Raw genomic sequence first — 60,948 nt, 5'->3', positions numbered from 1 at the left:
ACGCGAAGGAGAGGGACAAAGACAGTGGTGGAGTGGTGTCCTCGTCCACCGCCGGAGCCGCCACCGCGGACAGATGCCCACCCAGACCCTCCCCTTGAGTTGTAGGGGTGCGCCCGGAGTTCGCACCTTGAGGGGGGGGGGGTTCTGTCACGTTCCTGACCTGTTTTCTGTTGTTTGGTATGTGTTTAATTGGTCAGGGCGTGAGTTTTGGGTGGGTAGTCTATGTTATGTGTTTTCTATGTTGGGTTAATGGGTTGCCTGGTATGGCTCTCAATTAGAGGCAGGTGTTTGGCGTTTCCTCTGATTGAGAGTCATATTAAGGTAGGTTGTTTCACATTGTTTGTTGTGGGTGGTTGTCTTCCGTGTCAGTACATGTTACCACACGGGACTGTTTCGGTTTGTCTGTTCCTGTTCGTGTGTTCTTCGTTTCATGTAAGTTCATAAGTTTAGGTCTGTTTAGTTCGTTTTGTTATTTTGTATTACTAGAGTGTTATTTCGTGTTTCGTCGTTTTGTATAATAAATCATTATGTCATCATACCTCGCTGCACATTGGTCTTCCGATCCCTCTCTCCTCTCCTCGTCCGAGGAAGAGCTAGAAAGCCGTTACAACTCAACATTTATGTACAACAAGTAACTAAAACTTTCATTTTACAGAAACAAATAATCTTCAAAAAGTATTTGATTTTACCATAAAATATGTTCATTTAGGATGCTGACACTACAGAGTAGAATTTTTGGTTTCATTGATAGTTTGAACAATTTCTTATGGAGCATACCGAGGGAAATCTCCTTCCACATAATTCATCATTCCAGGCATGTTTATCTTAAGCGGAAACACAGAATAGAAATTACCTCTCAAATCAATTCAGATATACACACAAAAAGTGTAATAAAAGTGTGTGTCAGATTTATTTGTTATACTTACTATGAATAACGTTTAATTTAATGAATGGATCAGTGAATGATAGTGGGCTTACTGTACCTCCAAAGTTCATCTGAACACATGGCTCTCTGGCACCCTTATAGTTATTGGGCTCGTCTTTCGCCCAGTTCTGATGATCAAATTTAGATCCGTCACTCCAGAACCATAGCCTGTCCTGTGGGGAAGAAGTGAGGTCTCAGTATTGCTGAATGTGCAGACTGGCACTGATACCGTTGCTTAAAAAAAAAATATTCTTCCACATTTTCAAAAATCCCAATGAATTTCAATGGCCATAGACTTCAATGGTCAAAATGATGGTCATAACATGTCTACAACTGTTTAAAGATGGAATCCGCAGTAGAGGGAAACGGCACCACTGACCACCCCACCACCATTGTTATTGTTTTTGTAGCAGAGCTGAGGAGCGTTGTGCAGCATGTTAAAAACATTGCAGTGTTCGTTGTTTGCAGTAACATCTTTGTTGTTGTAATATCGCAAACCAATGTGGCTGTTTCACCATTAATGATTCCAGCTTTAAGATAACGACTTCCAAAGAATAAGAAATGACTCTCCCTATCACATTCCAATTCAGACATTGTTTCTTCAGCAAAGTACACTATGCCACTGTAGGCCTACTGGCCTAATAACTGTATACCTGGAAGAAATGTAAAGGTTTATATTGAGTTTTATCCCGTTGTTCTATTAATAAACAATGGAAAAGTTACCCTTCACTACCACGAACACGCTAAAAATAAATAATAAATATATAGAATTTGTGAAACTTTAAATTACAACATGGTTCGATAAAAAAATCCAACACAATCCCAATTTATATAGTTTCAAATGTCAAATGTGTAGCCTACAGTTCAAGAATATTTCCCTTTCCACTCTTGATAAAATCCTTAAAGGTCCAGTGCAGTAAAAAACTAGATTTCCCTGTGCTGTATATGTACAGTTGAAGTCGGAAGTTTACATACACCTTAGCCAAATACATTTAAACTCAGTTTTTCACAATTCCTCACATTTAATCCTAGTACAAATTCCCTGTCTTAGGTCAGTTAGGATCACCACTTTATTTTAAGAATGTGAAATGTCAGAATAATAGTAGAGAGAATGATTTATTTCAGCTTTTATTTCTTTCATCACCTACCCAGTGGGTCAGAAGTTTACATACACTCAATTAGTATTTGGTAACATTTCCTTTAAATAGTTTAACTTGGGTCAAACTTTTCAGGAAACCTTCCACAAGCTTCCCACAATAAGTTGGGTGAATTTTGGCCCATTCCTCCTGACAGAGCTTTTGTATGACGGCTGCGTGGTCCCATGGTGTTTAAACTTGCATACTATTGTTTCTACAGATGAACGTGGTACCTTCAGGTGTTTGGAAATTGCTCCCAAGGATGAACCAGACTTGTGGAGGTTTACAATTCTTTTTTGTCTGATTTATTTTAATTTTCCCATGATGTCAAGCAAAGAGGCACTGAGTTTGAAGGTAGGCATTGAAATGCATCCACAGGTACACCTCCAATTAACTCAAATGATGTCAATTAGCCTATCAGAAGCTTCTAAAGCCATGGCATAATTTTCTGGAATTTTCCAAGCTGTTTAAAGGCACAGTCAACTTAGTGTATGTAAACGTCTGACCCACTGGAATTGTGATACAGTGAATTATAAGTGAAATAATCTGTCTGTAAACAATTGTTGGAAAAATGATTTGTGTCATGCACAAAGTAGATGTCCTCACCGACTTGCCCAAACTATAGTTTGTTAACAAGAAATTTGTGGAGTGGTTGAAAAACGAGTTTTAATGACTCCAACCTAAGTGTATGTAAACTTCCGACTTCAACTATATATATATATATTTCCGCTCTATGAGGATTGGAATAATTCTGTGAAAAATATGATAATGCCCTTTTAGTGTAAGTGCTGTTTGAAAAGTCCGCTGTTTGAAGTAAGTTCTTTGTTGTAATATCGCAAACGTAAGTGGCCATTTCAATATTATGGATTCCAGCTTTAAGCTAGAAATGCCATACAAACTTCAAAATGGGCAGACTGGTCTGGAATAGCTTACTTTTTGATACCATTTATACTTTTTGAACTATAACCGTTTTAAATTCACATAAAAGCTCCATAGGATTCAGTGGGAACTATTTGGATGATCTACTGCTCTTGAAATGTTAATGCTACAAACATTAAATCAACATTGACATGTACAGGCTGATGTACAGACGGACTCAAATTATATAGATTGCTGGTCAAAAGATTGTTGATACTTCTTGTACTTTTTGAACAATAACCATTTAAAATGTGCATAAAAGCTCCATAGACTTCAAAGGCGCATTCAGATTAGCCAGTGCTCTTGATCCATTTACGATACAAGCACCAACTCAACATGGAAATGTGCAGACTGACTCAACTTACATTGCTTCAAAACAGCTTTTTGCTTCCATTCATATTTTTTAAACTATATAGCTTGTTCTTTCCTCATTCATTTAAATGGTGTAACGCAGACTTCAACAATATAAACTGAAATCACTGCCAGAGAACTTTCAGAATGTTAAAACTTAAACATATTTAGATATTAAAACAATTAATGACTTATGATGCCATAGTACTCACTATAGCCTACTATGCTATCCCACTACAACCCACTGTGTGTCAGTGGCTACTGCAGTGGGTATCTATAAGATCTTCCAATCCTAGATCTGGGGCCGTATCCACAAAGCGTCTCAGAGTAGAGTATTGGTTGTAAGTTATGAGAATAGAGACATTTTACTCCTACTCTTATGGATAAAAATAAAAGCTATACATGAAGCCTCATTAGTCATAAGAGTCACACCTATAGATATTTAGGACACCTCATGAGCAGTCCTAACCAGTTAGGAGTTGTTACCAGCAGGTGTCTTGATAATAGAAAAAGGCAGTGAGTCAGTGCTTCCTCCACCATAGACAGGACTTTGCTTTGGAGTTGTTAACATAATGTTATGATATTTCTATATGATCAACCCACAAATAATCTAGACCTACATGCAACAGTATCTCTTGTGCTTTAGACAATGATTTCACATGAGGCCTTATTCACATGAAATGCCTAAATACTGCTAACCACTAGGCTAATAAATAATCACATATTTTTCTTTTGATTATTTCATTAATCTACATCATGTTATTTCAAGCGGAATATCATGTTTGGTAAAAAAATATGCAATTCTTAAAAAAGTTGGGCAATTGACAGCATCTAGGGGCTATGTCAACTTCAATAGTGTTCAGTAAAAAAAATATATATATTAAAATATATATATATTATACCGTGTGACTCAGTGCAGAATGCCTATCACATTATTCAAAATATCAGAATTGGTAAAAAAAATAAAAAAAATAATGCATGCCAAGATATTAGGCAAGAATTAAGAGTAAAGTAAATTAAGAGCAAAGAGATACTACAGAGGGTAGTACATCACTGGGGCCAAGCTTCCTGCCACCCAGAACCTCTATACCTGGCGGTGTCAGAGGAAGGCCCTAAAAATTGTCAGACTCCAGCCAGTCTAGTCATAGACTGTTCTCTCTGCTACCGGCAAGCGGCTACCGCATGGCAAGTCTAGGTCCAGGAGGCTTCTGAACAGCCTCTACCCCCAAGCCATAAGACTCCTGAATGTCTAATCAAATGGCTACCCAGACTATTTGCATTGCCCCCTCGCCCCCTCTTTTACACTGCTGCTACTCTCTGTTGTTATCATCTATGCAAAGTCACTTTAATAACTCTACCTACATGTCCATATAACCGGTGCCCCCACACATTGACTCTGTACCGGTACCCCCTGTATATAGTCTCTCTATTGTATTTTGCTGCTGCTCTTTAATTACTTGTTACTTTTTCTTATTCTTATCCGTATTTTTAAAAATGTCATTGTCGGTTAGGGGCTCGTAAGTAAGCATTTCACTGTAAGGTCTACACCTTTTGTATTCGGCGCATGTGACGAATAAAATTTGATTTGATCGTGTCAGGCGTAAATTATATGGTCCCTGACTTCACAAGTGGCCCTTGACATATTGATGAGCATACCAAAAATCCTCTAAATCTGTGAGTATACTCTAGCTGAACTGTCCAGGGAGAGTAAACATTTCACTTTTACTGTAGTAATTTTCTATTAAGGTATTTTAACTTTTACTCAAATATGACAATTGGGTACCTTTTCCACATTTGCCTGAACAGCATCATATCCTCCAATCCAGGTCAGAGGGAAATCGCCAGTCTTGATCAACACCACCGCCTGTAGAAATTGGGACTCCTCAGAGCTGTGCACAGACGCCAGGTTTGCTTCAAGGTACTTCACAGTGTTCTGCACAGACGTCAGTTTTCTTCCAAGGAACATACAGTGGCGCTAGAGCAAGCCGTAGACAGGGACAAAGACATGTCATAATGTAGGTATTAGTCAGTTGTCCTGTCTTTGTGAGAATGTGTGTTCTGGACTCTCACAATTAAATATTGGCCATCACAACTAATATTCTTTGAAATAGGCTCTTCGAGGTATTAGTTTATCTCTGTCTTAACCCATGGCCTGTGGGTTCCAATATACAGGAGTTCTGACTCGACACATTAAATAAATATTGCAAAGACCATAGAAAATTCTAATTAGACAATAACTTAAAGGGGAGGTTCAGTACTTTACATGAGGCATGTGCCTGTTTAGATAAGGCCGAATCCCCTTTAATGTATTGTCAAACCAAATAAGCCAGTTGAATTCAATTGAACTTCTTTAATTCACAGTAGAGCTAAGAATTATACCTCTGCTTCAGGCCATGTCCTTGCAGTCTCAACAAACATGAAGCAGCGTGAATTAAACTGGAACCAGTCTGTGGGGCTTTTTTTATCTGCTGCAGATTCCATCATAGCATCTGTAAGGAGAAGACACAGGGCATGTTAGAAATTGCAGCCGACTTTCAAGGTGGGTCGAGACTGACTGATCTACAAATCACCTGGCATCATAAATAACTACTCAATATTATTTGTAGATCAGTCATTCCGCACGCACGCACGCACGCACGCACGCACGCACGCACGCACGCACGCACGCACGCACGCACGCGCGCACACACACACACACACACACACACACACACACACACACACACACACACACACACACACACACCTGCTACAACAATACATAATTAATAAATGAATGACTGATTGAATGAATGCTGTAAAGCGTGAGGTGAACTCTCTTACATGCTTCGTCCAGTGTTAGGGTATCACCCAGTGCAAAGGCAGCACTGACCAGCAGAAGAATGGTCAACATCACCATGTTGATAGTCTCCTGAGAGAGAAAGAGAGAGACACACAGATATACAGACAGACAGTGAAAGAGAAGCCATCAAGACAAATTCACGGAGTACTTCAGAGTGCAGATGAGTGCAGTGTTTCCTAAACCTCTCTTTGAGTACCCCCCATTCCACTTATCTGATGTATTCCAGTACTATTACATTAGAGCAGATTCAGCTAATGAAGGGCTGAGGAATATCAGGTATGATCTCTTCCAGCACATGGAGGAGATTAGCCTAGCACACAGGAATAACAGGTATCATCTTTTCCACCATATAGAGGAGATTAGCCTAGCACACAGGAATATGCATGTCCTCCAAATGGCTCCCTATTCCCTATGTACTGCACTTTGACCAGGGCTCACAACGCATAACATAGAGAATGGGACACATCTGATATTGTGTCTGACATTCACTATCTACTTCAAAAGTTAAGGATAAGTCTTATGTGTCACGCCCTGACCGTAGATTGCTTTGTATGTTTCTATTTTTAGTTTGGTCAGGGTGTGATGTGGGTGGGTATTCTATGTTGTAGGTCTAGGTTTTCTATTTCTATGTGTTTGGCCTGGTATGGTTCTCAATCAGAGGCAGCTGACTATCGTTGTCTCTGATTGAGAGCCATACTTAGGTAGCCTGTTTTCCCACTTTGGTTTGTGGGTGTTTATTTTCTGTTTAGTGTTTGTCGTCACCTTTCAGAACTGTTCGTTTGTCGTGTTGTTGTTTTGTTAGTGTTCATATTTATTAAAGAAACGTATTTATGAATACTTACCACGCTGCACCTTGGTCCTCTTCTCCTTCTCCAGACGACAATCGTTACACTATGGTCTTGCATTCAAACTAGTTTTTTAACCACTCCACAAATTTCTTGTTAACAATCTATAGTTTTGGCAAGTCGGTTAGGACATCTACTTTGTGCATGACACAAATCATTTTTCCAACAATTGTTTACAGACAGATTATTTCACTTAGAATTCACTGTATCACAATTCCAGAGGGTCAGAAGTTTACATACACTAAGTTGACTGTGCCTTCAAACAGCTTGGAAAATTCCAGAAAATTATATCATGGCTTTAGAAGCTTCTGTTGACTAATTGACATATTTTGAGTCAATTGGAGGTGTACCTGTGGATGTATTTCAAGGCCTACATTCAAACTCAGTGCCTCTTTGCTTGACATCATGGGAAAATCAAAAGAAATCAGCCAAGACCTCAGAAAAGATAATGCAGACCTCCACAAGTCTGGTTCATCCTTGGGAGCAATTTCCAAACGTCTGAAGGTACTACCTTCATCTGTACAAACAATAGTATGCAAGTATAAACACCATGGGAACACGTCATACCGCTCAGGAAGGAGACTCGTTCTGTCTCCTAGAGATGAACGTACTTTGGTGTGAAATGTGCAAACCAATCCCAGAACAACAGCAAAGGACCTTGTGAAGATGCTGGAGGAAACAGATACAAAAGTATCCACAATATCCACAGTAAAACGAGTCCTATATCGACATAACCTGAAAGGCCGCTCAGCAAGGAATAAGCCACTGCTCCAAAACCGGCATAAAAAAGCCAGACTACAGTTTGTAACTGCACATGTGGACAAAGATCGTACTTTTTGGAGAAATGTCCTCTGGTCTGATGAAACAAAAATAGAACTGTTTGGCCATAATGACCATCGTTATGTTTGGAGGAAACAGGGGGAAGCTTGCAAGCCGAAGAACACCATCCCAACTGTGAAGCACGGGGGTGGCAGCTTCATGTTGTGGGAGCGCTTTGCTGCAGGAGGGACTGGTGCACTTCACAAAATAGATGGCCCCATGAGGACGGAAAATGATGTGGATATATTGAAGCAACATCTCAAGACATCAGTCAGGAAGTTTAAGCTTGGTCGCAAATGGGTCTTCCAAATGGACAATGACCCCAAGCATACTTCCAAAGTTGTGGCAAAATGGCTTAAGGACAACAAAGTCAAGGTATTGGAGTGGCCATCACAAAGCCCTGACCTCAATCCTATTGAACATTTTTGGGCAGAACTGAAAAAGCGTGTACGAGCAAGGAGTCCTACAAACCTGACTCAGTTACACCAGCTCTGTCAAGAGAAATGGGCCAAAATTCACCCAACTTATTGTGGGAAGCTTGTGGAAACGTTTGACCCAAGTTAAACAATTTAAAGGCAATGCTACCAAATACTAATTGAGTGTATGTAAACTTCGGACCCACTGGGAATCTGATGAAAGAAATACAAGCTGAAATAAATCATTCTCTCTACTATTATTCTGACATTTCACATTCTTAAAATAAAGTGGTGATCCTAATTTACCTAAAACAGCAAATGTTTATTCAGATTAAATGTCAGGAATTGTGAAAAACTGAGTTTAAATGTATTTGGCTAAGGTGTGTGTAAACTTACGACTTCAACTTTAAGTAACTCTCGATCCATGATAAGACAGAGGATGTAAATCCATAACAGACGCTTCAAAACCTTATTCCTTATCATTCATTTTTTGACTGTCATTTTTGCCATTGATGACTGTGTTATTCAATGCGTTTCTATGGGCTATGGTAGTGAAGGCCAAATTCAATATCAACGGCTTGGACTTTTAGAGTTCAACTGAAGAAGTGGCAAATAGGAGTCGCAATGTGTTCTGCTGCCAACCTCAGTAATTTACCATTCAGGTTGTTGGTACCAGGTGGTTTGTCCTTATTCATAGACAGCAATAATGTGTTCACCTCTTCACACTAACTCAACAGAATTCAAAACTACAGTGCTTGTCTTTCATTATTTAGTCAGTTACGCTTTGATGTTAAATACTGTATTGTTGGGAAAGAGCTTGAAAGTAATTATTTTACCATACTGTTTTACCCCTGTTGTATCCTGTGCACGTGACAAATAAACTGAGTCATTCCTCTCCTCCCCTAATCTCCTTCAGGAGAAACGCCAAACCAAAATCATTCCTCTCCTCCTCTAGCCTCCTTCAGGAGGAGCGCAAAACCAAATCATTCCTCTCCTCCCCTAGCCTCCTTCAGGAGAAACGTCAAACCAAATCATTCCTCTCCTCCCCTAGCCTCCTTCAGGAGGAGCGCAAAACCAAATCATTCCTCTCCTCCCCTAGCCTCCTTCAGGAGAAACGTCAAACCAAATCATTCCTCTCCTCCCCTAGCCTCCTTCAGGAGAAACGTCAAACCAAATCATTCCTCTCCTCCCCTAGCCTCCTTCAGGAGGAGCGCAAAACCAAATCATTCCTCTCCTCCCCTAGCCTCCTTCAGGAGGAGCGCAAAACCAAATCATTCCTCTCCTCCCCTAGCCTCCTTCAGGAGAAACGTCAAACCAAATCATTCCTCTCCTCCCCTAGCCTCCTTCAGGAGGAGCGCAAAACCAAATCATTCCTCTCCTCCCCTAGCCTCCTTCAGGAGAAACGTCAAACCAAATCATTCCTCTCCTCCTCTAGCCTCCTTCAGGAGAAACGTCAAACCAAATCATTCCTCTCCTCCCCTAGCCTCCTTCAGGAGAAACGTCAAACCAAATCATTCCTCTCCTCCCCTAGCCTCCTTCAGGAGAAACGTCAAACCAAATCATTCCTCTCCTCCCCTAGCCTCCTTCAGGAGAAACGACAAACCAAATCATTCCTCTCCTCCCCTAGCCTCCTTCAGGAGGAGCGCAAAACCAAATCATTCCTCTCCTCCCCTAGCCTCCTTCAGGAGGAGCGCAAAACCAAATCATTCCTCTCCTCCCCTAGCCTCCTTCAGGAGAAACGACAAACCAAATCATTCCTCTCCTCCTCTAGCCTCCTTCAGGAGAAACGACAAACCAAATCATTCCTCTCCTCCCCTAACCTCCTCTCTTGATTCTGAATTTGGACATACTGTACATCACAGTGTATATGCTGAACAAAAATATAAACACAACATGAAAAAATGTCAACGATTTTACTGAGTAAAAATGTACACACTATATATTCAAAAGTATGTGGACACCCCTTCAAATTAGTGGATTTAGCTATTTCGTCTACACCCGTTGCTCACAGGTGTATACAATCGAGCACACAGCCATGCAATCTCCCCAGACAAACATTGGCAGTAGAATGACCTTACTGAAGAGCTCAGTGACTTTCAATGTGCTACCATCATAGAATGGCACATTCCAAGAAGTCAGCTCGTCAAATTTCTTCCATGTTAGAGCTGCCCTGGTCAACTGTAAGTGCTGTTATTGTGAAGTGGAAACGTCTAGGAGTAACAACGGCTCGGCTGCGAAGTGATAAGCCACACAAGGTCAAAGAACGGGACCGGCGAGTGCTGAAGTGCGTGGAGAATAAAAATCGTCTGTTCTCGGTTGCAGCACTCACTACCGAGTTCCAAACTGCCCCTGGAAGCAACATCAGCACAAAAACTGTTAGTTGGGAGCTTCATGAAATGGGTTCCCATGGCCGAGCAGCCGCACACAAGCCTAAAATCACCATGCGCAATGTCAAGCGTTGGCTGGAATGATGCAAAGCTCGCCGCCATGGACTCTGGAACATCCAGCGGATGCCGGAGAACGCTACCTCCTCCAATGCATAGTGTCAACTGTAAAGTTTAGTGGAGGAGGAATAATGGTCTGTGGCTGTTTTTTTATGGCTAGGCCCCTTAGTTCCAGTGAAGGGAAATCTTAACAATTCAGTCAATTGAAATAAATTCACTAGGCCCTAATCGATGGATTTCACATGTGTTACGGATACAAGTGTTCTGTGTGTATCCTGTGTGTATTTCTTTTCTCTCCTTCTCCCCTACTCACAGGTGACAATAATCATTCCCCAATCAGTCATCAATCAGTCGCTAATCGGAAGACACCTGCTCCTTTTCCCTTACCCAATCACAGTCCCTTTCCCTTGGTTTAAAACCCCTGTCAGTTGTTGTCTCCCCAGCTCAATCTCTTTGTAACATGCCTTCTGTCTGTAGATCGCTTGTGTGGTTTGCAGCTACATGTCACTTTGTCCCCACCTGTGAGTATTGTTTTGGTTATGGTGTTTGAGTGTTTGTTTGATGGTGGGAAAAGGGGGTAATCAGACAAGTCGCCCTTGGGCTACACTACCCGTAGTTAAACATTGTTAAAAACACTAGTTAGAACTGGGCGGACCACCCCCTGTATTTTTGGTTAGTTAGCTGTTTGTGAAGTAGGCTAGTCTAGCTTAGGGGTGTTTTTGAATTATTATTCTTTCATTCCTTGGGTCCCGCTCAGCCCCTTTTTCCTGCTCCCCCCCATTTACCGTGTGTTTATAAATAAACATTTAGTGTTTGACGGTAATTAAGTTGTCTGTGTTATTTGTTCTCACTGTTACGTTTTCACTATAATTTGCATGAGTTGTGTTACGGGTCCCATTACCATCCCCCCTAGACTGTCGGGCCAAAGGGATTCGTAACATAAGTGGGGGCTCATCCGGGCAAGGGCAAGGGCGCAGCCATGGGTCATCATTGGCAAGGGCGCAGCCATGGGTCATCATTGGCAAGGGCGCAGCCATGGGTGGGCCTGGCAGGGCATAGGCCCACCCACTGAGGTTGTAGGCCCAGCCAATCAGAACAGGTTTTTCCCCACAAAAGGGATTTATTACAGACCAAAATACTCCTCAGTTTCATCAGCTGCCCGGGTGTCTGATTTCAGACGATTCCGCAGGTGAAGAAGCTGGATGTCGAAGTCCTGGACTGGTGTAGTTGCGCGTGTTGTGAGGACGATTGGACCTACAGCCAAATTCTCTAAAAAGATGTTGGAAATGAACATTAGATGATCTGCCACAGCTCTGGTATACGTTCCTGCAGTCAACATGCCAATAGCACGCTCCCTTTAAAACGTGAGACATCTGTGACATTGTGATGTGCAGGGGCGCAACTTTGTCCCCCCCACATTCTGAAATAGTATTTTTGGTGCGTCTTGAACGTATCTCACCCCAGATATCTCCCTGGACTCATATGGTAGCAGGGTGATTTCTGAGGTCCGGATTGGAAGCATGTAGAAACTGTCCCATCACGGAGCATATCCTAGCTCTGTATGTGAAATTAAGGACATACGTATCTGGAGCATACAATTTCAGATATACGGAAATATACAGATAAAGACTTCCCCTGGTATTTGACCATTCTTGCCCAGTGTCACACCTCAGAACAACAGGTCTCCTGGCACCTAGTGTGGCAGCCCTCGCACCTCTACAAAAACCTGTATATGAATTTGTGTCCTTCGGGGGGGTTGGGTTTGGGATGAGCTAGACTCACATCCCTGAACATGTGAACATGTGTGTCAAATGTTATCACTCTACGTCAAACAGATCAAGAGATATAAATGTGCCCGTTATAGCGCAACGTTGTGGCCATCTGAATATGCTTGCATTTGTTGAGTCTTGACATTGTTAGGAACATACAGAATGTATAAGTTACAATTAAAATATGAATATATGATTTATATGCATGTATATGCCAGACCATGCCCATGTGAAAGTTTATTGGTCAGAAGAGGCCATGTATTTGAGCTACTAGTCTGGAAAATATTGTGTTGAGAGTCCTTTGTCCATAGAGGCCACTAATAAAGTTTCGTGCACACCGGTCTTTCGGTGCCAGAAGAGTAGCGTTTAAACTGTCTTTCACAATTTTTTAAATTGTGAAAATTCCTTAATGGTGGACCTTATGCGTCCTTGAGGCAAATTTATTCCTTGTGAGGAGAGGGACCTATGTACCGAATTTCAGGTCTCCCTTGGCCCTTTACCTTTTTGAAAAAGCATGGAAGTCTCACAGGAATTTGCATTAGAATTTTCCATTTCGCAAGAAGAATAATAACGGCAACAAATGTATTAGGGTTTCTCGCAGCTTCACTGCTTGAACTTCTACATATGTTTTCCCCACATTGTATTTACAGTAGAAAGAGGTCTTTAGAAAAATTGTGTAAAATCTTCCAAAATCTATCCATTTCTATAACTTATATGAATGCAAATTTTTTGGGGGGGATAAAAACCAAACTTTTTCATGTTTTGCTGACTGTTTGAGTGTAGTTGCATAACTGGCCTCTCTGCTTAGACTGCTTTCAAGGTAAGGAAACATGGCTTCTTTCAGCATTTTTCTGTGCCAGGGACCAGTAAGGTATGGCCTTCTTCCTCTGTGGAGTGCTTGGTTAAAAGATAATTGCCCATTGATTTTCTATTACAAACACATTTTTTTTAATCTACTACCCTAACACATAGCGTTGTTTTAAGACAGTAATAACATGGACAATCAAGCTATTTGATTGTTCATGTTAAGACACCGGGGGTCACAGAAACAAATGTGTAAAAAAAAATGTATTAAACATTTGAATTTGCCCTTACTGCCATTACCTTAATAAATGCACAAAATAACACACAATTACAGTATATGTCAAATCAGGTCACCCAATTGAAATCAAATCAAACTTTATCATGCACCGAATACAACAATGTCACATGCACCGAATACAACAAGTGTAGACCTTTCCGTGAAAGATGTATGGTTTGCATCAGAAAGATTTTGTTATAATCTGGTAATAAGTCCGTGTGTGGTGTGTGTAACTGATTGCTTAAACCATTCAAAATTTAGAGCCAAAGTTGTAGGAAGAAAACGGAAACCACACTTTTGGACACAACCTTATTTAGCGGCTATTGGAGGTTAAATTGTTTTTCTCTCTTCCAAGTGTAGTATGGTAAGAGCAATGATATGCATTTGAACATTTGCCCATGGGATAGTACAGAGTGAATTAAAAGTAAAAAGTAGTGACTTAAAAAAACGTGGCTATATGAACTAAGCATTCAGTGGACTGAAAATGATTGTGAGGGACAAAATAGCCCTCTGGAATGTTCTGGGGGACGTGTCCTCCTCACTTACAGTGCTTTCAGAAATTATTCACAGCCCTTGACTTTTTCCACATTTTGTAGAGATTAACATGGATTTAACTGTCAGATTTCTTTATGTAATGTCAAAGTGGAAGAAATTATGCATTTCTTTTAAGGTGAATGAAAAATAAAAAAGTTACATGTCTTGATTAGATAAGTATTCAACTCCCTGAGTCAATACATGTTAGAATCACCGTTGTCAATGATTACAGCTGTGAGTCTTTATGGATATGTCTCTTAGAGCTTTGCACACCTGGATTGTAGAACATTTACCATTATTCCTTTTAAAATTATTTAAGCTCTGTCAAGTTGGTTGTTGATGATTGCTAGACAGCCATTTTCAAGTCTTGACAAAGATTTTTAAGCTGATTTAAGTCAAAACTGTAACTAGGCCACTCGGGGACATTCAATGTCGTCTTGGTAAGCAACTCCAGTCTATTTGGCCTTGAGTTTTAGGTTATTGTCCTGCTGTCTGTTGGAAAGCAGTCAGAAGCAGGTTTTCCTCTAGGATTTTGCCTTTGCTTTATTTTTATTCCCCCCCAAAAACTCCCTTATCCTTGCAAATGACGAGAATATTCAGAACATAATGCAGCCACCACCATGGTTGAAAATATGAAGAGTGATAATCATTGATGTGTTGTGTTAGATCTGACCCAAACATAATTCTTTGTATTCAGGACAAAAACTTTATTTCTTTGCCATTTTTTTCCCCCAGTATTACTTTAATGCCTTATTGCAAACAGAATGCATGTTTTGGAATATTTGTATTCTGTACAGATTTCCTTCTTTTCATTTTTTCAATTAGGTTAGTATTGTGTAGTAACTACAATGTTGTTGCTCCATCTTCAGATTTCTTCCATCACAGCAATTTAACTCTGTAAATGTTTTAAAATCATGGGGCAATCCTAGAGAGGTTTCGGAAGAACTTAGTATTGTGTTTTGAGCAGACTATTGGCGATTTATCTATTTGACAATCGTTCCGTACAATTGAAATAAAGTATTTCCTTGTTTACAACAGCAAATATACTGTGGTAATTTACCCAACACGTTGTATGAATGGTAAACTAATGTTGGTGTATGCTTCTCTTATTATTTTATTTGTTTCCAATCTATGTAATCCATTAAACTTTAAAAAAAATAAAAACTGTTTGGTTTGGTTTGGTAATTTCTTATCAAGATTGGGTGTAAAATATTCCTGGACGGTGCATATTTGAAATGTGTAGCTAAATCAAGTCAATCGTGATTGAGTTTTATGATCTATATTGTTTTTATCAAATGAAAATGTAGGCTAATGAAGTTACATGTATTTCAAATGGCATACGTTATATTATATTGCCATGTAAGGTGAACTGTTTGAATAAAATATAGGCACTATAGGACTTCTATATTCGTATATATTGTTATTCTACTTTTTTTTTTAACATTCATCAGCCTTACAGCTTCTGATGCTCCTGATAGGTCAATATTTCATTGTGGGCAGGAGTAGAGGATCTAGAAGCAGCTGTCTGGTGTTATAATCACTTGACATGGTAGCAAGGAGAGATCAACTGCTCTGCTAGTTTATTCTTGTGGGTTTTTGGTTGCGAACAAGCTTGCTTTAACATGCAGGTGCATGTAATCCCCGTTAGTAGTGTCGTGTCTTTGCTATGCCGGATTAAGTGATATGACATGCTATTCTATAAAATAATTTCTCTGTAATTAATATTACCTGATTGAACTAATCATGTAAATGTAATTAAATAGAAAGTCGGGCCACCACAAAATAATGTTTATAGAGCTGTTATCTTCCGAATAAACTTTTAAAGACCTGATAATCTTTTACATCAAAAGCGGTCCATTTTTAATCGTCACCTTATTCAGTCTCATCTGAAGTCGTAGATTTCTTGGTTATCTTCACGAACCCTGGCTAACAAGTTGAATCAGCAATACAAAATTTGGTTTAATTATTTATTTACTAAATACCTAAAAAATCACACAGAATTACACATACACAGGATTGGTCATACATTGATTACTAATTATGTCATAAAAGAAAACGTCCCTAGCAGACGGAACAGATATGACGGCTGGTTACACAAAGAAATGGGGTTTGGGTTTTGAATGAAAGCGCTGGAAGACTGAGGAACAAAGGAATTTGGTCTCTGATCGGACCTTGTAAAGCTATGCTATCGTAAATACAGAATCTTATGCATTCTAAATAACCGCCCATTTGGAAAAGGAAAATGCAAGGAATATTTACTCTGAGCTGTGCTTCAAAAGGTTGGTCGTAGATGGAAGGCCGTGTTGCCCAACGGAGATCTTCCTGTCCTCTGAAGAATGTCTGGTGGACGGATGCGTTGAAGTACCGTCGTGTGTTTGGTAGAAGAGATACTTTGTCCGTCCCTTCCTAGCCCACGTTTACAGCTGCTGCTGCTCACTCACCGGCTAGCAGGTATCACTTCTTTAGTGAATAAGAGTTCAAAGTTCATACCAAGTTGCCATACTTTACGCTCACGCTGAAGTTGGCTTAGTTCTGTAGTTTGATATATATATATTTTTTAATAACATTTTTACATTTCACCTTTATTTAACCAGGTAGGCAAGTTGAGAACAAGTTCTCATTTACAACTGCGACCTGGCCAAGATAAAGCAAAGCAGTTCGACACATATAACAACACAGAGTTACACATGGAGTAAAACAAACATACAGTCAATAATACATTACAAAAATAAGTCTATATACAATGTGAGCAAATGAGGTGAGATAAGGGAGGTAAAGGCAATAAATAGGCCATATTAGCCCTTTCAACGTATGGACCGTCGTCCTCACGTCCTCAGGAACACAAATGTTACATTTTCGTAAAGGGCTTATATAGTGGTGGAGAGAAGGGCGCGTTTCATAGTTTACAACCAATGTCTGTTCACATGGGCGGGGCCACTGAGTTGAGCCTTGTTCACTTATGAAAACCAATTCTCTCATTTAGAAGCTAAAATTACATTTAATCTTTTCACAAATAGTTTCATATTTTAACATTTAAATTGCACAACAATTCCATGTGAATCTGATAACTAGAATGTGTAGACTATCCAAGATACAGTTGATGTTATCCTATCATCAGTAATAATGTCTCAGATGACAACTGATCTGATATCATATTCTTTAAGTACCAATGCATATTTTCAACTGGTTGGATTACCGAAATATGGTTCTGGTCCCCACCCTTTTGATGTTTTCAGACTCTCTATGTTAACAAAAGGCTTCCCAAGAGACACTCTGTAGAGTAGAGAGAGAGAGGAACAGGAGAAAGGTATTTATTGGGGTCATAAACCTCACCAACATGCCAACGTCATGACAGTAGTGTTTTAAGAAATCCAGCGGTAATGTGTAACACAGCTCTACATTCCGCCTGTTGGTTGCAATGCACTCACACTGTATAGCCTTAAAACATGGTTAAATAATGTTGATATTATGGATGGTCAGTCCATGCATCCATAGCTCTGTCTATGAGTTTCAGAGTGGTTACAAGTTTTCAGGCCCTTCCCTCAGCTTTTTTCCTAAACAGAGGCAGGGTGACCGCTTTGCTATTGTTTCAAATCAAATCAAATTTTATTTGTCACATGCGGAGCATACAACGGATGCAGACTTTACTGTGAGATGCTTGCTTACAAGCCCTTCCCAGAGAGGCAGAGTTATATTTTTTTATGAAAAACCAAAGTAACGAGGAAAAAAATAGACAAGAATGGAGCTCTATACAGAGAGTACCAGAACAATGGGCACTGGTACCAGGTACATAAAGGTAGGGTAAAGTTACTAGGCATTGATACAGGTTTTGGTTTTTCTGTTGATATTTTGAGGGTGTTACGCCTGCGCTGGCTTGTCCATCTCCTTAGTCGGAAGGTGTTTCACCTGAGTTATTTAGAGTTTGTCTTGTGGGAACGTAACAGCATCAGCATCAGTATAACAATAATAATTAAATAAAGAACACAGTAGTAGCAGCATATGATCAATGTAAAAGTGTGTGTGTTTTTGTGATTTGTCGGTGTATGTTTTGTGATTTGTCGGTGTGTGTGTGTGTGTGTCTGTGAGTGTCAATGTAGTGTGAGTGTGTGTATATATAGTATTGTGAGTGTGCATATAGTCAGTGCAAGATAGGTTCAGTGCAGATAGTCCGGGTAACCATTTAATTAACCATTTACCTATCTTATGGTTTGTACTAGTAGCTGTCTTGGAGCCTGTTGAAACGTGAGCCGATGATCCGGTACGGATTTTCGGAGGTTAGCAGAGTGAACAGCCTGGCATGGGTGGCCGGAATCTTTGGCAATTTTTCAGGCTGTAGAATTGCATACCTTTTTCAGGATCTGAGGGCCCATGCCAAATCTGTTCAGCCTCCTGAGGGGGAAGAAGCACTTACGTGCCCTTTTCACAACTGTGCAGGTGTGTGTATACCATGTTAGGTCCTTAGTGATGTGGATGCCATGGCACTTGAAGCTCTCGACCCATTCAACTACAGCCCATGGATGAGGGCGAGCTCTCCCTTTCTCCTGTAGTCCACGATCAGCTCCTTGGTGTTACTGAAGTTGAGGGAGAGGTTGTTGTCCTGCAAGCACACTGCCAAGTCTCTGACCTCCCTATAGGCTGTCTCATCGCCATCGGTGATCAGGCTTACCCCCGTTGTGTCGTCATTAAACTTGATGGTGTTGGAGTCTTGCGTGGCCACGCTGTCGTGGGTGAACAGTGAGTATAGGAGGGGGCTGAGCATGGACAGTGGCGGTCAGTTTAAAACATGTTGGGATTACACACTGGGACAGGGGGATATTGAAAATGTCCGTGAAGACACTTGCCAGCTGGTATGTGCATGCCTTGAGAACAAGTACTGGTATTCAGTCTGGCCCGGCGTCCTTGCGATTGTTAGCCTGTTTTAAAGTTTTTCTCATAGAGAGTGAGACACAGTCATTCGGGAACAAAAGGGGCTTTCACACAAGACTCAGTTTTCTATTCCTCGAACTGAGCATAAAAGCATTTACCTAATTTGGAAGTTCTGCATCCCTGGGCATCTCACTGCTAGTTTTTCATTTGTAATCCATTATCATCTGCAAGCCCTGTCACATACGACGAGCGTCAGAGCCAGTGTAATAGGATTCCACCTTCCTCTTTTATTGTCCTTTTGCATGTTTGATGCCTCCTCGGAGATCATAGCGGATTTTCTTGTACGTGTCCATGTCCGTGTCCTGTTCCTTGTAAGCGGTAGCTTTAGCCCAGTGCAGATATTGCCTGCAATCCATGGTTTTTGGTTAGGATACGTTCGTATAGTCACTGTGGGAACGACGTCATCTATGCAGTTATTGATGAAGCCCGTGACTGATGTGGTAAACTCCTCAATGCTATCTAAAAAATCCCAGAACATATCCCTGTCTGTACAGGCAAAACAGTCTTGTAGCCTCACGTCTGCTTCATCGGACCACTTTCATATTGAGCACATCACTGGTACTTCTTGTTTGAGCTTTCATTTCTAAACGGAAAGCAGGCCTCCACCCAGTAGCCTGCCCTGAACTTAGTCACTGTCACTAGCTGGCTACCATCTGGTTACTCAACCCTGCACCTTAGAGGCTGCTGCCCTATGTACATTGACATGGAACACTGGTCACGTTAATAATGTTTACATACTGTTTTACTCATTTCATATGAACAGTATATACTGTATTCTCCTGTATTCTTGTCAATGCCACGTCCGAAAATGTACATATTTCTTAATTCCATTCTTTTACTTTTAGATTTGTGTGTATTGTTGTGAATTGTTAGATATTACTGCACTGTTGGAGTTAGGAACACAAGCATATATGTGTGACCAATAACATTTGATTTGATTTGAGAGTTGTGGTCAGATTTGCTGAAGGGAGGCAGAGGGAAGGCCTTATACTGTATGTGTTTCTGTGGGTTGAATATAAGTGTTCAATAAAATATTGTAGCTTTAAGCCAACAACATATCTTGTATACACTAAGTACAGTTTTACACAGGAAACCTTCAAGACATAGGTTGTATCCCAATGGCAGTATATTCCCTATGACCTATATAGTTCACTACTTTGACCAGAGCCCTATTGCTAGATAATTATGAGGTTTATGATGTTTTTTCACTTATTTTGCACTCCTGCCATCAAAGACTTTCACAACGTCTAAACGCTACACTAGAAGAGGTCAGAGGTCAGGCCACTATAGTATCCCGATTGTAGAAGATGGATATGATAGAAGACTGGTCAGGTTATCAAGGGGTAGACTTTAGACCCTATGGTTGTGTCCCACATGGCACCCTATTCCAACCACTTCTTTTGAACAGGGCTCATAGGGCTCTGGTGAGAGGTTCCATTTGGGACATAGAATTCCATCTATTCCATCGTCCTGTTCTTCCTGCAATTCAGAAACTCACCTAGACGACTGGGTGTGGTGAGAGAGGCCTCACACGCACAAAGAAAGGCATGCTAGCAATTCCCTCTCTCCTCCTCTCACCCCCTCTTCTCCTCAAAAAGGAATGCTGCTGGTCCAACTGCATATCTACCCCCTAACACTTCAGCCTTAAGACACTGACCCATCACCTGTCCTCCTCCCTTCCCCTCTCATCTCCTCTCCTCATCTCCCCCTTCTCTCTACTCCCCTGGTCCTGCAGCATATCTCCCTTCAGCACCTCAGCCTTAAGACATTGACCCTTCACCCCATCTGTACAATTACAGAATTCATAGAATTAGAATGACAGCCATTCCTGTTCTATTGCAGCCGTGCTGGCTGGACCGGACCGATAGCCTTACAGAAGTTGTTGTTACCGGGTGTAATGTTAGGAATGTCTCATTCATTGATTTTTATCAGAAGCCTGGATAATAAAAAATAATATATTTTTTTAAATAGCCACTACAAACAAATAATAAAGTTAAGTCACAATTTTCATAGAGCAAATGCAAAGTGCAAAATGTACCATAACCCTAATTTCATTTGAACCTTTTCTTCAACAATAAGTATTATAAAGAGGTGAATATGTATGTATTGCTCAGTTTACTACATTTTTGTTAAAACTAAAGTTTAATACACTTTTTAAAGAAGATTTCAAATTAAATCCCACTGCGAGATTATAATGAGGTTTATGTTATTTTTTGCTCTTTGCACAAAGCTTTTCACTACGATTATGTAAACAGCTAAACTCAATTCACTTGTGCAAAAAAGGGAGGCTTGCGCTGCTGGCATATGCACCGATCAAATACAGTGCTGTGAAAAAGTATTTGCCCCCTTCCTGATTTCTTATTTTTTTGCACATTTGTCACACTTAAATGTTTCAGATCATCAAACACATTTTTATATTACACAAAGGTAACCCAAGTAAACACAAAATGCCGTTTTTAAGTGATCATTTTATTTATTAAGGGAAAAAAGCTATCTGAACCTTCATGGCCCTATGTGACAAAGTAATTGCCCCCCCTTGTTAAATCATGAATTTACTGTGATTAATCACATTTTTTGGAAAGCTGAGTTCAATTTCACTAGCCACACCCAGGCCTGATTACTGCCAGACCTGTTGAATCAAGAAATCACTTCAATAGAACCTGTCTGACAAACTGAAGTAGGCCAAAAGATCTCAAAAAGCAAGACATCATGCCACGATCCAGAGAAATTCAGGAACAGATGAGAAACAAAGTAATTGACTTCAATCAGTCTGGAAAGGGTTACAAAGCCATTTATAAAGCTTTGGGACTCCAGCGATCCATGGTGAGAGCCATTATCCACAAATGGAGAAAATCTGGAACAGTGGTGAACCTTCCCAGGAGTGGCCGGCCTACCAAAATTACCCCAAGAGCGCAGCGACGACTCATCCAAGAGGTCACAAAAGAACCCACAACAACATCTAAAGAACTGCAGGCCTCACTTGCCTCAGTTAAGGTCAGTGTTCATGACTCAACCATAAGAAAGAGACTGGGCAAAACTGGCATCCATGGCAGAGTTCCAAGGCGAAAACCACTGCTGACCAAAAATAACATAAACGCTCGTCTCACTTTTGGCAAAAAACATCTTGATGATCCCCAAGACTTTTGGGAAAATATTATGTGGACTGACGAGACAAAAGTTGAACTTTTTGGAAGGTGAGTGTCCCGTTACATCTGGCGTAAAAGTAACACAGCATTTCAGAAAAAGAACATCATACCAACAGTCAAATATGTTGGTGGTAGTGTGATGGGCTGCTTTGTTGCTTCAGGACCTGGACGACTTGCTGTGATTGGTTGAACCATGAAATCTGCGCTCTACCAAAAAATCCTGAAGGAGAATGTCCGGCCATCAGGACAATGATCCAAAACACACCAGCAAGTCCACCACTGAATGGCTTAAAAAAAACAAAATAAAGGTTTTGGAGTGGCCTAGTCAAAGTCCGGACTCGAATCCAATTGAGATGCTGTGGCGTGACCTAAAAAAGGCGGTTCATGCTCAGAAAACCCTCCAATGTGGCTGAATTAAAACAATTCAGATAGCTTTTTTCCCTTAATAAATAAAATCATCACTTAAAAACTGCATTTTGTGTTTACTTGGGTTATCTTTGTGTAATATTTAAATTTGTTTGATCTGAAACATTTAAGTGTGACAAATGTGCAAAAAAATAACAAATCAGGAAGGGGCAAATACTTTTTCACAACACTGTATACTGCTTGGACTCCGATTAAGGTATTTACATGTACTATCAATTTGAAATATTCAACAAAAATCCAGGTGTTTTAATCAACTTGTACTCACTTAGAGAAATGTAGATTATTCTATTTAATAAAAAAATAAGGTAACAAACAGAAACAGAAGCCACTGTACTATATACTATGTGCAATGACATGGATAGCATCACAAATCCCTATGGGCCCTGGTCAAAAGTAGCGCTATATATATACTTATATATATGTATACGGTACCAGTCAAACGTTTGGACACACCTACTCATTCCAGGGTATTACTTTATTTTTACTATTTTCTACATTGTAGAATAACATTGAAGAGATCGAAACTATGAAATAACATATGGAATTATGTAGTAACCAAAAAAGTGTTAAACAAATCTAAATATATTTTATATTTGAGATTCTTCAAAGTAGCCATGCTTTGCCTTGATGACAGCTTTCCACATTCTTGGCATTCTCTCAACCAGCTTGATGAGGTAGTCACCTGGAATACATTTCAATTAACATGTGTTCCTTGTTATTTCATGGAATTTATTTCCTTCTTAATACATTTGAGAAAAACAGTTGTGTTGTGACATGGTAGGGTTGGTACAGTATATAGCTCTATTTGGTAAAAGACCAAGTCCATATTATGGCAAGAACAGCTCAAATAAGCAAAGAGAAACGACAGTCCATCATTACTTTAAGACATGAAGGTCAGTCAATGCAGTCGCAAAAACCATCAAGCTCTATGATGAAAATGGCTCTCATGAGGATCGCTACAGGAAAGGAAGACCCAGAGTTACCTCTCCTGCAGAGGATAAGTTCATTAGAGTTACCAGCCTCAGAAATCGGCAATTAACTGCACCTCAGATTGCAGCCCAAATAAATGCTTCACAGAGTTCATGTAACAGACATATCTCAACATCAACTGTTCAGAGGAGACTGCGTGAATCAGGCCTTCATGGTCGAATTGCTGCAAAGAAACCACTACTAAAGGACACCAATAAGAAGAAGAGACTTGCTTGGACAAAGAAACACGAGCAATGGACATTCGACCGTTGGAAATCTGTCCTTTGGTCTGATGAGTTCAAATTTGAGATTTTTGGTTCCAATCACCGTGTTTTTATGAGACGAAGGGTAAGTGAATGGATGATCTTCGAATGTGTGATTCCCACTGTGAAGCATGGAGGAGGAAGTGTGATCGTGTGGGGGTGCTTTGCTTGTGACACTGTCAGTGATTTATTTAGAATTCAAGGCACACTTAAACAGCATGGCTACCACAGCATTCTGCAGCGATTCACCATCCTATCTGGTGTGCACTTAGTGGGACTATCATTTGTTTTTAAACAGGACATAATACCCAAAATACCCCTCCAGGCTGTGTAAAGGCTATTTGACCAAGAAGGAGAGTGATGGAGTGCCGCATCAGATGACCTGGCCTCCACAATCACCTGACCTCAACCCAATTGAGATGGTTTGGGATGAGTTGGAATGCAGAGTTAAGGAAAAGCAGCCAACAAGTGATCAGCATATGTGGGAACTCCTTCAAGACTGTTGGAAAAACATTCCAGATGAAGCTGGTTGAGAGAATGCCAAGCGTGTGCAACACTTTCATCAAGGCAAAAGAGTGGCTACTTTGAGGAATCTCAAATATAACATTTATTTAGATTTGTTTAGCACTTTTTTGGTTACTACATGATTCCATATGTGTTATTTCATAGTTTTAATGTCTTCACTATTATTCTACAATGTAGAAAATAGTACAAATATAGAAAAACCCTGGAATGAGTAGGTGTGTCCAAACTTTTGACTGGTAGTGTATACAAAAATGATAGGGTGGTATTTCGGATACAGCCTTGGTAAGCCCCTGAGGGGTGGAGTGGCCCATCTCTGATGCAGTGACTTTGGGGTGAATACAGTTCATAATTAGCTAACAGACAGACAGCAGGGTTGGCAGCACATTCAAATTTAAGACAGATAATTCAAATTATTCCAAAAAATTCCAGAGCTAGCTAGCTAGTTAAACTGCAAAAAAAAGTCAACCTAAAGAAATCACAATGATGACAAAGGTTTTTCTACTAATGATTTGCCTTCTGAATGTCATTGTGTTTCCAAGCCTACGTCCTCATCAGTGCCAATTAGGTAGAATTCAGTAGAATCTTCAGTCGGGCACCTGTGCTCAAGAGAATATTCATAACAATATTGCAATGCAACGTGCAACCCATTAATTTCTTTCAAAAGTTGTTAATTTTTGAATTATAAATACAAATGACTACCTTCAAATTGGTATGAACCCAACCCTGTCAAACAGGTGGCTATCGGACAGGTCCAGCAGGTCTTGAGCTGGACAGACAGAATGCAAGGGTGTTAAAGGATGAGAGAGAGAAAAAGAGGGAGGGGTCTGACTGGACAGGTCCTTTAAAAAGGAGAGTAGGGAGAGGTAGAACTCAACTCACAGGCAGGACAGAGAGAGAGAGAGAGATACCCAGTGAAGACCTCTGAAGATCTCCGAAGAAGTGAAGCTACAACGGAACATTTCAGGTGAGATTTCAACATCTGTTCATCTAATACTGTATCTGAATGCATGCCAAATGGCACCCTATTCCCTATATAGTGCACTACTTTTCACCAGGGCCCATAGAGCATATTTGACCCTGGTTAAAAGTACTGCACTTTATATGGAATAGGGTGCCATTTGGGGACATGCATATTCATGTGTGCTAGGCTAATCTTCTCTATGTGGTGGAACAGATGATACTTGGTATTCCTCAGCCCTACATTAGCTGAATCTGCTCTAATGTAATAGTACTGGAATATATCAGATAAGTGGAATGGCTGGGGGTACTCAAAGAGAGGTTTGGGAAACTTAACTACACTCTGAAGTACTCACTGACTTTGACTTGATGGCTTCTCTTTCACTGTCTGTCTTCTCTTTCACTGTGTGTCTCACTCGCTCTTTCTCTCCCAGGAGACTATCACCATGGCGATGTTGACCATTCTTCTGCTTCTCAGCGCTGCCTTTGCACTGGGTGATACCCTAACTCTGGACGAAGCAAGTAAGAGAGTTCACCTCACACTTTACATCATTATTTTTAATGTTGTAGCAGGGGGGTGGTGTGTGTGAGTGTTTGTGTGTGTGGAATGACTGATCTACAAATAATATTGAGTAGTTATTTATGATGCCAGGTGATTTGTAGATCAGTCAGTCTCGACCCACCTTGAAAGTTGGCTGCAATTTCTAACGTGCCCTTTGTCTTCTCCTTACAGATGATATGGTGGCATCTGCAGCAGATAAAAAAAGCCCATGCCCCATAGGTTGGTTCCAGTTTAAGTCACGCTGCTTCATGTTTGTTGAGACTGCAAGGACATGGCCTGAAGCAGAGGTAAAATGCTTACCCTCTTCTGTGAATTAAAGAAGTTCAATTGAAATCAACTTGCTTATTTGGTTTGATGTTATCTTAAAGGGGATTTTGCCTTATTTTAACAGGCATCACATGGATGTTCAGTACGTAAAATACTGAACCCCCCATTTAAGTTATTGTCTAGTTAGAATTTTCTAGGCTTTGCAATATTTATTTAATGTGTGGAGTCAGAACTCCTGTATATTGGAACCCACAGGCCACGAGTTAAGACAGAGATAAACTAATATCTCGAAGAGCCTATTTCAAAGAACATTAGTTGTGATGGCCAATATTTAATTCTGAGAGTCCAGAACACACATTCTCACAAAGACAGGACAACTGACTAATACCTACATTATGACATGCCTTTGTCCCTGTCTACGGCTTGCTCTAGCGCCACTGTATGTTCCTTGGAGAAAACCTGGCGTCTGTGCAGAACACTGTGAAGTACCTTGGAGCAAACCTGGCGTCTGTGCACAGCTCTGAGGAGTCCCAATTTCTACAGGCGGTGGTGTTGATCAAGACTGGCGATTTCCCTCTGACCTGGATTGGAGGATATGATGCTGTTCAGGCAGATGTGGAAAAGGTACCCAATTGTCATATTTGAGTAAAAGTTAAAATACCTTAATAGAAAAAAAATGTAGTTCAATCGGTAATATTCATTTGTCTTCTTCTAACGCCTCTTGAGCTATCATAATACGTTACTGAGTTTGGGTAATCCAAAAGTTACATTACTGATTACAATTTTGAACAGGTAACTAGTAATTGTAACAGAATTACATTTAGAAAGTAACCTACAGTACCTAACCCTGGGCATATGGCACTGAATCATACAGTATAATGGTTGTTAAAAGCAGAATTTTATATTCACACAGTGGTTACTTCCATTTAACAACGCTACATGGTTTTGTAACAGTAGGCATCAAGTTACTTTCCGAAATGTTGCATAAATGCTTGAAAGGGCTATTATTTTTACCGAACACCATTAAAGTTTACATATCCCCTAAATGCTTTCAATTACCCAATTCTATAAGCATGCCCAATTTAGGCATTTTTTTAACAACATGATAATCCGCTTGAAAGAACATGGTTTTTGAAATAATCAGAAACAATATGTGATTATTTATTAGCCTAGTGGTTAGCAGTATTTAGGCATTTCATGTGAATAAGGCCTCATGTGAAATCATTGTCTAAAGCGCAAGAGATACTGTTGCATGTAGGTCTAGATTATTTGTGGGTTGATCATATAGAAATATCATAACATTATGTTAACAAATCCAAAGTAATGTCCTGTCTATGGTGGAGGAAGCACTGACTCACTGCCTTTTTCTATTATCAAGACACCTGCTGGTAACTCTTAACTGGTTTGGACTGATGAGACTCATATAACCCATAAAATTAGGAGTAAAATGTCTCTTCTCAGCCCTTACGATCAGTTCTCTACTCTGAGGTCAGACCTAGGTTTGGAAGATCTTATAGATGCCCACTGCAGTATCAACTGACACAGTGGGTTATAGTGGGATAGCATAGTAGGCTAGAGTGAGTACTATGGCATCATAAGTCATTCAATGTTTTAATATTTAGAAATGTTTTAGTTTTAACATTCTGGAAGTTCTGTGGCAGTGATTTCAGTTGAGAATGTTGAAGCCTGCGTTACACCATTCAAATGAATGGGGATAGAACACACTTTATATGAGCAAAAAGATAGCAAATAGCTATGTTGCAGCAAGCTAAGGTGAGTCAGTCTGTACATGTCAATGTTGATTTAATGTTTGTTGCATTAACATTTCAAGAGCAGTAGATAATCCAAATAGTTCCCACTGAATGCTAAGGAGCTTTTATGCGAATTTAAAACGGTTATAGTTCAAAAAGTATAAATGATATCTAAAAGCAACAAACAAATTACTGCAAAAAACAACCACTCTTTTTCCCTTCAGACATCATTGCACGTGTAATAGAAGGGCACATGATGTACCACCATTTTTTAACATGCTGCTCAACGCTCCTCAGCTTGGCAACAAAATCAATAACAATGGTGGTGTGGCGGTCAGTGGTGCTGTTTCCCCCCACTGCGGATTCCATCTATAAACGGTTGTGTTCTAGTTATATGTGATTTCTTTGATACTGAGACCTCAGTTCTTCTCCACAGGACAGGCTATGGTTCTGGAGTGACGGATCCAAATTTGATCACGAGAACTGGGCGAAAGACGAGCCCAATAACAATCAGGGTGCCAGAGAGCCATGTGTTCAGATGAACTTTGGAGGTATAGTAAGCCCACTATCATTCACTGATCCATTCATCAAATTAAATGTTATTCCTAGTAAGTATAACAAATAAATCTGACACACACACACTTTTATTTGAATTTTTGTGTGTATATCTGAGTTGATTTGAGAGGTCATTTCTATTCTGTGTTTCCGCTTAAGATAAACATGCCTGGAATGATGAATTATGTGGAAGGAGATTTCCCTCTGTGTGCTCCATAAGGACCTGTTCAATCCATGAAACTATCAACTGAAACCAACAATTCTATTGCGTAGTGTCAGCATCCTAACCGAAAAATCTTTATGGTAAAATCAAATAGTTTATGAAGATTATTTGTTGCTGTAAAATGAAAGTTTAGTTACTTGTTGCAGACAGTTTATGTGGTTTGTTGTCAATAAAACAGGTGTACACATTATTTTCTCTCAGGAGTCATTATTAAACATGAATGATAGTTCCATAATTGTCAAATCCTTTGAGGTGTTTCGTTAAGATAGTCTAGGAGGCTGTTCAGCGGTCATTTAAATTCTTTGATATTTTTTCAATTATTCTTGGAGAATATAATTTATAATTGATTCTCTTGTATAACCCAAAAGGTTGTATTACTCCACAAACAACATGAATGTAAACAAACAATGTATATTGCTTTAAAATAAGTCAAACATGATCATGTGGTTGTCATAGACCGTCAGAGCGCTGTCTATGAATTTGAGAGGTGTTACGTTTCCCTACACCATCCATTCTCTCTATACCAGTAATGGGTCAGCCGTTTGGCTGTTCTTAGAATCACAGAATGTAGCTTTTTGTTTCCAAACTCTCACTGGGTATAGACATGTGTGAGTACAATATGTGCTTGTTAGAGCCAAATATATTAGAGTTGTATGGAGTGGTGTGATACTCACAGTGTGACATGTTTATTCCCTCTGTTAACAGCTATGTAGTATAATTACATCAACATGATCATGGTAATCAACACATTTAGGTTTGTTATTTGCTACTTTGTACTTGCTAAATGCTGAATGAGTGAGAATGTGAATACGATATAGTATAATATAATATTATAGCCTAGCACATCATGTTACATTACATTGTTAAACACAAAAACTGTTTCCAGTGACAAGTTGATGAGAAGACCAGTCAATAGTTATGTTGGGCAGCTGTACTTCAAACAACATCTGCCAGTTGAATATAGACAGAGTGGGACAGTAAGTTTCGTTCGGGGTATTCTACACAAAATGTAGGGTTACTTCTTTATTATGTACAAAACTTCACAATGTAATTTTACATTAACATCATTATTGAAAGATTATTAATGAGATCCTATGTACGTTATATATCGTCATCAATAATGATGAAAGCCTATGTATAATTGTAGGCTTCATGGGACGCGAACCCTCATCAAATGACACTTGAAGATAACGTGCCAACCACTGGTCTACTAACCCATGTTTATGATAGACAGGAGACAGTACAGGTGGACAGTCTCAGGCGGGATGACATCACAATGGCTACCAGAACTCACCTGCAGCTCACCTCTGCTACATTCCCACCTCCAAGGGGCCCCCATTGATTTTGTTAGTCTCTCTCACTCAGGTATCATATTAACATAGCAAAATGTGTAAAATTGCCGGAAATGTGCTTTAAAACTGCAAACATTTCTCTCCACCCTATGGCAAAATGTGTACAATTGCAGGAAATGAAATTAGAAACTCTTATCTTCGCCCCATGGCAAACTGCTTGGAATTGCCACAAACTTTCTTTAAAACTGCAACATTTTCCTGTTGTCATTTTAAATTCCAATGAAACTGCTACGTTTCTGACCAAGTGCATCATTGAAACAATCTGTCAGTCCCCTCGCTACATTATTACATGTTTGATCCATGTACAAATAGGCACACGGGAATACGTATGTAAGGTATAACTTTCCCTTAATCAGAATCTAGTTACCAATTCATGATTAACTAGTCCAACACATTAAAATGTTTTAATCAAAGAATAATTCCACAACACAAGCTATTAAAAAATGTCTGCACCACATGTACAGTTGAAGTCGAAAGTTTTACATACACGTAGGTTGGAGTCATTAAAACTTGTTTTTCAACCACTCCACAAATGTCTTGTTAACAAACTATAGTTTTGGCAAGTCGGTTAGGGCATCTACGTTGTGCATGACACAAGTAATTTTTCCAGCAATTGTTTACAGACAGATTATTTCACGTATAATTCACTCTATCACAATTCCAGTGGGTCAGAAGTTTACATTCACTAAGTTGACTGTGCCTTTAAACAGCTTGGACAATTCCAGAAAATTATGTCATGACTCAAGAAGCTTCTGATAGGCTAATTGACATCATTTGAGTCAATTAGAGGTGTACCTGTGGATGTATTTCAAGGTCTACCTTCAAACTTAGCGCCTCTTTGCTTGACATCATGGGAAAATCAAAAGAAATCAGCCAAGACCTCAGAAAAAAAATTGGATACCTCCACAAGTCTGGTTCATCCTTGGGAGCAATTTCCAAATTCCTGAAGGTACCACGTTCATCTGTACAAACAATAGTACGCAAGTATAAACACCACGCAACCGGCATACCGCTCAGGAAGGAGACGCATTCTGTCTCCTAGAGATGAACGTACTTTGGTGCGAAAAGTGCAAATCAATCCCAGAACAACAACAAAGGACCGTGTGAAGATGCTGGAGGAAACAGGTACAAATGTATCTATATCCACAGTAAAACGAGTCCGATATCAACATAACCTCAAGGGCCGCTCAGCAAGGAAGAAGCCACTGCTCCAAAACTGCCATAAAAAAGCCAGACTACGGTTTGCAACTGCACATGGGGACGTGAGCCGATGAAACAGTACGGATTTTCGGACGTTAGCCTGGCGTGGGTGCCTGGAATCTTTGGCAATTTTTCAGGCTGTAGAATTGCATACCTTTTTGAGGATCTGAGGGCCCATGCCAAATCTGTTCAGCCTCCTGAGGGGGAAGAAGCACTTACGTGCCCTTTTCAAAACTGTGCAGGTGTGTGTATACCATGTTAGGTTCTTAGTGATGTGGATGCCATGGCACTTGAAGCTCTCGACCCATTCAACTACAGCCCATGGATGAGGGCGAGCTCTCCCTTTCTCCTGTAGTCCACAATCAGCTCCTTGGTGTTACTGAAGTTGAGGGAGAGGTTGTTGTCCTGCAAGCACACTGCCAAGTCTCTGATCTCCCTATAGGCTGTCTCATCGCCATCGGTGTTCAGGCTTACTCCCGTTGTGTCGTCATTAAACTTGACGGTTTGCAACTGCACATGGGGACAAAGATTGTACCTTTTGGAGAAATGTCCTCTGGTCTGACGAAACAAAAATAGAACTGTTTGGCCATAATGACCATTGTTATGCTTGGAGGAAACAGGGGAGGCTTGCAAGCCGAAGAACACCATCCCAACCGTGAAGCAGGGGGGTTGCAGCTTCATGTTGTGTGGGTGTTTTGCTGCAGGAGGGACTGGTGCACTTCACAAAATAGATGGCATCATGAGGTAGGAAAATTATGTGGATATATTGAAGCAACATTTCAAGACATCAGTCAGGAAGTTAAAGCTTGGTCGCAAATGGGTCTTCCAAATGGACAATGACCCCAAGCATACTTCCAAAGTTGTGGCAAAATGGCTTGACAACAAAGTCAAGGTATTGGAGTGGCCATCACAAAGCCCTGATCTCAATCCTATTGAACATTTGTGGGCAGAACTGAAAAAGTGTGTGCGAGCAAGGAGGCCTACAAACCTGATTCAATTACACCAGCTCTGTCAGGAGGAATGGGCCAAAATTCACCAAACTTATTGTGGGAAGCTTGTGGAAGGCTACCTGAAACGTTTGACCGAAGTTAAACAATTTAAAGGCAATGCTACCAAATACTAATTGAGTGTATGTAAACTTCTGACCCACTAGGAATGTGATGATAGAAATTAAAGCTGAAATAAATCATTCTCTCTACTATTAAACTTACTTAAAATAAAGTGGTGATCCTAACTGACCTAAAACAGGGAATTCTTACTGGGATTAAATGTCAGGAATTGTGAAAAACTGAGTTTAAATGTATTTGGCTAAGGTGTATTTAAACTTCCGACTTCAACTGTAGGTCCACAGTTCAGAACCAGGATAGCACACATGATATCACTACCTTAACCTCAGCTTTGCAGGAGTCCTTTTTTTGTTGTCATTTTAGCAGACGCTCTTATCCAGAGGAATTAGGGTTAATTGCTTTTCGCAATGGCACATCAACAGATTGTTTACCAACGCTCTTAAATGCTAGGCTACCTGCCAGGTCCTTCAATGTTCCAAAGGAAACTGGCCAAATTAATTTCCCAAAAGGAATCTGGTACATACATTTGTGTTAAGTAATAATTTTTTAATTCATTCTCAAAGGGTATATGCTAACAAGGCTTGTGGATGGATGCTCATACACATGGTCTGCTAAGACCCTTTGTAGCCAGTCTCAAAAGCTAAACATTTTCCAAAAGCATTTTATCAGCAAGAATACACCTTCAATGTTTACATGTCACATAGGATCTATTTGGAACCATGTGCACACATGTATTTATTTATTCTGGTAAACATTTTTACCACAGTAACATTCCACACAGCCAATAGCCTTACATGGGCTTTTAGCCGTTATTGTTGTGGCACTGATAATGGGGTAGACTCTGGCTGTAGCTGAGAGAGAACTTGTGGAATAGACACCGGCTGCATTGCGGATTTAACCAATCCGCATTCAGGATTAGACCCACCCATTGTATAACATTATATAATATCACATTGTAGCCTATCATAGCACATACTTTATGTCAAATCAGAGAGAAGGTTTTATTGCATCATCAAACTTCCTTCAAACACCAAATAGCACCAGCCTGGGTCTATGAGGATCTATGCACTCAAAAAAAATGTTTGGGTTAAAATCAACCCAATTTGTGTTATTTGGTAACCCAGCGCTGGGTAATTATTGGACAGAACATGCTTATTTTTACCCAGCCAGTTGGGTTGGGTGAATAACCCTAAATGTTGTGTTGTTGGGTTAAAACATGGGTTAATTTAGGCAGCTGGGTCTTGTTAAATGTAATCCATAGGTTATTTTCAGGAGGTGTGGTTTTTTAGACTTTCAGGTAGTACCATCTTAAGTTGCACACTGCAAATGTCAATGTTCACTAAATATGTTAGCACATTACATATTCTAATATAATATTAATACAATTAGTATTTACATATTGTAATAAAGTGGTATTTATCCCAATGTTGGGATTTGCATACTAGTAGGCTCTAAGGAACTCATGTGTAAGATACAGATGTGTAAGATACAGATGTGTACAGATGTGTAAGCCTTATTAAAGCTACAAAACTGTCAGTGTTCAACCTTAAACAGTGATAACACTATAACATAACAGATGATCCTGTTAGCAATTTATTTTATTTTCAATAACACAAACTCCAAAGCAAATCAGGGGCAGAAAAATAGGTTTATTCAGAGAGGACAAATCAAGATGTTATGCTGGGTGTCAGATGTTCAGTCTCCCCTGTCCTCAGCTTTTCCCCACCGAACAAAGGAACAGGATGCCATTTTTAACCCCCCACCCTAGCCTGGGGTTGACCAATCAGAAGTCTTTGCAGGGCAACTTGGCCAATGACCAAATAACAAGTATCCAACTCCAGACTCAATGTACAGACCAATGAAAATGTTGCCCACGTAGCTCACATCACTCTGAGTTCAGGAGTGACATTCCACAGATTCTGAACAGATGTTGAACTGAACCCAACTCCTATTTAAAATTCGCTAATGACCATTAGTACTCTAGTTTTTAGTCCTCTCAAACTCTGCGTTGTGTATTTATCTTCAAAATATTCTTACAATCCAGAATTACATTTTCTCTCATGGGTGGCCAAAAGTTACTATCTGAAAGCCAAGCTCCTACTAAGCTACACCTCCAGTCAACTGATCTGACCCTCTGAGTCATATCTCAATAATCCAGCATCAATAATCCAGCATCAACAACACAACCAAGTGACCCAATGCCTGCAACCCAGCAGTTGAGTCATCCAAACAACCCAACATTGTTTTTAGTCTAGGCAGCCGAATTACAGATGCCAGATCATTTTGATGATCTAGGAAAATGAGACGAGTATGATATATTTACAAAATAGCAGTCATAACCATTAGCATTAAAAAGTAGCCCTTTTTAATATGAAACTTCTAATGATTTGGAAACAATTACGATTGTCTGCAGGCAATTCTTTCTTGTGAATGATATTCTATTAATTGCATTTACAAGCCTACAAGTGAACATGTCAAAATAGCATACACTCCGCATGGATCTAAAATGTCTGTGATAATGTCAATATAGAACGCAACAAATACATTCTACAACTGTTTTGAAAAGATTCCTAAATGTTTTATCAAATCCTTCTAAATCAATGTTGATGTAATAGGAGTTGTCACCTTATGCTCTAGGACTAGCCAGAATACTTTGCTGCAGTCTACAAAACAAGCAAACTCATTAGAATGTATCTCCAGCAGTGCTCTCAGGAGGTGGCCCATCTAATTCATCCAGGCTCAACATTCCTTATGTTACCATTGTCCCAGGTGTATGAAGAGAACAGAGGGGAATCAACATGCAAATCAAGAAGCCGCCCCTGTTATCCACCTGTACCAGGACCTGAAAAGATAGTGCATGTATCAGGCTGCATACAGAATCCCCCAGGGACAGAAACCACAGGGTCACATTTCAGTTTGAGAAGTCAACCAGTTCTGTTCACAAGTACTCTAGTTTGGAAGCTTGGGAACAACACTAACACACTTAATACAATATGTTACTCTGTTTAACGACCAACTCCAGCGGAGACATTACTGTGATTTGTCATGTGGTTTCCCTGAAAAGTGACATTTCTGATGTGGGTTTGATGCCGTTGGGTGCATATGTTTAACTGAAAATGTATATTGATGTGCCTGCAAGGAAGTTAGCGTAGACTTGGCAAGCATCTTTGTTTAATAACCATATGTTTTCAATAAAATCTACTTTGTATTACGGAATTGCCTACATTTCCCCAACCAAGAGCATGTTTGTGGTTAGCCATTACAGTGTCAAAGATAGCAAGTCTGACCCTCCCTCCTCTGATTGGTTATCATGGTGCAACTTCAATCGGACATTGATAAATATTAATAGGAAATAAATAATGATGGAATTCTTAGCCATAGCCTCTGCTTGTTTTATGGACTTTGCTGCTATACCTTCCATGTTGACCCATAGTGTCAACACTCATCCATGCAAAGCAAACTATCAAGGGTACTTTTAATGCAACACTTCAAGAGACCTGAAAATAATATGTTTGTGGTATTGGTTTACAGAGGTTAAGAAGGTTCCTTGAACCATCAAGATCTAAGTGTAGCCACATGATGTTGAAAAAGAGACAGGGGAACGAACTGCCACTAAAATAGCAGTGCCATTATGCTTCTGTGTATTATCTGTGATGGACGGGAAAGCAGGATATCAATTCTTAATCTCTCCCTGCTGGTCTTGGTTACACGCCCTCAGCAGCGGACTGTGGAAAATGGATTACGCCTTTTGGCTCAAGCTGAGCAGTGTGCTCGCAGGCGAAGCATGCGGGTTGCCAGAGTGGGGCGTTTTACTGGCAGCGGTGTCTTTTGCCTCAACATGTGCGTTGCCAGAGTGGGGCCTTTTACTGGCAGTGGTGTCTTTTGCCTCAACATGCGCGTTGCCAGAGTGGGGCCTTTTACTGGCACCGGTGTCTTCTGCCTCCGCATGTGCGTTGCCAGAGTGGGGCCTTTTACTGGCAGCGGTGTCTTTTGCCTCAGTATTGTTCTATTCTGAGAGGATGACAAGTTCAAATATTGTTCTGGATGCCTGACAAGCACATACACCCTCCCCTTAACAATCTTACAGAATCAACTAAACCCACTGGTTTTGACCTACATATTGTGGATGTTAACAGTCAACTACAGAGAGTGTAAATCCCACTCTAATTTTTTTTTAGAAAATATATTGCTTCTGAGTTGCAGGTTTGACCATTTAAAATGTATATGGTCATGTCAGTTCACATGAAGGTAGGAGAAAAAAAAGGGCACTCCACATCTCCTCTTTAAATCAGAGCAAACCTTTCTACTGTCATTCAGAGTACAAATCAACTATCAAAGTGATTTAGAACATGGCATATTCATCTACCAGTATGATTAATTCAATACAAGTAGCCTTGAAGGAGATCAAAGGGCAGGCCCCTTTGCAGCCAATCCCAACTGGAGAATTGGGCTTGAAGATCAAATTGGGTTTGACTAGCCGGTTCTATTTCCATGGGAGTCTAACTGTAAAGCCTCTCAGTAGGTCATTAGCAAAAGAGAGTGCCTCTGGACAGTGTAGATGAGGTGGTCCGTTAGTAATGAGGAAAGAGATGGATGATCCCTGGACTTTATCCAGAAGTAAGGGAAGCTGTAGGTCAACTACAGAACTGAACAGATTGGAAAGTATTGCCTGCAATGTGAGGAGAGGTTACTGTAATGTTCTGCAATTCGGCACATTTTTACATTGGGCAGAGAGAACATTTTGCGGTTTTAAAACTAATTACTTAAAATTCTACAAAATGTGCCTTGTCATGGGGTCGAGAAAAAAAATCAGTTTAAAGGTACTTTTCTGCAGTTCTACAAACGTTTGCATGGGATAGAGAAAAAATATGCAGTTTTAAAGCTAATTTCCTTCGATGCTATACATTTTGCCATGACTTATGCCATGTTCATCTGATATCTGAGTGAGAGTGACTAACAAAATCAATGGGGGCCCCCTGGAGGTGAGCGCCCCTGGGCACGTGCCTTGCATGCCCGGTCAGTATTTCAGTCACGATTAGTGCAAGGTTTAGGATAGCTGGCTACACTAATACTTAGCCATCTATAAAATGTTAGCTGCCATGGCTAATTGAGTGACTGTCACTGACTGACATAAGAGGAAAACTGCTGATGCACAACCACATTTGGAAATAAGTTGAGCCCCCAACTGACTTCCTGAAAAGCTTATCAAATCAAATCAAATATATTTATATAGCCCTTCTTACATCAATTGATATATCAAAGTGCTGTACAGAAACCCAGCCTAAAACCCCAAACAGCAAGCAATGCAGGTGTAGAAGCACTTATCAGCCACTTATGTCTAGAAACGGCACCGGGCTTAGGCCTATGACCAGTGCAGAATTAAAATAAAATAAAATTACAAGTCAGGTGTATTCAGGATGCTTTGAACGTTGAATGAACATTCAAAACTTGACGACTTGGTTTGAAGTACAAAACAAGATACTTGAGGCATTTCAATATAGTCTTATCTTACTTGTATTACTTACAACACTGTACAGGACATAGCTTAAAACAAGTAGATGTAGAGGCAAACCTTGGAATGAGTGGAATAAATGAAGATAACAGTAGTGTTCTTGCTGACACAAGCACACTAATTACCCTACCCATTACCCATTGTAAGGAATGACTTCTCCTGACTTATACAGTATATTACCCTACCCATTACCCATTGTAAGGAATGACTTCCCCTGACTTATACAGTATATTACCCTACCCATTACCCATTGTAAGGAATGACTTCTCCTGACTTATACAGTATATTACCCTACCCATTACCCATTGTAAGGAATGACTTCTCCTGACTTATACAGTATATTACCCTACCCATTACCTATTGTAAGGAATGACTTCCCCTGACTTATACAGTATATTACCCTACCCATTACCCATTGTAAGGAATGACTTCCCCTGACTTATACAGTATATTACCCTACCCATTACCCATTGTAAGGAATGACTTCCCCTGACTTATACAGTATATTACCCTACCCATTACCCATTGTAAGGAATGACTTCCCCTGACTTATACAGTATATTACCCTACCCATTACCTATTGTAAGGAATGACTTCCCCTGACTTATACAGTATATTACCCTACCCATTACCCATTGTAAGGAATGACTTCCCCTGACTTATACAGTATTAGCTAATGTGAAATACCAAATAAGTTCCACAGGAAAATGTGAGTTGGTCAAGTTTGGAGGCAAAAATGCTGACTGGAGCTTGCATTTGGTCGTTTTTTATTATTGTTAATTTGTTCAACCAACAAAGGTTGTTTTGTTTTTCATTCAGGGACCTAGGAAATTCTTGTTTTGGAACTCGTTTGATTAGAAACGCCTTACGTGTATAAATTCCTGTATGTCTCTTGAACTAATTGAGATAGTGGTTGCCTGACACAGAATAAAGTCACATCGTGCTGAGCTCCGTATGCTGTCTTGTCTTATCTTGATGTTCCACTCTACGACCCCTCCAAACGGCGTGTTACACTTCCAAAGCCTTTTTCTATTCCTCGACTTTTGAAGATCGTAACTCAGCCTCATAGAGACTAACCGAAAATATCCACATATGCATCGGAGACACGTCTTTCTTGTGGAATGTTTGTTTCTAGCCTAAGCAAAGAACAGGGCCATAATTGATCGCTTCATATAATCGGAATACATTTTTGCCCCTTAAAATATTTACATCAAATCAAATTGTATTGGTCACATACACGTGATTAGCAAATGTTATTGTGGGTGTAGCAAAATGGCTTGTGCTTAATTACATTTTTTATTTTCCCCTTTATTTATACAGGTTTTTCTCATTGAGGTAACATCTATTTTCCAAGAGAGACCTGGTCCAATAGCAGCAAGGGGAACAACGTTTCAGGCAAAACAACTTACATACACTAACACAACATTTAGAAAAACTATAAACACACAACGAAAACATTTTACGTAAAAACACGAAAGTCTTAAAGACAATGTCCTAAAGACAATTACACTCTTCTATGATATATACATCAATCAAGTGTTTAAACTCAACCAACAAAACTAGATCATCAAATAGCTCCGACAGTGCAGTAATATCTAACAAGTAATTTCTAACAAATTACACAACATATACCCAATACACAAATCTAAGTAGGAATGAATTAAGACTATATACATATGGACGAGCGATGTCAGAGCGGAATGGACTAAGATACAGTAGAATAGGATAGAAAAACAGTATATACATATTAGATGAGTAACGCAAGATATGTAAGCATTATTAAGTGAATGAGATACCATAGAATAATATAGAATACAGTATATGCATATGAGATGAGTAATGCAAGATATGTAAACATTATTAAGTAACTAACATACCGTAGAATAGTATAGAATACAGCATATACATATGAGATGAGTAATGCCAGATATGTAAAAATTATTAAAGTGACTAGTGTTCCATTCCTTAAAGTGGCCAGTGATTCCTAGTCTATGCCTATAGGCAGCAGCCTCTAATGTGCCAGTGATGGCTGTTTAACAGTCTGATGGCCTTGAGATAGAAGCTGTTGTTCAATCTCTTGGTCCCAGCTTTGATGCACCTGTACTGACCTCGCTCTCTGGATGATAACGGGGTGAACAGGCAGTGGCTCGGGTGGTTGATGTCCTTGATGATCTTTTTGGCCTTCCTGTGACATCGGGTGCTGTAGGTGTCCTGGAGGGCAGGTAGTTTGCCCCTGGTAATGTGCTGGGTATACCGCACCACCCTCTGGAGACCCTTGCGGTTGCAGGTGGTGGAGTTGCCGTATCAGGTGGGATACAGCCTGACAGGATGCTTTCAATTGTGCATCTGTAAAAATTTGTGAGGGTTTTAGGTGACAAGCCACATTTCTTTAGCCTCCTGAGGTTGAAGAGGCTCTGTTGTGCCTTCTTCACTACACTGTCTGTGTGGGTGGTCCATTTCAGTTTGTCAGTGATGTGTATGCCAAGAAACTTGAAGCTTTCCACCTTCTCCACTGCGGGCCCGTCAATGTAGATAGGGGCTGCACCCACTGCTGTTTCCTGAAGTCGACGATCATCTCCTTTGTTTTGTTGACATTGAGTGAGAGGTTGTTTTCCAGGCACCACACTTCCAGAGCCCTCACCTCCTCCCTGTAGGCTGTCTCGTCATCATTGGTAATCAAGCCTACTACTGTTGTGTCTTTGGTAACTTGATGATTGAGTTGATTGAGTTGGAGGCGTGCTTGGCCACGCAGTCATGGGTGAACAAGGAGTACAGGAGGGGGCTGAGCACGCACCCTTCTGGGGCCCCAGTGTTGAGAATCAGCGGAGTGGAAGTGATGTTTCCTATCGTCACCATCATTACGAAGTCCAGGACACAGTTGCACAGGGCGGAGTTCAGACCCAGTGCCTCAAGCTTAATGATGAGCTTGGAGGGTACTATGGTGTTGAATGCTGAGCTATAGTCAATTAACAACATTCTTCCATAGGTTTTCCTCTTGTCCAGATGGGATAGGGTCATGTACAGAGTGATGACGATTGCATCGTCTGTGGATCTATTGGGGCGGTAAGCAAATTGAAGTGGGTCTAGGGTGGCAAGTAAGGTAGAGGTGATATTATCATTGACTAGCCTCTCAAAGCACTTCATGATGACAGAGGTGAGTGCTATGAGGCGATAGTCATTAAGTTCAGTTACCTTTGCCTTCTTGGGAACAGGAACAATGGTGGCCATCTTGAAGCATGTGGGGACAGCAGACTGGGATAGGGAGAGATTGAATCTGCCTGTTAACACACCAGCCAGCTGGTCTGCGCATGCTCTGATGACGCGGCTAGGGATGCCGTCTGAACTGGCAGCCTTGCGAGGGTTAACTTTTTTAAAATGTTTCACTCACGTCGGCCACAGAGTAGGGGAGCCCACAGTCCTTTGTAGCGGGCCACGTCAGTGGCATTGTGTTATCCTCAAAGTGTGCGAAGAATGAGTTTTGCCTGTCCACCAGCAAGATGTCGGTATCAGCGACGTGGCTGGTTTTCCTTTTGTAGTCCATGATTGTCTGTAGTCCCTGCCACATATGTCTTGTGTCTGAGCCGTTGAATTGCGACTCCACTTTATCTCTATTCTGACCTTTAGCTTGTTTGATTGCCTTGAGGAGTGAATAACTACACTGTTTATATTCTGTCATATTTCCAGTCGCCTTGCCATTGTTAAATGCGGTGGTTCGCGCTTTCAGTTTCGCACGAATGCTACCATCTATCCACGGTTTCTGGTTAGGGTAGGTTTTAATAGTCACAGTGGGTACTACATCTCCTATACACTTCCTTATGAACTCAGTCACCATGTCCGTGTATGCGTCAAGATTATTTTCGCACACTACCCGGAACATAACCCAGTCCACGTGATCAAAACAATTCTGAAGCGTGGATTCCGATTGGTCAGACCAGCGTTGAATAGTATGAAGCACGGGCACTTCCTGTTTGAGTTTCTGCCTATAGGACGGGAGGAGTAAGATGGTGTCGTGGTCAGATTTTCCGAAAGGAGACTGGGGGAGGGCCTTGTAAGTATGCCGGAAGTTTGAATAGCAATGGTCGAGAGTCTTAGTAGCACGAGTAGGACAGTCAATATGCTGATAGAATTTTGGCAGCCTAGTCCTCAGATTTGCTTTGTTAAAATCCCCAGCTACAATACATACAGCCTCAGGATATGTGGTTTCCAGTTTGCATAAAGTCCAGTGAAGTTTTAGTTACAGTGACAAGGGTATGCTTATTGCCCTTTTTTCTAAAGAGGGGTATGGCTGCCCCCATATACCCCTTCAATTTAAGCACTGGTTTTACCTCTAAAACAGCTCTACCCATGTAACATTCAATCACAGCGTCTAAAGCTACAGTATGACTAATACAGATTCCATCTGAGCCTCAGTGTGAGTCATAATGAGCTGCTACAGAGCTGTGAATTCATTGATCTTGCTAAACAGCAGTGCATGTGTTTTTTTTAACAGAACCCCATGTGCTCAGACAAACTGTCAGTGGAGATATTAGTAGGCTAATCCTACTCATCTCTCTATGAATGGTTCTCAGCTCCCGCCTCTCCAGTCCCAAACACCCACGTTGGCTCCCTCAGACAGCATGTGGCCTAGTTGTCAGCTACAGTTCCCTTATCTCTCTGTAATCCTAAAGTTAATTCAGTCACTTTCATATCCTGGATGAGAGGAGTGAATGGTTCAAGAGGCAAAAAGCAGGCCAAAATGTCAAGGAGGAAGATTACATAAGCCCAAACTGTGTTGTATCCCTTACTAAAAACCTTATAACTCAAAAGGCTGGTATACAATTAGGCAGCACGTTTTATGTCCAAAGACAAAAGCCTTGTTGAAACCTTTACTCAACCAAATGAATAGAATAGCCAACAAGGTAAATATCTATACTATAGATACAGTATACGCAGATATGCTGGTTTCATGTTTTACCACAGAAGGAAATCCTTGTTTTTATGGAGCATCATCAGTATGGGTGGCAAAGGGTTTGATGATTGTATTTATACCATATTAAATCTCACCTCAGAAAGATCAATAGATCATAGATATCAAGCCTACAGCAGTATGATGTCTGAGCTTTGGCCCATGCCTGGTGCTGTGTGTATAATTTATGGCCTTAGAGATTGAGATTGTTTCCCAGTTCTCTACCTATTGACTGAAACTCCCCTACTAGCCTCGACACCGCCAGAACCTATCGACCACAGCCTCCTCATCCTGGTTTGCCCATAGCCAGTCCTCCCTCACCCTCGCCCCGACATCAGCGACTCCCGCCCCCAGGCCTCAGGCCCACCCCGTGGGAAATCACAGCTGCTCTAAAACTGTCAGAGAAGTTAAAAAGCTCCTCCTTGAAAATACTCTTTCATTTTACAATTCTTTTCCCTCTTCCAGATCCCGATGTCTGGGCTATTGGGATGGGAAGGCGAGGGGGATGGAAGGCAACAACTCTCCTCTGAGTCCGCTGTGTTACTCATTCTTACACACAAGCTTTTACATGATCTGTAAATTATACATGAGTACACAGAGCCCGGTGTCTGCCCCTGCATATTGAAGGTACTGTACACCTATACAGCCATCTTACCTTTCATTCATTTTCTTTCCAAAAAAACATACGAAAGTTCTTCTATTACAGTTCCAGTTATTCTTTTCTGGGATCCACCCATTCTTAATTCATGCCTCATCAATCATTTAACAGCACTACTGTTCTACTGACTACAATTATTTATACACTGAGTGTACAAAACATTAGGAAAGCCTCCCTAATATTGCGTTGCACCCACTTCTGCTCTCAGAACAGCCTCAATTTGTCCAGGCATGGACTCTACAAGATGTCAAAAGTGTTCCACAGGGATGCTGGCCCATGTTGACTCCAATGCTTCTCACAGTTGTGTCAAGCTGGCTGGATGTACTTTGGGTGGTGGACCATTCTTGATACACGTGGGAAACTGTTTAGTGTGAAAAACCCAGCAGCGTTGCAGTTCTTGACACACTCAAACTGGTGCGCCTGGCATCTACTACCATACCCCGTTCAAAGGCACTTAAATATTTTGCCTTGTCCATTCACCCTCTGAATGGCACACATACACAATCCATGTCTCAATTGTCTCAAGGCTTAAGTATACATACAGTATGAAATGAGTTAAACAGTATGTAAAAGTTATTAAAGTGACCAGTGTTCCATTATTGAAGTGATCAGTGATTCCATGTCTATGTACATAGGGAAGAAGTTTCTAAGGTTCAGGGTGGTAGCCGGCTAGTGACAGTGACTAAGTTCAGGACAGGGTACTGGGTGGAGACCGGCTAGTGATGGCTATTTAATAGTCTGATGGCCTTTAGATAGAAGCTGTTTTTCAGTTTCTCGGTCCCAGCTTTGATGCACCTGTACTGACCTCGCCTTCTGGATGATAGTGGAGTGAATAGGCCTTGGCTCGGGTGGTTGATGTCCTTGATGATCTATTTGGCCTTCCTGTGACATCGGTGCTGTCAGTGGTCCTGGAGGGCAGGTAGTTTGCCCCCGGTGATGCATTGGGCAATGTATGTCATGGAAAGAGCAGGTATTCCTGTATATGAGAAGCACAAAGAAACAATCATTATTGTATGAATCCAAATTATTGCATGAAGCCATCCCTTGTATAAATCTCTGGGTTTATATAATAGGGTTTATAGTCAACTGTAATATGTGTGATGCATGTATGCAGAGTTTCTATCAAGCTTTAAACATCTGGAAGGGTCTGTGACTGTTGACAGGATACCGCTAACCTAACTGTCTGGCTGGGACTTCTGCATTTAGATTAAATTCTGAGCAAAGACCATACAGTCTTCAACCTCCCCTGGCCGGAGCTGGAACTGGACAGCAGTGATATCCCAAGATAATGAAATAATGGAAATAGAATTGTGGCCCTACCAACTCCTGATAAACCCACCTTATTATGCACTTCTATTTACAGAAAACAGTGACCTTGACTGGCCTGTGTCTATTGTAACAGGATGAAGGCCCCTCAGAGATAAGGCTCTGTGTGAATAGCCGTCAGGGGGATCGGTCCTGTCTTTAGCTCCATGGGGCTGGACGGTAGGGGGTGTAATGGCAGGTGTCTAAAGAGAGAGAGGGTGGGACAATAACCAATTGCAGTGAATTCCAGCTAGGCAGCAGGGAGAAATGGAAGCAGAGGTGTGCATCGTGGGAATCAGTTGGACCACATGGGGAAGTCAAGTTCTCCTGTCACTCCAGCTGTGAAAATGAATTCTGTCTCGTAGCTGCACTGTAAATGCTGTTGCCGTGGCACTGCTTATTTACAGAGAGCTCCAAAAGTATTGGGACAGTGACACATTTTTTGTTGTTTTAGATTTGAAATGATCATACCCCAATTTCATACCCCCAAGACATGCTAACCTCTCACCATTACAATAACAGGGCAGGTCGGCATTTTGGGGAGGGGGGTTATGATATTTGTGAGTCTGTAACTTTCTCACTCATCATTATTCACAATTCATTCAGGGTTATCCGTAATCATGGCAGCATCCACATGAATCTAGAAGTGTTTAGAAACATATTCTATTTTTATTTACAATAAAAGTGACTCTAAATGACACAATACATAATTGACCATTCATTTCTATTGGGCACAAAATAATCTGAAACACAACCAAAACAAACAGCAAATGAGTCACAAGCTTGATGTAGTCGTGGCTTGCTATGAATATGGGACAGAATACTTAACATTTTACTACTTTAAAACACATATAAGTGAATTTGTCCCAATACTTGTGGTACTCTAAAATGGGGGGACTATGTACAGAAAGTGCTGTTAATTTCTCAATTGTTTACTCGATATGGATGAAAATACCTTCAAATTAAAGACGACAGTTTGCACTTTAACCTCATAGTCATTGTATCATTTCACATTTCAAAGAGCTGGAGTACAGAGCCAAAACAACAAAACATTTGTCACTGTCCAAACTGCTTTTGGAGCTCACTGTACATTTACTTGTGAAAGTTAAGCAACTTTGGAAATAAAGGACGTGATGAAACTATATTGTTTTCCAACAAACACACAGTTTATTGAGCTCATGCATATGATCGGTAAGCGAGGAAAAAGTAAGCAAGGGAGAGGAATCTGAGCATTGACCAAGATATCATTTAAAAAAATGTAATACACATGTTCCAATCTACATTTTCATATGTTATTCATAAATGTTTCTGTAGATGTGTCCCCTCCACTGTCACAAACACCATGGCTCTCCTGGGCAACAAATAACACAATTCATTTTCACTTAGCTCTAGTCCTTTGCTACATTGCTAAATTAATTTAGCCAAAGAATATAGCAGCTTGGGGACAGTTGCGTTGCATGTTACTAGCGGAGGAGAAAACACATAACACTATTCCCTTAAACTGGATTATCATCTCCAGGGTGTTTTCATTTGTTTGTGCTCCAGTAAGCATGGTAATTTAATACATTTTCACTTAATCATATTTTGGCACTGGTGTGAAGACCCACGTTGGATCATTATCCATAGCTTAGAGCAAGGACAACAATGGCGTGATAACTAGCTTGATCTGTAACCATGTAAAACAGGTGCTTTTGTCTAATGGCTAACAAAAACTAAATATACACATTTAATGTGCTGTGGTTGACTTTACGCCGGGCTTGCAGTCTGATGAACTGCATAACTGATCCTGAACAAATTCTGATTTCGTTCTCACATAGTGTAAAATCAAATCAAATCAAATGTCTACATTTTAAGTATATCCGTTGACCTGGCTATTTCGAAAATAGATACAGTAGCTAGAAGGTGAGAAAATCAAAGGATAAAAAACAGGTCTTCTTTGTCTACCTTGTTACTGTAGATTATATTACTCACCAACATGATAAATGAACAGGTTATTAATGTCATTAAAGGTAACCGCATAATCAAGTGTTGTTTTGCATCTGCGACAAAATTCTAGATTGTAGAAGAATGGAACGTTTTTATGTCACCATGATTTCTACGACAGTCGACCTAATCCAATCTTCATTTACATAGTATAATGTGTTTCAGAAAGAAGCAGGAGTCATGTGGGCTAAGAGTGTGCGACCCGGGAAGTCATTGTAGTGAGTAATGACCTGCTAAAGGCACTGATGGTAAGCTTATTAGAGTAGCTTCTCTCTCACCTTCTACTGCATTTGTGACACTTTCCGAGGAGCAAGAGAGAGGTATCCAATTACCGCGAGCGATGAGAGCTCTGTCGACCAAGAGTACACCTTTGTTCCAGTGACGCCAGAAGCATGAAATGTGCCACACTGGTGGAAAAGGCCACGGGTCACGGAGAGTGCTCTGAGCCTGTTTCAAGGTTCGGGGGAGGGAATATGGCTCTTCTTTAAAGGGTGAACAGGGGCACAGTGGCACAGGTTCTAATCCTGTTAAAACTCTATGAAAGATGACCTTTCTATTTCCTGCATGTATTGTGTCTCAGTCTACAGGCTCCACGTTCCCTTTCTCCTGTAGGTCACCATAAGGTCAGACACATAACCACAGAAGTGCTGCCGTAACGCTGTCATAGCATGCCATAAAAATTACATCACACATATCATAACTGTTAATGACCAGCCATAACCTGTCACGATGCACAAGACATTGAGTAGGCATTTTGACAGTGCAGTGATGGCACTTGAGCCATTTTTTATGCATTGTCAAAACGAGACCCATTGAGTCATGAGTTGTATTGGTTGATAAATGCTCCTATGGATCATGAGCATAGTGCAGTTGTACTGCAGCCACCCAAGATCAATAGAGATGAAAAAATAATCTCTGATATAATGAAGCCAGTGGCCAATTGGAGAAGTCGTATTTTCCAGTACTTTGGGCTCTATGGTTTCATCCTTTTACTGTATGCTAAGACTGTTCCGGATGCTTGAATCTTACCAAGAAAAAGCGTGTTACTTGTTAGAAATGAAAGGGACTTTCATATCAAGCAATATTATGTGGAGCTTTATTGGGAAAAACCTAATTAGCAGTTGCTATGTTTTAAATAGTGTTAATTATGGTACTAACCAAACTCATAACAAATCCTTTAGGAACATTGGATTTAATTATACTTCTGACCTGTGGAGAGGGAATTTGTACCTCTCCCTCAATGAGACAATTGTCATTTCTGGGGAAAAAGCACTTCTGTAGAAGTGAACGGCACAGTTATCCAAGTGTGATCATCAATGGCACATTTCAGTGGTCGTTGTGAATATGGTGATATTAATTTAAAAAGGCTTATGTTTTATTCATGACTTGATCAGTTCCTATGTTCCTCTAAAGACTTGGTTCAATAAGAGGGGCACAGCACAGCTATTTCCAATTTCTACTTTCTCCAAACAGTCTCTCTCTCTCTCTCTCTCTCTCTCTCTCTCTCTCTCTCTCTCTCTCTCTCTCTCTCTCTCTCTCTCTCTCTCTCTCTCTCTCTCTCTCTCTCTCTCTCTCTCTCTCTCTCTCTCTCTCTCTCTCTCTCTCTCTCTCTCTCTCTCTCTCTCTCTCTCTCTCTCTCTCTCTCTCTCTCTCTCTCTCTCTCTCTCTCTCTCTCTCTCTCTCTCTCTCTCTCTCTCTCTCTCTCTCTCTCTCTCTCTCTCTCTCTCTCTCTCTCTCTCTCTCTCTCTCTCTCTCTCTCTCTCTCTCTCTCTCTCTCTCTCTCTCTCTCTCTCTCTCTCGATGTAAAATGACCGAGTGCAGAAATTCTGGCAGCTATACAAATATTTTGAAAGCAGTATTGGCACACATCGTTGCTCACCAAGGCAACACAGCCACATTAACAGATTTGAACTGAAAATATTGATCTCAGGCCTTCAGATTGAATGGGAGTTGGCTGTCAGAGAGAAGAGAAGGAAAACGGATATATCTCCATGGCAGAATCATATCATTGGGCCTGAAGCAGTGTAGCACACTGGCACAAACTCAGCTGGAAGTGGCTTTTCTGTGAAAGTCTGATGGGTTTCAGGATTTCTGGTCATTTAGTGAGCCATGATTCAGTATCTCATGAGGTAATTATAAACCAGGAAACCATTTATTTCCTCGCATTGTTAACAAAGGAGCTGGCATAGCCCTTCTGATGAGAATGAAGAAAGAGTCAAGAAGGAATCGCCGTCAGACAATACTACAGCCAAAGAGGATCAGCCACAAAGGTGTCTGTAGAATACTGAGTCAAAGTAATTTAAATGTGTATTTCCTGGCCTCAAGATACAAGAGAAAATTGCCTACCTTTGTGCCCTAGCCTAGTTAAAAGAATAGAGTATATTTTGTTTGTGACTCCCTCTGAAAAAAGAAAAAAAAACTGTTGCCCGCAACAAATTCAATTAGGCTGGTGCAAGGAAACCAGTGTTGTCTTTCCCTTATGACTATTTCTCAAGTGACCTCAAGTCTTTGCTATGATTTTGAAGGTTTTATTTGGGATTGTCATAGATGTGTGTGGAATGATAATTATGCACTGCCATTTTAAAGGGCATTTAAGATACAGTGGAGAGGTGTTCGATTTCTCAGGAATGTGCACATTTCTGAGGTGTGCAAGTCATGCAATCGATTAGACACTCATTGTGCCAAATTCAACAAATCTCATTGGGATTTATGAATATAAAACATGGGTAGCTCTCGCATGTAAACTATCAAGGGCCAGGCAGAGCCACCAAAACATATCATTAAATCATGGGGTGCCCATCTGAGGCTGTGTAAACTTCACTAGAGTAAAACCCATTTGAGAGAGAAAGCAGAAACAGCGTCAGGCCATTAAAAATAGATGGAGTGTAACTTCTCTCTGTTCACACCCAGTCCCACTCTACTAGCTGTGGTTTTGAAGTGTGCTGATAGTCCTATGTACTTTCTGCAAAGAGAGTGGGGCTGCGCAACTATGTAGGATAAAATGACTTAACAATGTCTTCAAGTTTTTTGTTCTGTCACAGGTGACATCAGAACAAGAGGGAGGGAGCACAGCAGGATGTCAGGGCCTCAGTGGAGGTTGTGAAGCTGTGAGAGAAGGATGAGCTCAATCACTGAAAGATTATACAGCATGTGAGGCTAGGTAGCATGCTGTAGCATGAACTTATACCTAATTAAATATACATTAGCATGTACACATACATGTACAAACTTGAACAAAGAGAGACACCTACAAATAGTGCATGTATTCAAATCTGTATTCCAGAGGTTTGGGGATACAGGGATAACACACTTACAAGCCCTTATTAACCAACAATGTAGTTCAGGAAATAGAGTTCATAAAAAATGTACTAAGTTAACAGAAGTAAAAATTTAAATAAAAAGTAACACAATAAAATAACAATAACAAGGCATTATACAGGGGGTACCGGTACCGAGTCAATGTGCTGGTGTACAAGTTAGTCGAGGTAATTTGTACATGTAAGTAGGGGTAAAGTGACTATGCATAGATAATAAACAGCGAGTTGCAGCAGTGTAAAAACAAAGGTGTGGGCGGGGTCAATGTAAATAGTACCTGTGGCCATTTGATTAATTGTTCAGCAGTCTTATGGTTTGGGTGTAGAAGTTGTTAAGGAGCCTTTTGGATCTGGTAGCAGAGACAACGGTCTATGACTTGGGTGACTGGAGTCTTTGATAATTTTTTGGGCCTTCCTCTGACACCACCAAGTATATAGGCCCTGGATGGCAGGGAGCTTGGCCCCAGTGATGTACTGGGCCGTAAGCACTACCCACCAAGCGGTGATGCAACATGTCAGGATGCTCTCAATGGTGCAGCTGCATAACTTTTTTGAGGATCTGGGGACCAATGCCAAATATTTTCAGTATCCTGTGGGTGTAAAGTTTTTGTCGTGCCACCTCCACGACTGTCTTGGTGTGTTTGGAAAATGATAGTTTGTTGGTGATGTGGACACCAAGGAACTTCAAACTCTTGACCCGCTCCACTTCAGTGAATTGGAGTGGGTCGAGGATTTCCGTGATGGTTGTGTTGATATGAGCCATGACCAGCCTTTCAAAGCACTTCATGACTACAGACGTGAGTGCTACGGGTCGGTAGTCATTTAGGCACATTACCTTCACTTTTTTGGGCACAGGGACTCTTGCACTATGGCGAGCGTGATCACACAGTCGGCCAGAACAGCTGGTGCTCTCATGCATGCTTCAGTGTTGCTTGCCTCGAAGCAAGGCCTTTTATGGCCTTTAGCTTTTCTGGTAGACTTGCGTCACTGGGTTTCCCTTTGTAGTCCGTAATAATTTGCAAGCCCTGCCACATCCGAAGAGTGTCAAAGCCGGCGTAGTAAGATTCAATCTTCATCCTGTATTGACACTTTGCATGTTTGATGGTCATCTGAGGACATAGCGAGATTTCTTAAAACCATCCGGATTAGAGTCCCGCTCTTTTAAAGCGGCAGCTCTAGCCTTTAGCTCGATGCGGATGTTGCTTGTAATCCATGGCTTCTGGTTGGGATATCTACGTACGGTCACTGTGGGGACGAGGTCGTCAATGCACTTATTGATGAAGCCGGTGACTGATGTGATATACTCCCCAATGCCATTAGATGAATCCCGAAACATATTCCAGTCTGTGCTAGCAAAACAGTCCTGTAGCATAGCATCTGTGTCATCTGACCACTTCCATATTGAGCGAGTCACCGGTACTTCCTGCTTTAGTTTTTGCTTGTAAGCAGGAATCAGGAGGACAGAATTATAGTCAGATTTGCCAATTGGTTGCACATGTGACATGAAGGTAGAAATGAGGTAAAACGGATTTAAGTGTGCCTGCATTAAAGTCCTTGACCACTAGGAGCGCCGCTTCTGTGTGAGCATTTTCTTGTTTGCTTATGGCCTTATACAGCTTGTTGAATGCAGTCTTACTGCTTGTGCTTAGTGCTTGTTGTGGTAAATAGACATCTACGAAAAATATTGATAAACTCTCCTAGTAGATAGTGTGGTCTACAGCTTAACATGAGGTACTCTACCTCAGACGAGCAATAACTCAAGACTTCGTTAATATTAGACATCGCGCACCAGCTGTAATTGACAAATAGACACAAACCCCCACCCCTCGTCTTACCAGACGTAGCTGTTCTGTCCTGCTTATACATGGAAAAACCAGTCAACTGTATATTATCCGTGTCGTCATTCAGCCACGATTTGGTGAAACATATTCAAATTTTTTATGTCCCGTTGGTGTGATAGTCTCGAATGGAGATCTTCCAGTTTATTTTCCAATGATTGCACGTTGGCTAATAGAACAGATGGTAGAGGCGGTTACCCACTCGCCGACGAATTCTCACAAGGCACCTCAATCGTCGCCACCCTGTATTTCTGCCTTTTCTTCATGCGAATGACAGGGATTTGGCCCTGGTCTCGGAAAAGCAGTATATCCTTTGCATCAGACTTGTTAAATAAATAAATCTTCCTGCAGTTCAAGGTGAGTATTCGCTGTTCTCATATCCAGAAGCTATTTTCGGTCATAAGAGACGGTAGCAGCAACATTATGTACAAAATGAGTTACAAACAGTGCAGAAAAAACACACAAAATAGTACAGTTGGTTCGGAGCCCGTAAAACAACAACCATCCCCTCGAGCGCCATTATCATGTGACAACATTTGAGCACGTGAAAACATGATCTCAAGTTATTTATTTTTTACAACATCGGGATGAAACATTTCAACATGTGATACCATGAAATTACATGACAACATTTGAGCACATGTGAAAGCCGAGATGTCAAATAGAAAACCTTTAAAGGCATAATTTGACATTAATTCAAACAGTCATGGGCCCCTACATGTGTTTGACACATGTTTGACATTGTGTCATGGTCCCCTGGAGCTGAAAATACACTGATTACTTGGGACTCAACCTCTTTTGATATTTGAACTTCACTTGCCTCCTAGCTACCTTGAGTTCCTGCTGAGCCACCAGGTCTATGGACATAATGGAGAATGGCCATATATTTATTGCCAAGAATACATTTCTACACTTTGTCTGAAGTTGCAGTAAAAATTATGTAAATATATAAAACAACTTGAAAGTGTTATTTCTATAAATATGACAGTATGCTGCTGTATTCTGATTTCAATTACTGTAAAATCTTGTAAAATGTTGTACTGTGAACAAAATTGGGCCTCAGTCTTAAATGGGATTTGAACTAATTACCCCATGCTCTTTACCAACCTGTAATGTCCAGCTACAGTGCAGCTACACCTCCAGATCTGTGTGAGCATAAATGAGATATGGCCACAGACTTATTGGCAAGAATGCATTTCTGCACTTATACAATTATCCTCGCCAATGTAAAACTAACAGTGCTCAAGGACTCTTGACGTAGAGTATACACTAGTTATTTGTGGATTTGAACTTGCAACCTCTTACATTGGAGTGCATCAAAGTTTCTGTTGTGCCAACAGTTTCATACTTGTTGCTTGGAATATATATTAACACACTCTCACAGAGTTGTTCCTTGGAGTAAAAAAAGGTTAAAGGTACACTTCACAGCTACACATATAAACTCATGTGATGGACATTTTTATGTTTGTGCTTTTTTATTTAACAATTTCTATGTTTGCGCTTTTCTATAAACCAGTTTCTGTGTTCATGCAAGTGACTGATTGAACAAATCTTCACTATCAGTATCTGCAATTTGGCAGTACGCCCTGAACCTTGTTTAGAGAAAGGGATATCTCAGTTTCAAGGTCTCACCTTAGAGAGAAGAAGCCTCATGAGGTATTGGACTGTCACATGCATGACCCAGTATTGGTCATCACATGAATGAAGCAAACATGAATTATGAATGATGAATAAGCTAAATCATGCAAATATAACTCAGTATATAAGGGAACCAACGGGACTGCCCCATTAGAGCTTCTGACAGACGTTCACTATGGTGCATTAAGTTTGTTGGAACCTCTCCAGCTCACTGACAATACACAATTATTAATTTATGATTAACTTTGAGTGTCCCTAGGTAATAATTTCCACGACACTGTCATGATGTTGCCCTGTTGGGTGAGGTTTATGACCCCCATAAATACCTTTCCCCCTTTTCTCTCCACTCTACAGAATGGACTCTTGGAAAGCCCTTTGTTAACATAGAGAGAGTATGGTAACATCAAAAGGTTGGGGAAAGGCACAATGTTTCTGTAATCCAACCAGTTGAAGTGTCCATTTGTACTTAAAGAATATGATGTCAGATCAGTTGGTGTCTGAGACATTAAATCTGATGATAGGATGACATAAATTATATCTTGGAAAGTCCACACATTCTAGTTATCAGATTCACATGGAGTTGTTGTGCAGTTTAAATGTTTAAATATGAAACTATTTGTGAAAAGATGAAATGTAATTTTAGCTTCTAAATGAGAGAATTGTTTTCATAAGTAAACTACACTCACTCAGTGGCCACACCCAAGTGAACAGACATTGATTGAGAACTATGAAACAAGCTCTTCTCTCCTCCAATACAAAAGCCTGTTGACGGAAGTCAACCTTAGCTCCCGACGACGTGAGGACTGGTGTCCATATGTTTAAAAGGGCTAGTTTCAACGGGGAGGTGACGATCACCATGCTGGAAGGATTACTTTTGACTAGACCAGCCAGAATACAGCACAAGCTGAGTATGGAAACTTGGTATGAACTTTTAACTCTTATTCACTAAAGAAGTGATACATCCTAGATGTCAAGTTATCAGCTGCAGCTGTAAACGTACGTTGCCTAGGAAATGACAGACAATCCTATGATAAGACAGGGTACTTCAACATATCTGCTCTACAACACTACGACCAGAAAGATTGTGCAAAGGACAATGGCGATCTCTGCTGGGCAAACCAGTCTTCCATCTTCGATCCACCTATCGAAGCGCAGCTCAGTGTAAATATATATCTTGCATTTTCCTTTTCCGAATGTGCGGTTATTAGAATGCATAAGATTCTGTATTTATGGTAGCATAGCTTTTCAAGGTTCGATAGAGACCTTTTGTCCCTCAGTCTTCCCGCTCTTTCATTCAAACCCAACCCTCTTTCTTTGTGTAACCAGCCGTCTTATCGGTTTTGTCCGCGAGGGACTTTTTATTTTATGACATGATTAGTAATCGATGTATGATCCATCCTGTGTATATGTAATTCTGTGTGATTATATAGGTATTTAGTAAATAAATAATTAAGCCAATTTCTGTAATGCTGATTCAACTTGTTAGCCAGGGTTTGTAAAGATAACCAATAATTTTACGATGTTCAGATGAGACTGAATAAGGTAACGATTAATAATTGACTGCTATTGATATAAAAGATCTTCAGATCTTTAAGAGTTTAAGAGACAACAGATCTATAAGCACTCTTCTGTGGTGCCCTCAGTTATTAACGAGTTAATTGTTGCATGGTTTAATTCAATCACTTAATCAATCAAACATTAGGTAATCGATTTTATAAAATAGCCTGTCATATAATTTAATCAGTCAGAGACACGACAACCCTCACATGGTACAGTTCAGTACCTTGTAGGTATGGGAGATTATTCTACTCAATACGTTGACTATAAGGTACGATCATCACTGCGCTTTCAAATATAGGTGGGGACAATGTACTGGTTGGGGCTCATTAGCATATTTGGGGGTGTGGTTAAATTTATGTGTATTTGTGCCAACCATCAGTCGAAGTGTTGGAGCAATTTAAGTGTTTGATGGATAGGCACATACAAGTTGAGCAATGACTTTGATGTGGTTCTGAAAATGGTCTACATATTCCAATAAGGGCAATTTGTTGATAGAAGTTACTATGAATTTGTACTTTCTTAACTGGAAACTATTTATCAGTAAGTTTTTGTGTAAGTCACAATAACTTACAGGAAAGATGTTACCAGATATCCACAGGACACCTGCTGCCACTAGCTGGCCTTGCCAGTAACCTGCTGTGCCTTCACTGATGTTTCTGTTGACAACAAGTACATCACTTGCTGATTGGCAGAATATTGCAGGAGTGGCTTATTTGAGGTATTAAGCTAGCGCTTTTTGATGTTGCATGAGAGGGAATGTCATCCAATATTCCTAAATATTACGTTTTTATACTGTCAGTTCTGTAGCTTTGTTAAAGGCTGACAGAATTGCATGTGACTTTAATTTAATATTTTTTTCTACTTGTTATCCTTTCTCACCCAGGGGTTCCGCTAGCGGAACACCCACAACATTCCGCTTCGCAGCGCGCGAAATTCAAAAATATTTTTTTGAAATATTTAACTTCCACACATTAACAAGTCCAATACAGCAAATGAAAGATAAACATCTTGTGAATCCAGCCAACATGTCCGATTTTTAAAATGTTTTACAGCGAAAACACAATATATATTTATGTTAGCTCACCACAATAGCCAAACACACAACGCCATGTTTTCACCGCAAACATAGCTTTCACAAAACCCACAAATAGAGATAAAATGAATCACTAACCTTTGAACAACTTCATCAGATGACAGTCTTATAACATCATGTTATACAATACATTTATGTTTTGTTTGAAAATGTGCATATTTATAGGTATAAATCGTAGTTTTACATTGCAGCCACCGTCACAAATAGCACCAAAACAGCCAGAATAATTACAGAGAGCAACGTGAAATATATAAATACTCATCATAAAACATTTATGAAAAATACATGTTGTACAGCAAATGAAAGATAAACATCTTGTGAATCCAGCCAATATTTCCGATTTTTTAAGTGTTTTACAGCGAAAACACAATATATAATTATGTTAGCTCACCACAATAGCCAAACACAACGCCATTTGTTCTCCGCTAATATAGCTTTCACAAAACCCACAAATAGAGATAAAATTAAGCACTAACCTTTGAACAACTTCATCAGATGACAGTCTTATAACATCATGTTAAACAATACATTTATGTTTTGTTCGAAAATGTGGATATTTATAGCTACAAATCGTGGTTTTACATTGTGCATACGGCGCCATAATGCACCAAATTGTCCGGAGATATTTTGGACAGTCACGTAATCTAACCAAAAAACTGATCATAAACTTTGCTAAAAAATACATGTTGTACAGCAAATGAAAGATACACTGGTTCTTAATGCAACCGCTGTGTTAGATTTTAACCTGTTTGGCGTGCAAGCCCGACGTCGGTACACTTATGACAACAGCCAGCTCAAAGTGCAGGGCGCGAAATTCAAAAGATATTTTTTTTAAATATTTAACTTTCACACATTAACAAGTCCAATACAGCATATGAAAGGTACACATCTTGTGAATCAAGCCAACATGTCCGATTTTTAAAATGTTTTACAGGGAAGACACAATATGTAAATCTATTAGCTAACCACGTTAGCAAAAGACACCACTTTTCTTACTCCATCAGTTTTTTACTCCATCAGTAGCTATCACAAATTCGACCAAATAAAGATATAAATAGCCACTAACCAAGAAACAACTTCATCAGATGACAGTCTGATAACATATTTATTGTATAGCATGTTTTGTTCGAAAAATTTGCATATTTCAGGTATAAATCATAGTTTACATTTCAGCTACAATCAGAAATTGCACCGAAAGCAGCCATAATATTTACAGACACCAACGTCAAATACCTAATTACTCATCATAAAACATTTCTGAAAAATACATAGTGTACAGCAATTGAAAGACAGGCATCTTGTGATTCCAGACAATATTTCCGATTTATTAAATGTTTTACAGCGAAAACAAAATGTAGCGTTATATTAGCGTAGCCACAATAGCCAGAAACACTTGGGCGCCGACGACCAGTTCACATGCACGACAGATATTAGAAATAGCATCATAAAATGTTTCTTACTTTTGGTGATCTTCCGTCAGAATGTTGGACAAGGTGTCCTTTGTCCAGAACAGTCGTTGTTTGGATCTGGAACGGCAAATTTCCCTCTTGATTTAGCATGGGCACTTGCCAAGTGGCACGGATCTCTCCAACGTCAACAAAGTCAGAGAACGGAACACGGCAAAACTCCCGAAAAAATTTCAATAATCTGATTAAACTATATTGAAAAAACATACTTTACGATGATATGGTCACATGTATCAAATAAAATCTAAACCGGAGATGTTAGTCGTCCATAACGACAGCTAAACAGAAGGCAAATCCATGTCCCCTTTCGCGCGCTCCAGAAACAGGAAATGGACGGTCACGTCATACAAAGACCTTTAATTCCACCTCAGACCAAGATAAACACGAAATTTCTTCTCTCACCGCCTCTTGACAACCAGGGGAAGGTGTATGAAGTGTACGTAGACTCTTACGTATCATGCCCATGTATAGGCAGGAAGTTGAACAGAGCATCGATTTCTGACATTCCACTTCCTGGTCAGGAAATGTGCTGCAGAATGAGTTCTGTTTCACTCAGAGAAATAATTCAAACGGTTTTAGAAACTAGAGAGTGTTTTCTATCCAATAGTAATAATAATATGCATATTGTACGAGCAAGAATTGAGTACGAGGCCGTTTGAAATGGGCACCATTTAACTGGCTACTCAATACTGCCCCTTGCAGCCATAAGAAGTTAAAATATAACTTTAGTACAAAGTACAGCATGCAATATTCTGAGACAGCGCCCAGCCATTCTCCGCCATGTTGGAGCCAACATATTCCACAAAAATACGAAATAACATCATAAATATTCTCTTACCTTTGATGATCTTCCATCAGAATGTAGTGCAAGGAGTCCTAGTTCCACAATAAATCGTTGTTTTGTTTTAGAATGTCCATTTATTCTGTCAAATTAGCAACTTTGGCTAGCATTGTGGAGCGCACATGTCCATCAACTCTTGGCGCATGTAACGAAAAATTCCAAAAGTCACAATAAACGTCGAATAAACTGGTCAAACTCAGTTGAAAATCCATCTTTATGATGTTTTTCTCATATGTATCCAATAACGTCGAAGATGGAGCATTTCGTCGTGTATACCTAATGCATTGCAGAAAACAATGTAGTGTTCCCTGGTGCGCAGCTGAATACTGCCAATAGGGCGGACCTGTCACTCCAAAAGCTCTCATTCGGTCTCACATCAAGCTAGACACCCCATTCAACATTCTACTGCCTGTTGACATCTAGTGGAAGGTGTATGAAGTGCATACAGATCCATAAATACAAGGCAATTGAATAGGCAAGGCCTTACACAGAGCCCCATTTTCAGAATTTTCACTCCCTGTTTGGAAGTTTGCTGCCAAATGAGTTCTGTTTTACTCACAGATATAATTCAAACAGTTTTAGAAACTTCAGAGTGTTTTCTATCCAATAGTAATAATAATATGCATATCGTATGATCTAGAACAGAGTACGAGGCCGTTTAATTTGGGCACGATTTTTTCCCAAAGTGAAAACAGCGCCCCCTATTTCTAAGAGGTTATTGTAATACTCATTTACCAGACCATCAGGTAAAGAGTATGACAGATTAGCTGCAGTAAGTTCCTGCAAATTTTTCAATACGCCACTTGCAACTAGTTAAAAGTAAGTTATTGAAAATTAACATGAACTTCCTGTGAACCCGAGGCCATTACTCTTTCAGAAGAAGCACAGGAACAGAGAAGTTACTGATTGTCATAAGTTCACACAAATATTGCATAACTGACTGTGTCAACTTTCATCAATATAATAATAAAAAGACTTACTCTGGTACAACATTTCCACTTACGGTTGGCACAAGTACAACATATTTTAGATCATGCTAATGAGCCCCTGCCAGCACATTGCCCCCATCTACATTTCTAAGTGCAGTAGTGTTTGTATCTAATCCTTATTTTGTAACCAAGTGGGAGGTGGGAATTTACCTCATACGACTCAGTAAAATCCACTTTTGGTAATTGGTAATTACTAGTGGGAAATGCATCTATCATCCCTGAGCTCTGACTTCTCCCACATGCTGACCTATGACTTCACCTCCTAAGGAAATGACCTTGATTAACAGCATTTTTTCGGCAATTAAATGTAACAAAAAGCAATCTATTAATATTATTTTTGAACCCAATACAAGCTGTTCTGTATATGGTTGATGCAGCTTTTTGGCCATTAGCTAATTGGCATTTCTCAACGAGTTCAAAGCACATGAATGCATCCGACTGCTATTTCCGACTTCACAAGTGGTAAATTCCCACCAACCACATGGTTACAAACGCAGCATTACATTGAATACATTGGGTAGAAAAAATGACCATTATGTCAGGTTTTGGCCAAGACTGTTCGGGTTTTGGTCACTAGATGTCCCCATTGCACCTTTTTTGTACCTTTTGTTTTTCTTGCTCTAATTATTGTTTGCACCTGTAGGTCATTCCCTTGTTAGTATTTAAACCCTGTGTGTTCCTCAGTTCCTTGCTCAGTGTTTGTAAGTTAGCACCCAGCCCCTGCCCAAGCCTTGTTTTATATAGATATTTCTCTTGTTGGATTTTCCAGAGGTTCTCTGGTTTAGTTCTTGTGTATTATTTTGAGTAGTCTTTTGAGGTTTGTTTTTCCCTGCTGTTTTTTACCACTTTGTGGAGTTTCTTTTGTATTTTGGAGGATTTCCACTTTGTGCCTCTTGGCTTTATTTTTGGACATTGTGGATTTAGTTTCTTTGCCTGAAGATTTTGTTCTTTAATTAAACCACCATCTCTAGTACTGCTGTGTCTGCCTCATCTTCTGGGTTCTGATGATTATTAGTGACTGTTTCTCGCACCGGGTCCTGACAGAAACACTGAGCCATTATAATGAACCCAGAGGCAGCCAGTACCCAGGATCTTTTTTCCATGCTGTCCCACCACGAGGGGACTGTCCAACGCCACGAAGCTGCTCTGGTTCAGCAAGAGGCCTTAATGGCTAGACATTCTCAACTTCTGCCAGAGATGCTGACTTCCATAAAGCAGATTTCGGATCGACTTTCCCCGGCAACCGCTTCTGCTCCAGTTCATCCGATTCAAGTGCCCCTGGCAGTTAATCCCCTGGCTGAACCTCGTCTGCCGCCTCCCCAACGGTTCTCAGGGGATCCGAGTGTTTGTAAGGGGTTTTTCACCCAATGTTCTCTCTCCTTTGAGCTGCAACCATCGTCGTTTCCCACCGACCGGTCCAAGATAGCATATATCATCACCCTGCTGTCGGAAAAAGCCCTAGTCTGGGCTACTGCTGTGTGGGATGCCCAAAGTCCCTGCTGTGCCAGCTACTATACCTTTGCTGAAGAATTCAAGC

The 60,948-nt window shown here is 40.4% G+C and overlaps 2 protein-coding genes across 2 annotated transcripts; one reads left to right on the top strand and one right to left on the bottom strand.

Moving 5' to 3' along the window:
- Positions 1-764: 764 nt before the first annotated feature.
- Positions 765-18,839, bottom strand: LOC120051725 (ladderlectin-like). The gene is made up of 6 exons (XM_038998612.1): positions 18,747-18,839; positions 6,154-6,241; positions 5,710-5,819; positions 5,129-5,305; positions 979-1,098; positions 765-824 (listed from the first exon to the last, which is right to left on the bottom strand). The coding sequence occupies exons 1-6, from the start codon at positions 18,837-18,839 to the stop codon at positions 765-767; spliced, it is 648 nt and encodes a 215-aa protein (XP_038854540.1).
- Positions 18,840-25,738: 6,899 nt separating this feature from the next.
- LOC120051722 (ladderlectin-like) lies at positions 25,739-29,363 on the top strand. Its single transcript, XM_038998609.1, has 5 exons — positions 25,739-25,814; positions 26,026-26,141; positions 26,554-26,730; positions 28,309-28,423; positions 29,356-29,363. The coding sequence occupies exons 1-5, from the start codon at positions 25,739-25,741 to the stop codon at positions 29,361-29,363; spliced, it is 492 nt and encodes a 163-aa protein (XP_038854537.1).
- The last annotated feature ends 31,585 nt before the right edge of the window (positions 29,364-60,948 follow it).

Source organism: Salvelinus namaycush, chromosome 8 (genome assembly GCF_016432855.1).
Source record: "Salvelinus namaycush isolate Seneca chromosome 8, SaNama_1.0, whole genome shotgun sequence".
NCBI classification, from domain to species: domain Eukaryota; kingdom Metazoa; phylum Chordata; class Actinopteri; order Salmoniformes; family Salmonidae; genus Salvelinus; species Salvelinus namaycush.
The sequence above is the reverse complement of the archived record's forward strand: the minus strand, read 5'-3'. Positions and strand labels throughout refer to the sequence as shown.

Excerpts from the sequence above, each read along its gene's own strand:
- LOC120051725 (XM_038998612.1), bottom strand. The coding sequence starts at position 18,839 with ATGCTCAGCCCCCTCCTATACTCACTGTTCACCCACGACAGCGTGGCC. Across the intron at positions 5,306-5,709 it reads GGACATGGCCTGAAGCAGAG|CGCCACTGTATGTTCCTTGG; the intron begins GTATAATTCTTA and ends GGCTTGCTCTAG. Across the intron at positions 825-978 it reads AGATGAACTTTGGAGGTACA|ATAAACATGCCTGGAATGAT; the intron begins GTAAGCCCACTA and ends TTTCCGCTTAAG.
- LOC120051722 (XM_038998609.1), top strand. The coding sequence starts at position 25,739 with ATGGCGATGTTGACCATTCTTCTGCTTCTCAGCGCTGCCTTTGCACTG. Across the intron at positions 26,142-26,553 it reads GGACATGGCCTGAAGCAGAG|CGCCACTGTATGTTCCTTGG; the intron begins GTAAAATGCTTA and ends GGCTTGCTCTAG. Across the intron at positions 26,731-28,308 it reads GAGGATATGATGCTGTTCAG|GACAGGCTATGGTTCTGGAG; the intron begins GCAGATGTGGAA and ends TCTTCTCCACAG.